At 41.1% G+C, this 71,530-nt stretch overlaps 4 protein-coding genes across 8 annotated transcripts in view; all 4 read right to left on the bottom strand.

The window, feature by feature from the left end:
* The window catches only part of marchf1 (membrane-associated ring finger (C3HC4) 1), a 13,045-nt gene extending 10,781 nt beyond the window's left edge, over positions 1–2,264 (bottom strand). Inside the window, exon 1 of the mRNA XM_085355786.1 lies at positions 2,178–2,264. Within this exon, the coding sequence (XP_085211912.1) occupies positions 2,178–2,264 (87 nt within the window). The remainder of the gene's footprint in view (positions 1–2,177) is intronic.
* A 16,385-nt stretch (positions 2,265–18,649) lies between these two features.
* Positions 18,650–29,096, bottom strand: tmem192 (transmembrane protein 192). 2 transcript variants are annotated; one of them, XM_085355784.1, is made up of 6 exons: positions 29,004–29,096; positions 28,101–28,256; positions 27,747–28,008; positions 27,510–27,632; positions 20,517–20,622; positions 18,650–19,296 (listed from the first exon to the last, which is right to left on the bottom strand). In XM_085355784.1, exons 1-6 carry the CDS (start codon positions 29,031–29,033, stop codon positions 19,182–19,184), a joined length of 792 nt encoding a protein of 263 aa, XP_085211910.1. In that variant the 5' UTR covers positions 29,034–29,096; the 3' UTR covers positions 18,650–19,181. The 2 variants fall into 2 exon arrangements, with proteins under 2 accessions (XP_085211910.1, XP_085211911.1); XM_085355785.1 differs by having other exon boundaries at positions 28,101–28,253.
* Positions 29,097–29,885: 789 nt separating this feature from the next.
* LOC146630365 (LIM and calponin homology domains-containing protein 1-like) lies at positions 29,886–61,674 on the bottom strand. 3 transcript variants are annotated; one of them, XM_085356875.1, is made up of 31 exons: positions 61,286–61,674; positions 51,374–51,444; positions 51,193–51,262; positions 50,997–51,103; positions 50,876–50,906; positions 50,669–50,779; positions 50,083–50,210; positions 49,395–49,465; positions 47,702–47,903; positions 47,345–47,545; positions 46,581–46,889; positions 46,143–46,412; positions 43,865–44,122; positions 42,334–42,696; positions 41,890–42,198; positions 39,793–40,152; positions 39,490–39,528; positions 38,016–38,145; positions 37,782–37,939; positions 37,020–37,668; positions 35,368–35,691; positions 34,829–34,928; positions 34,714–34,739; positions 34,404–34,517; positions 34,161–34,253; positions 33,844–34,045; positions 33,580–33,679; positions 33,140–33,214; positions 32,895–33,003; positions 31,510–31,612; positions 29,886–31,182 (listed from the first exon to the last, which is right to left on the bottom strand). In XM_085356875.1, the coding sequence occupies exons 1-31, from the start codon at positions 61,394–61,396 to the stop codon at positions 31,157–31,159; spliced, it is 5,220 nt and encodes a 1,739-aa protein (XP_085213001.1). In that variant the 5' UTR covers positions 61,397–61,674; the 3' UTR covers positions 29,886–31,156. The 3 variants fall into 3 exon arrangements, with proteins under 3 accessions (XP_085213001.1, XP_085213002.1, XP_085213003.1); XM_085356876.1 differs by having other exon boundaries at positions 39,793–40,149; XM_085356877.1 differs by lacking the exon at positions 42,334–42,696.
* Positions 61,675–63,112: 1,438 nt separating this feature from the next.
* On the bottom strand, positions 63,113–69,039 carry uchl1 (ubiquitin carboxyl-terminal esterase L1 (ubiquitin thiolesterase)). 2 transcript variants are annotated; one of them, XM_085355782.1, is made up of 8 exons: positions 68,957–69,039; positions 68,295–68,423; positions 67,756–67,897; positions 67,427–67,512; positions 65,839–65,886; positions 65,493–65,562; positions 65,348–65,406; positions 63,113–64,075 (listed from the first exon to the last, which is right to left on the bottom strand). In XM_085355782.1, exons 1-8 carry the CDS (start codon positions 68,999–69,001, stop codon positions 63,992–63,994), a joined length of 663 nt encoding a protein of 220 aa, XP_085211908.1. In that variant the 5' UTR covers positions 69,002–69,039; the 3' UTR covers positions 63,113–63,991. The 2 variants fall into 2 exon arrangements, with proteins under 2 accessions (XP_085211908.1, XP_085211909.1); XM_085355783.1 differs by having other exon boundaries at positions 68,295–68,871; positions 68,969–69,029.
* Between the last annotated feature and the right edge of the window lie 2,491 nt (positions 69,040–71,530).

Raw genomic sequence — 71,530 nt, 5'->3', positions numbered from 1 at the left:
TTCCTGAAGACGACTTGAAAACTTACAAGAAATAGAGAGTTCAGGCTGTGCTGATGATCAAAAGTGGTTATACTAAATTCTGACGTACAAGCTTGCCAAAATTGTACAAACTCTGTTTTTACTTCATATACTGTATTTCCATTTATTCCATGTAGTACTGCAAATCCATCAGTTCTGACAAGATCTCCAACACCACCGGCTGAAATGCAGCCCAAAACCATACAGAGCCTCCACCTCCACATTACAAAAGGCCCTAGACTCTCCTGACCTCCTCCTTATGTAATGGTAATTTGAACCAAAAATGTAACATTTGGATTCATCACTCCATGAGACCTGTTGCCCCTGATTTTCAGCGCAGTTGTTTTGCAATTTGACATACCTCAACCTTTTCTTCCCGTTTCCCTTCCTAAAGAATGACTTCTTGACAGCCACCCTTCCAACAGTAGATGGATCTGCTGAAGGTCCGGATGCATCTCTCAGGTTTTGTGTCAGGTATTTGCTGGATTTTTTTTCCCATTTCTTCAGTACATGACTCTCAGATAGTGTTCATCTGCTGCAGATAGTTTTTAGGCCTGCCACTTCTTCATCTGCTATTTTCTTATCCATTTTCCTCAAACTTTTAAGGACACTCTGCACACCATGCCAAGAAGTTTTTGGCTAAGAGCTCACTAACAAGGAATCACACTGATGGTGCAAAAATAATATTCTATCCCTGTGGTAAAAGTAGAATACATTTTTAAACAAGATCAGAACAGCTTACTGTACAAACACCAATGTTTAGATATTACAGTTATTGCAGGTGTTTCTGCAATAGAAGCAGGATAAGGTTCCTCTGGTGGAAGTGCCCCACAAATCCAGCCTTAAACCACTGGTGTAACCAAACAGTAATGGTACACATGATGTATCATGGTTGATTTATTCAGATTAACTTTGAGTCCATTAACTGTATTTTCTTCACTGGATTGTTCTCAGCTGCAACTGAAAAAAAGAGGAAAATTGCAACAAAAACCCCCAAAACAAAACAAAAAAACCCCCCACAATGTAATGAAATGATGAACATTTCCAAAAGTCTGTATACTTTTGGGACTGCTCTACAAGATTAAGAAGAAAACACAACACTGCACCAACCTGAGGAAGCTGGCACAGCTATTTCAGCAATTTCTCGCTTCATAAGCAGATTTGTAATGATTAGGGGGATATCAAAAACAAAGAAACTAGCCTGGGAAGACTTATTCAACAAATTATGTATGAGTATTATTTGTTAGATAATGTATGGGCATTATACTCATCCTGTTCTTTATCAGTACTGTCAGAGAAATACAGCACTATGCTATGCATCTGACTTTATCACCTGTGACCAGATGTGTAGCAGTTTTTGTACCACAGCATACCATGAAGTGAAGTGAGGTCAAGTTTAGGCCCATTCCTGACATTATGAAACCATTGCTCTGATGGTGGAAAACTTTAATCAGCAACTGAAGAACTGCAGATATCAAGGAGTATTTTAAGATGGAATGTTATTTTGGATAAGTTGATGCTATATTAAAATTGTATACAGCTTAAATATCAAGATGATAAATTTGACCATTCAATTTGTTTAGCGAGCTCTCCTGCATGAAAAATGCTTACGTATATGAGCTATGCTCCATCAGCTCCTACAGCTGTGTGTGTGCCATGATGTGTCACTGTGGGATATTTTACTTGCTGTGAACTGATGTGATGTAATTTAATCCTTCAGTCTGTGATATGATAGCTATGATGTCAGGCTCTACCTCAAAGCACCAAACCCCAAGTGAAGGATCTGTGATACATCTATACTGTACATGTGTGTTGTTTAGTGAGTGAGCTGAAAAGCCTGGGAACTGAAACTGAAGGCTGATAAAAACACGCACAGAAGCGCGCGCGCGCACACACACACACACGCGCACACACACACACACACACACACACACACACACACACACACACACACACACACACACACACACACACAATGTCCACAAGATTAATACTGAATCGATTTACCTCAGCCTTCTGACAGCAGAAACAACTTTTTTGCAATCTTAAATCACCAACTTTATGCTACTTTTAAGCCTTAACCAAAAAAACAACAACAACACAACGGTCACACAAAGCCTTTACTCACCCTTAGTGAAATTTCGAGGTCAGAGACTCACCTCGGTCTTGTCTTTGGAGCGAAGAGCACTCTTGCCATTGTTGGCTATGTCCCTGGACGGAACCACAGTTATCTGTTGTACTGGCATGCTGCTGTTTCCAGGCAACGCTCCGGAGTTACTCCCACAGCATTCCCAGTCCTGTCCTCCAATCTGCGTCCCTGCGTGGGATCTGTTCTCGCGTCCGCAAGCTCGTTCCTGAAATAAGAAGAGGCACTCCCGGATCGCACTTATTTATCGAGCCAATCCGGATCATCAAGAAGAGCGGAGATGAAACGGGATCAGGTCACCGTGGTAACAAGAAGATAGCAGGATGGTGGGGTGTGAGGTCGTCATGACGACTGGGAAACTACTCCACAGTGCCCACCACCTCCTCCTCTTCCTCCCCTTTTTTCGCTTTCCTCCTGAGAGCGAGACAAGAGAGGAAGAGTTGAGATGGAGCTGAGCAGTAAACAAGGAGGCAGGGAAACTGTGTTGTTGTGACGCACGTGTGTGTGAGTGTGTGAGAGTATGTGTGTGTTCTTGTGTGTCTTTGCAAAAGGGGTGGAGCCAGGATTTTGTCGCTGTATAACAAGCATAAGGTCCACGAGGATTAGGGCTTAGACTAACCTCAATCTCCTCCTCAGACCAGTGGCACTGCTAATAAGCTTACACAACTTGTGCACATGGACAGCACTCACTCATACACACACCTCATTCCTTCAGTCATGTTAGGCAATTAAACGAACATTAATATCTGACTCGCTATGAAAGGACAAATCTCCAGCCATATCAGTCTTCACTTCAAAGAGTGCGTTTGTGTGTGGGAGGGTTGTGTGTGTGTGGGTGGCAAGGATGTAATCCTATTTCACATGGTCTCGGGTCACGAGGATTATGATTGATATAACCGGAAAATGTGTGACTGAAAGTGATTACTGAAAAGCAGGGGCATCTTCACAGACATGCTCAGGTAGTATTAGAGAAACTAGAGCGGTGTTGCAGTGGCCCACTGAAAGTCCTGACCGCAAACTGACAGCACATAAACAAATGTCCACAAACCTCAATGCACTGAATTTTAGAGAAGAGTAGGTCAAAATCTCTCCACAAATTCAAGTTATATCAGCTCAAGCTGGCTTTACAAGCTACTGAATCATGGCTAGGACTGAATTCATTTACCATTTGTCACTTGCATATATTGTTATTTTGTGTTCTGTTATGTTTTAGTCAATCATAATGCTTTAATGTAAACACAGCACATGTAACCTTGGCTCTGCATACTATCTCTGTTTGTGGTAGCATTGGTTACATTCAGTACATCTGTGTTCCTAAAGCTAAATGTCACTTAATCATTAGTCGATTTGAATCTTTCATTTGTTTATGTAGTTTGGTTATATTTACCACTGTGTGTTCCTTTGTGCAGGTCCTATATGTGAAACAGGTATGTGCTGTTTTCCTATCACTTTCCATGCTGCTTATGTTATGCTACCTTCAAAGGATTGCACAGAGCTGTATAAAAACGTATTTTTACACATGGATGCATGTGCGTGAAGGTATTTTGAAATAGCTGTAAAATTACGAGACACTCGCTTTTATAAGGATTTTAGTTTAACACAATATAGCTGCAATCAAGTATAATGTTACGTGCGTGTGTTGGTGGGTTATTTGTTTCCTAATGTGTGTATGCAAATTCACCTGTGCAGGGGCTCGGCTGTGATTGGTGGACCTAAGGAACGACCTGATGTAACTGGTTCCTGCTGTGGACATGAACTATAAAAGGGCGACTGAAGAGCTGCGGTGCGGGGGGTGTGGCAGACTTCCCGTGCACTTGCCTCAGGTCCAGACGGAGCGGCCGTAGCTATTTGGTTAAAAGGTCGGGCATGTGTGTGAAGTGCGGAGCAAGTAGGGGTGAGCTGCCGATTATTTTGGGAAGCCTTCTTTTCTCCTGTGTTTTTAGACCAGGGAGGTCAGACTGTGTTATTTCTTTCTTTTCTTTTCCTTGAACAGGTCAGAGGGGAACCGAAGCCTAGGTGGAGTTTTGTTTGTTGTGTTGGCCTTAGCTCACCCCGAAATTATACACTGCCACTACCATTGTTGTGAATAAACTATTGTTAAAAGTCCGATGCTGTGACTGTGTCTGTTTGGGCGTGGGAAGTCATGGGACACCCCGCTCCTGTTACGGTCATTTCGAGTCGGGTCGTAACATATAAGATATAAAATAAGATTTATTTTTAAATACATTGTTTTTGCATTGTTTCTAACCAAATACAGGGTTTTTAAGACTTGCAGAATCACTACATGCCACCATTTTTTCAACAGAGTTAGTGTGGAGTTCACAAACTGCCTACATGCACAATAAAATTCAGAAGATTACAAATAGCAGCATTCAAGCTGCACATCTCAGGGGACATAGAAATAGTTCTATGTTTGGCTTTTTACGGATGATCAGCAAGCATTTATTCTCAAAAGAAGGTGTTTTTTGTGTTTTGTTTTTTTTTATTAAAGCATTCAAAACTATATCCTAAATCCAAACTACCTTGGGATGTACAGTACTTTATTTATTATTATTATAGGTTATAAGTTAAGTGGTTTGAATCTTTTAAAATCCTTCTTTTTTTAATGAACATGCTCTTGTGCTTTGGTTGAATTGAACTTAAACTTTCTGTCTCCAGTTTGTTAGTTTCTCACTTCTCCAGACTGCAAGATTTCCTGTGTGGAATGATTTTCATGAGCAGTGACCCATAGTTTGACAAGCAGCAAGTGTCAGCATTCAGAAGCTTCCCAAAACCACTCCAGACACTTATTTGTGGATTTATTTTAAAGCACCATCTAAATTAACTTTAATTTTAAGAGATTAAAACTGAATGCACAAAGTCAACAGTTACATTTGCTTTGATTTTGATGACTATGACCCTGGAATACAATCTTAAAACCTCTATTTTCATTCTCCTGTTCTGCTTCTACCACCATCTTTGCTGTTCCAAAAGTACCCTAAAATATCTCCGCTCAAACTATCTGTTCTTATGCTTTTATTTCCTGATTCTTTTGCAGAACGCACATGAGCTGTACCACAAGAACATCGACTGCATGCTAAGAGCAGTGACAGCCTTGGTTTTAAAGAAGTGGTGGTCAAAGAAATGCCCCAGATAAGCCCACCCACATCCTTTTTACTGACACATACATACTAAAATAAACATCACCACAAAAACATATAATGGCAATGGTAATCAGAATTAATACTCTTTGTGGTTCCACATTTTCCAAACACCATTCCTTTATCAGTTACAGTCTGCAAAGCTTCAGTTTGTCAGTGTACATTTAAAAGAATACAAGCATGTGTTTACTGGATGCTCGCACTGAAGTTGGGCATGGTTTCAGCATACAATTTTACCACATCACAAGCCTTGAGAAAAAACATTTTCTTCCACAGAGAGGTTCAGTTACTGAGGAAACACAAAGCTCTTCATCTCACTGTTTAAGACCCAAACCCAGGAAAAGCAACATGCTTGAAAACAAAATGCATGCTTTTGGAGTTAGAACTTTCTGTGTAAAACACACAGAGACACTGACACACACATTCAGGGGAGGCTCAGGGCACCATTAATAATTACGGTTAATATGATCTCACTTAAACTTGAGAGGGGACGTGTAAGTCAGCTCTTCACAGCTCTTGCAAGTGCATGACACAGAGAGAGAGAAAGAGAGAGAGAGAGTGTGTCAGAGAGGACATAAAGTGTATGTGTGTGTGTGTGTGTGTCGTGTAATGCAGCTGCTGCGTGATGATCAACATCCACAAGCTTCTTTACTTCGCTAAGTAAGTGTTTCTCCCTCATTTTCAATTGCTGTGTCATATGATGTTGGATGATCTCACTGATGAAACTATCAATGTACAGCTGTGGGAGCAGGCGTAAATAGATGGCCTCTTCATTAGCTGAGCTGGAGATGCTGACCATCATGTTTTCTCTCCTGGTTTTTGCCCTCTTCACACTTGGAGGGATGCTCAATGAGGAATGTGGACAGTCAAATGGTACAACCAAGACACACACACACACACACATACACTAATGTCTGGACTGTGACTTAGCGTCTGCACTCACACTTAGGTAAAATAGCAAAATATTAGAGCACCAAAGTACTTCAAAAATGATTACACATTTCAAATAATAATAATATATAAATACATATATACATTCATACATATAGGAAATTTTTGTCATCAACTTAGTGAAGTTTGTCAACTCTGCAAGCATTAAGCACGTGTGGCACACATGTTTAACGAGATTTGGATTTCCACATAACAGAGTTATTTCCACATAACTGAGAGTTATTTCCACATAACTGAGAGTTATTTCCACATAACTGAGAGTTATTTCCACATAACTGAACTTTCTATATCTTCCTCCTGTTAAGACAAACCCGTCTAATTATGAACCTCAGCTTTGAAGCGTTATCTTTAACCTTATTTTCACACAATAAGGTTCTCTTTGTATTTCATTTGTACTTCCTTTGACTGGAATTGCTGCTTTGTTTTATATATTTTATGTTTTAGTGATATTAAATTATTATTATATTAAATGTATTATATTTTTTTTCCATTGGTTCATTTATACTTCCACTTAGAGAATGCTTCAGATAAAAAAAACTACCACTAGATCACAAGGCAAACTGTCCAGGCAGGATATAAGATTCTTATATATCTATTTACGATCTACTATCATGAATGAACCCCACACAATTTCTATCAAATGTATAAATCATATTTGATAGATTTATTTATATATATATATATATATATATATATACATATATATATATATATATATATATATACATATATATATATATATATATATATATATATACATACATTATTACATTTAATTCTAAGATTCGATTATGATAGGTCCATTTTTTTAAACATTTATATTTAATAGCCTACAACATGAAAGATGGTCAAATTATTTTGTTTGGCATCACATTAATTATTAAATGTTATTAATAAATCATTATTATTTTATGTGACCAGATCTGTGATAAAGTATTGCATTTTGAGGTGAAAAACCAAAGCAATTAACTTTCTGTTTCCATTTTCTGCAGCGACTAACACAAACCCACAAAACGATGTGCTGACTGTCTGACTTTGATGAGGGTTATGATTCAGATACAGAAGATTCACAGGGGAAAAGCAGCCCTCTGAGAATGTGACAGTCAAAGCCCCCTCCTGTGTGAACCTGTTGGTTACCAGACAAAAAGTTGAACTGATAACCTCTGAACACAAGTGCATGTGTACTTTGTTAAAGGATCTTGCATCCTCCAGGATGAGCCATAGGGGAGTGGCCTACACTACACATTTTAAAAGAAAAAAAAAGGACTGAACAAAGAAACGCCTGCTTTAACAAACAGTGTCAAGTCAGTATCTCGTGCCTGCTTTCTTTGTGAGAGTGTGAAGACAGAAGGATTTTATCTAACCTAGATCTGTAAGCAGCTGCTTCTACCAGTAAGTTTTAAAAGCTTAACCGTACCTGCTCTTCTTCTTATTCACTCTTTTCTTGTACCTCCTCTTTGAGTTGCTCAAGGATGTTTTCTTCTACCCACTGACGGTTACCTTTGATACTGGAAGGCAGTTGAAAAATCTAGGTCAAAAACAAAAGGTGTGTTTGGCAGGTTGTGAGCGAGCCATCTGATCACTCTATTGAAATGAGAAGTATGAATCACTTGTGCCAAGGCTCAAAGGCTATCGCTAGTGTGAATGCCTACATTTACAGAGAGAAAAATGTAGGAATCACAGGCCATCTGTGGTCGGCTACACTGATTCATTCAGCCTGTCTGTGACAACATAAAAATGCTCTGTTATTCAGCACCAGCTCTTGTTTGACAGCCGTGTTTTCATAAACATGTAAATCTATAACTATTTTGCTTACCTGACACGTGATGGCTAAAGAGTTAAAACAAAAAGAATATAATAAAGGATGTTTGATTCTGAAACTCTGCTGAAGATTAAAAATTTATTCACTGATGTTAAGTTCACAGAAAGTCCCTGAAACTTCAGTGACTGTACTTTTTTCTTTGATTTTTCACACTGACTGTTTTATTCATGGGAGCCCGGCCTGGAGTTTCAGCCTGCCACTCATACTGCGATACCACTGTACATTTCTTAACTTTCTAAACCCAGCAGGTGATACTGCTGAGGTTGTGTGAATTCTCACATTTCAAGCTGAATATAAAGCAGAGAAGTCTCGAATGTAATGCCAATTCCAAGTTTATACAGCCCTCTGGTGGCAGTGCATGCAGAACTGCACTCGAAGGATTGCAAAAGCCTTTAAAAAAAAATCGTCTACTGAACTCACTTACAGCCTGATTTGCTGGGCAGTTTACAGAGAATTAAACTGTTTAATATTTTAAAATGCGCCCCATTTTCATGAATACACATAGTCCATAACTTAATCTTAGAAGTATACACTTACCAGCCACTTCATAAGGTAGATGTTAGTATTCATTTTGCGGTACAGTGCCGCTTTAATTCAACCTGATATTGATTGATGATTTGTTCATACTGACACAATAGCATCACACAGCTGATAGTTGTCGGTTCAACCACATTCCATCGGATTCAGGTCTGGTGACTGTGGAGGCCACCTGAGTACAATGCGCTCATTGTCATTTTCAAGAAAGCAGTTTGAGATGATTTGACCTTTGTGACATGGTGTGTTATCATGCTGAAAGCAGCCACCAGAAGATAGGTCCACTGTCATCATAAAAGAGTGGACATGGTCAGCAAAAATACTCAGGGAGACTGTGGCATTTAAAAACATGCTCAGTTGGTACTAATGGGGCTAAAGCATGCCAAATAAACATCTCCCACCACCAGCAGCCTGAACAGTTGATACAAGGCAAAATGGATCCATGCTTTCACACCACACCAAACTGTGACCCAAATGTTGCAGCTAAAATTGATATCCATCAGATCAGCAACATTTCTACAACGTTCTATTGTCACATTTTGGTGAGCCCGTGTGAAATATAGCCTCCTGTTCTTAGAGGACAGAAGTGGCAGAAGTCTGCTGCTGTAGCGCATCTCTTTCAAAGTTCTCACCATTCTCTGTGAACCGTAGAGATGGTTGTGTGGGAAAATCCTAGCATTTAAGCAGTTTCTGAAATACTCAGACCCCCATTTGACAACATAACACATTTGAAAAGATTAAAACCGCCTTTCTTTCTCATTCTGATGCTCACTTTGAACTTCAGCAGGTCATCTTTATCATTTCTACATTCCTAAATCCACTGAGTTGCTGCCATCTAACTGGCTGACTAGAAATTTTCTATAACAAGCAGTTGAACAGGTATACCCAGCATAGTGGTTGGTGACTGTATAATTAGAAGCAAGAAGTTTAGTGAGCTAGATTCAAGATTGTTTGTTTGTCACGCGCATGGTTATACAGGTATAACACGCACTGAAATGTGACCTGATACGCTCCTCGACTGTGCAAAGAAATAAAAAAAAGAGATCCTTTCTATGAGTAGTCTGCATGTTCCAGCTTTGCCAGTGTGGGTTTAGTAATTCCAGCTTTAGGCGTGGAAATGAGCCTGTGTGGTAGCTCTGTCTGTGCCTGAGCATAAAATTATACAGTGAAGCTACACTGTGGCAAAGAGTAATTTCTTCACTCCTCTGTATAAATGAGTCCTGTTTTGTGTTGTATAGTTGTGTAGATGGAACTGCCATTCACTGGCTTTGAGCTGACCTTCATCATCGTTGCCTTCATCATCTTCACTCTCTTCAGTTTGGCTTCAGTCTGTTTTCAACCACAGGCAGCCCGGCCAGGTACACATTTAGCCTCTGATATCACCACAGAAACCAACGTCAGCCTCTCTAACGCCGATTATCTATGCTCTATCTCAGAAAAAGATGTCTATGAAGTGAAGAAACTGCAGCCATGTAACAGGAAGCAGAGAGTGATCATCAAAGAAGCTGGACAGAACACATAAAGCAAACATTATAAACCCCAGCTGAGTGAAGGCAAAACTGAAAACACCGCTTACTGTTCTTCTTTTTTTTTGTATTAGTGTTGACGCAATGCCCATTACAGTAGGTTCCCACAATAAAGATAAGGTGGCAATAAACTGTACCCTATTAATTATACAGCTTCGTGAGTTATGAGTATTGTTATAAGGCTGAAGGTAATCATTTAGAAGTGTAACACAAATTGCTAACAGCATAACGTGATCTCAGCGTATTTGTTCAGGTATCTGGAGAGGACGATTAGATAAACTTGTAGAGCAAAGATCCTGTTTGTACAGTTTATCACTGTAACACCACATCTTTTCTTTCCTCTATGATAATTTGCTCTTTAGCTCCATCTCCAGTTTTAAAAAAGCATCAGCTGAATTCTGAACTGAGGCCACAGAAAAATAGGTAGAGTTAAATGCCGTGGAGCTGAAGAACCAGACAGAGCCGAACACTGATGCACAGATCTCTGACAAGCCGTGATGTCTGAGTTAGGATTTAACAAACCAAGTGACTTTCAGCCCCTGCAGCCCTCGTGGGGTGACATCCCAGGGGGTTAGAGGCTGCTCCCTGTGGAGAATGCCCCTCGACCCTTAAGCCCTCCATCAATCCTCTGCAGTCAGCCGTCTAGCTGTTGACATGAAGCGGAGGAGGAGCTCCAGAATAAAGCAACTGAGGAAGATTTTCTTTTAAAGCCAGCGTCTTTGGTGTGTAATGATGATCCTGTGTGTGTGTGTGTGTGTGTGTGTGTGTGCTCCTGTTCATGTGTATATGCAGCCATTGAGGTTAGTATTGGGCTGTTGAAGAGATAAAGGGTCTTCAGAGTAATTAAGCTCTGGCTGGATGGCTACAGCCCTCATTAACACTGACGATATTGTGGCATGACAACAGACCCACTATCACTCTAATGATGGTCAATGAACTCACCAGGCCACAATCCACACCCGTGCACACAGACACAAGGGCAAGGACACACCCCTACAAATTCAGACATCACGGCACATTTCAACTATGGCCACTCGTTTCATCACCTACACTCTGCTCCTGAATGAGAAACAGAACAACCCACACAAGCTCCGGCCATCACGTCAGCTCTTTGATTCATAAGACCTTAGACTATGGAAACATCTCACGTGCAAACCATCCTATAAAGAGAGGGGTGATCATTCTTAAAAAGAAACAAACATAAACTCTTCCATATAAAGCACAAGGAGGTCATAATTATATGCAATCTTTGGACTATTTGTGAAATCGTGGTCTTATAATGCCAATATTTGTTTTTATTTTATTTTCAGCCCAGCAGTATTTGCAACAAGGCTTATAACAACCTATATGCCTATATTGGCCTTCATTTTTTTCTCATGTAATCCATTCTGTATCAAATCACCCAGAAATTTCCCAGAAATTCAGAACTCATTCACATTGTCTTTCTTGAACAACCAGCAGTGTGTACAATGGAAATGTGTTCAGCTTTCTATTATAACATGTAGCCCAACTGCTAAATATTTACATCTGAGAACCTACGATGAAAAATATTTATAACTAAATATTTCCGTTAAGCCGACTGGTTCTGGTATCTTTGTTTTTAGCAAAATAAATCCTTGATAAATCATAATACTGTGTTATATTGGTCATGAAATATTTCAATATCACCATTGAGCAGTCCCGCTGCTCATGATTTTTTAATATAACTGTGTTCTAATGTAAAAGGCAGTTGTGTATGAATAGTCTGAAAATAAAGATGGGAAGTTTATTGGGTTTATTTTGTTCTATCTCTAATGTAAAATTAAAAACTGTGGCACAGAGAATCACCAGATCCTCAACCATCATCAAATCTACAGCTGTACATCAGCTAAACATCAGTATCGACCTATGTGATTGATATCAAGTATAAAAAAATGGGCGTTGATTTGCCACATTAACTGTGCGCTAGATAAATGTTTGAAAATAGTGTGCTAAGGAACTGAGAGGATGACCTGTCTTTTGTTTATGCCTCCAGCGAAGTTGAAAAGACTTTCAAGAACGGTGATCTGGAAGCTCAATGGGGAAAAAACCTCACTAAAAAGTTCTACTGGTCACCCATCTACAGCATGTACCTTATATTACCATTTCAGTGTTTTAATGATATGTGCTAATGATCACCCAAGTCTAAAAGTTACAGGGGCATTTTATGGAGCACTGTTCTTCCAAGCAAGTTTTGTCAGAGATAAAGAAAGCTCCTTATCTGCTGATCCCGGTCAAGAGATGATGACAGAGGAAAAGAAGAAAGTGAAACTTTAAGAGGAGGGGAGGAGACGCTGTAAAGTCAGTACAGCTGCTGGGAAAACCAGGACTGCTGTTAACACTCGTAATAACAGCAGCCCTGCAGTCCAACTGTTTTCTGAGCTGCACACTAATTCAGAGCACACTGCCTGCTGAGTTCAGGCACACATTGGACTAAAATATGAGCACGCTGAGTGACGGGATTAATAACGGGGCTGGTACTTGGGAATGCTTCAAATAAATGGTCACACATAAGGCTGCAAATAATTTGCTACCAGCTATTTTTCCTCATTTAGTCACATCATGGTTCTGAAATGTCAAAAAAAAAATCTTTTAACGTTTACTGCTATGCTGGACTAACTGCCCAAACTCAGACTTTTGAGTTTTACAATTTCAGTAGTCTGTCTAATTTAATTTTTTGAGACTTTTTGCTGACAAAAAAGTATTTAATCAGCTAATAAAATTCTTGCTCTAATCCAAAAAGAGGCTGATGTTTTAGCGCAGATACAAGTAGCAAGACAGCATTTTGGTTACTTTACACTCAGAGAGGTAAATCCACTTTCCAAATGGTTTCCATCACACACATGAACACATAAAGCACACATCCTGATGCTGTTTTAGCAAAGCAGAAAGAAACAATTTAGATAAATGCTCATCCTTCTCAGTCATTTCCACAGCAAAAGTGGATTTGCAGCTGTTCTGTTTTCTATCGATGTCAACTCATTATCTTCACATGTTATCTTGGGCTTGTTGTTTGTTAAACACTTCATACAATGCAAAAATGCACTGCACTGTTTAAGTAACCAAAGATGGCTCTCACGCCACAAAAGAACAAGCTTCACCTGCAGCCCTGCCAGGGTACTGCAGCAGTGTGAGAGCTCGCCCAGTCTGTGTGTGCCTCTCTCACGGAGGTGTGTTCAAGCAGGCTGGGTAATCCTCGTAAACACGAATAATCCCTTTTATAAGGGCAAATTATTACAACACGCTCTGCAGCGAAGACCTGGTGGGAGAATCTGGTATGAATCTTACTCTCTTACTCCAAAGGGCAGGTAGACAGAAAGTGAGGAACACAGAGAGGCAGAGGTCTGGCAGGAGTTAGCAGGCAGTGGATACCAGGTGGCTGTGAATGACAATTGAGACCAAATAAGCATATTCAAATTGGGAAAATAAAAGTTTTTTAAATGACAAAGGCAGCTGATATGCAAAGTGCAGCTCACCACAGAAACAAACTACATACCTCAGCAGAGTGTTTGCAGCAGGATGAATGTGTGTGTTTGTGTGTTGTTGGGGAAGAATCTCTGTCATTTCAAGGAGCATTTTTGCAAACATCATAAAGCAATAAAAGGCAACATTTCAAAATGTGACACCGACAAACAACACTAAAAAACACAAAGACCCTGGCCTTGGCTTTATTCTTGAGAGCTGAAGGAGCTGACGGCCCAGGTGCTCGTTCAGAGACTCTCTGACTGTTTCAAGCCCTGCGGTCCATTAGTGTCCTGCTGCTCCTCTAATCCTCATTCACATGTAACGGCTGACATTTCATCTTAATGTGTTAATTCATTAGCTGGGTGCTGAATGGAGAGACTCAGTCCACAGAGACGGCCGTCAGCAGACACACTAATGAGTCCCCCCCGCGCGCAGCCGGTGACTGCAGAGCTAATGCCAAGTGAAGTGGGTTACCTGCTGCAGGAAACCCCAACGATGGGCTACCCGGATACCCACGCAGGGCTGGATATTTCTTGGAATGTGGCATAATAAAAACAGCGCTTATACAATACAGACTCTTTTTACCAAAACCAAACAAAAGAAGCAAAGCCGAGAGAAATGCTGCTATTGTAAATGAAAAACCTGTCAGCACCACTCTTTGGGCTTTTAAATGTGCAAAGTTCTGCTTTATTTGATTTATGTATTCATTTTTAATTTCACCGTGGATCCATTGTAAAAAAATATATTATTTAATGATTATTTAATCATTTTTGGCATAATAATAATAATAATGTATTTTATCAGTGGGAAAAGCTGTGATGCAGTTAAAAATCCAGACTTTATCCCTTCCCCCTTCCCACTCTAAAAATCCTTGCTGAGGTTCTGCTGCTCCCTCTCATCGGATGACGCCAGAAAAATAAGAATAACTAAACAATCTTTATATAAGTTAGCCACAGAATGCTTTGTTTACTTCTCTGGTTATCCTTGTGCTATAAGATATTTATCAAGTTCACCTGGATATTGTGGGTTGTTTTTTTTAACTGTAATGGTTTATCCATGTGATGAGAGAAACAACCAACTAAAAGCCAACATTACAGAGGCAGGCCTTCATGCTGTCACTCAGAGACAGTACAAGATCTACACAGACAGTTAAGACGTCTTTGGCCATCATTAGTCTGCCGTCCCCTAGATTTCATTCAGAGGACCGCTGCCCCCACCACCTCAACACCCAAAAGCTCCAGATGTATATATGTGTGTGTGTGTGTGTGTGCGCGCGCGCGCGTGTGTGTGTGTGTGTCTTCATCTGTTGGGGGGCAGGAGAGAGCTAGGCGGGATCTGGTTCTTGGAGGACCTGCTATTTCCAGTCACAGCTTCTTAAATCTTTGCTCTAATGTTACAGGTGATAAATCTTCCCTGCCTGCTCACTCCGCTCTCTTTGAAAATATCAGCCACTTGCGCACACAAAATACAGCATGCAGCATGAGTGTGTGTTCAAGGGGCAGTTCAGGGTGCACGGAGGGGGCTTCCTGTCATTTGAATTACCCCTCTACATGTGCCGAAATGTGTGTTTGTGTGTGTGTGTTTGAGGGATAGAGAGTTTGTGTGTGTATGGGGGGGGGGCTGTTGTGGGAACTACCCACCCACCCCCCTCCCTCTAAAAAAGGCTGTATAAAGGAGGAAGGGGGAGAAGCACCTTTGTCACTTCGCTCTCAGACACAGAGACAATCACTCTGGACACACACATTCCTTCAGGGACATAGCGATTATCCTCAGAAGAGATCTACTTGTTCGTACTGGATTCTCCCAGAGGAGGATTTCCTGACTGAAAAGAGAAGAGGGGCAAATCTGAAAGACACTCAGCATCTCCAGTCCGGATTTGAGCTACAGGGACTCTCCGGAATTATTTGTGAAAATTATCATAAGTTTCAGCTCCTGAAACCAGCTGCCACCTAACTATGAGGATATTCAACCTGCTCTACCTTCTCATGCTGCTCGCAGTCATGGCAGCATCGGTCTCCTCTGCCAAGCCAGGTAAGCGTCCTCAGACTTCACCACCCAGAGGTGTCCTTTTAAAGGGGGACGCCTATAAATCTGAACGTTAACGTTAGTAATGTCTGCTAGGTACGATAAAACTTTTTTTTTTTTTAAAGAAAAATAAATACATAAATAAAGCTTTACAACCAGTTACATGGACCAAAACATAGTCCCGGTCAGCAGCGTTCTGAATCACTGCGCACTGACCCTTAAACTCGCATCCATAGCAACAAGCTTGGACTATGTTAGCTATAGTTAACTGTCACTAATAAAACAGATTAGCTTAACCCTATGAGTTAAACAGACTTAAAACTTTTAATAGAAAAGTTTATTTTATTTTTCTGTTTTAACCTAAGCAATGTTAAAAGTGCGCGAGATAATTTGACGGCCAATTATTGACGGGATGTTGGACGTTACTTCTTTATAACAGTGGTGATGCATTCACTGCTTGTTGTGAAAATTGTTGTGAAAAAGTTAAATAGTCAATATTTACAGTTATTATCTCAAAGATTTTCACCCGGTAACTTGAAATTATTTTTCTCAGTTTTGAGTTATTAGGTCAAACTTTTTTTTTGACTATTTGGAAATAAATAAATGAAACTTTTAGTGGTGGAATCAAGCTTCCTCAGCTCAAAGGCTCCAGTCTCATAAACAAATTACAGCTGAGTGACACTGATAATTAAGTGTCGGTATTTATTGATTTCGCATAATGCAGGAAAAGCACTTTTTAAAGCCTCCTTTTAGCCTGACCACAAATAAGTACCCCCCATCTGTAATAAGGAAAAAAAACGTTTTAGTGTTCCTGCCTCGTAGCAGGTGCGCTTTCCCCCGCAAATTCTCGACTTTTTTTGCGGTTATCTTTGCGCAGATGCAAAAAAAAAAAGAAAAGAAAAGAAAAGAAAAAAAGGGGAGGGGGCGGCTGCTGTTAAAGGGGGAGGTTTTGTGCCTCGGGTCGTGATATAGGTTCATGTGCTGATGGCGAGGACACGATGATGAGAGGATAAAAGGAGGAGTGGAGGACAGCGGAGCGCCGCCGGGGTATCCGCAAAGCGGACCGGTGGGCCCTTTGTCCCCGGCTGGAAGGCGCTCCGGAGCGCTTTTGTTAATGACAGTGTTAAAACTTCATGCAAATACCCGTGCTTTATTTACATGACATGGAGTAGCAGTGGCAAGTATAAAGCAGGCTACCTTCAGGGTGGGGTGGGGGGCAGCTTCTTTCAGAGGTACAGGCAGAGAGGGTGGGAGGGGAGTCATAAAGTCATCTGGCGGTTTATCTCTTCCTGGGCTTGGCTGGCAGTCTGGATTTATTAGGGATGTATAAAAATAATCACGTGTTAGGTGAGTGTGTCCCAGCTGTTTGTAAATGGGTTACAATAAAAAAAAAAAAAAGAAACTCTTAAAGTGGTCAGGAGAGGTTATAGAGTTGCAGAAGGTTCAAAATTATATATGCTAGGCATCCACCTGCAGACCGCATGAATGGGCAGCTTTTTGCCTGATAGCAGTCTAATTTAATTAAATATCTGTTTACATCTACAATCAAACCATCTCTTTTACTCCAGATTTCTTGAACCTGAGGAAAAAATACCACAGACACCACTGCCCACACAGACGCTGCCTGCCTCTGCACTCCAGAGTACCCTTCCCTTGAGGTAAGAGACATTCACTCATGCATGTGTTCATATATAGCAGGAGGTTATGAGCCGAGCCTAACAAAAACAGGCTACGTGGCCGGCAGGTTGGCAGTCAGGAAAAGCGTGTGTGTGATTAGTGTTTACGAAGAACAGAGGACATAAATCTCACAAACTGAACTGGGAGGAGGTGAAAGAGGGGACTCAAGGTGACTTTATGTCTAAATGCTGTTTTTATCCATTACAGGTCAGGAGAACTGCAATGGGGAAGACTCGAGGAGAGAAATGTGAATATGGACCGCAGTTTGTGGCAGAAACATCACGGCTGGAGCCCATGAAAGAAGGGGAGATATGGGACTCCACAAAGATGCCACCCACAGACTTTAATGTACATGTATCTGCTTCTGCAGCAAGAATCTGAATATTCATTAAACCATGAAAAGCTACAACAGCTGGGCGACCACAGAGCTGGGCTCGGCCAGTTTTGAGCTCCTTCCAAATGATAAAACGGGAAAATAGCATGAGAGCTTTTAATCAATATCATCAAGTATATTCAATAATCGATTTAAAAAGCTGCGGACCAAAGAGCTGTAAATACCCCTAGTATAGCTACAAATTGTTTATATTGTATGTTCAGATGTTTATTGAATTACTTTTTAATAAAAACAAAACAAGAAAACTGTTTTGATTGTGTTTGTGTTAAAGATGCAATGCACTACATCCAGATTACACTTAACTCTTGACAAAACAGGTTTAAAAAAAAAAAATATATTTTTTACACATATATATATATATATATATATATATATATATATATATATATATATATATATATATATATATATATATATATATATATATATATATATATATATATATATATATATATATATATATATATATATATATGAATGTTAAATGCCCCGTATCAAACGGGGGATCCTGCTACCTGAAGGCCTCCTATTAAATCTGCACTCTCATCTGGAGCCACACGGGAAAGCCCTTGTAAATATTGCGCTCCCTGTGGAGTTACGGATGCCGGAGCATAAAGGAGACACAATGCGGAACAAACACCAAGGCTTCAAATGACAATCTCCACATTTCATTAGTGTAGAGTCCCGTGACTGTTGGGAGTTTTAAGCGAAGAGGGAGAAGGCATTTACTCCAGCTGATGTTGACACTGCTGTGTTTCTATTGTTTCGTGCTCTTGCACCACATCACACAAGATAAACACTCGCCGACAAAAACAAAGCAGTTGCCACATACTTGGATACAGTCTCAACTCTCGCAGTGAAAAGGCTTTAAAAATCACAAGAATATTAAAGATTTATTGAAATCTGATCACAAACGATTCCAGTGACTGAACAAAGAAACACACTCCCCAAATAAACCACCGGCACACACATTTTTAGATACATAAAAAGCACTTACACGTTTTACAGCATGGTTTAACCGCTCTCGTTTAGTTTGATGCTGATAAGTGACAACCTCTCCCTGCTCGGTGAAGATGATCTTTAGAACAATTTCACCGCTCTGTTTCTTTCACAGCAACAAAAAGCGGCAGCACACGTGGGTCACCGGGGGTCGTGGCACAGTGATAACCCCCCCGCCCACCTCTGATCTGTGACCCACGACTTCTCCCCTCTGCCTCTTTAACTGCCCTCCCGCTTTCAGTTCACCTCCTCCTCCATTATCTGTCCATTTCAGGTGAAGATGCCCCACAGAGGAGCCCTCTCACTCAGTCTGTGTGTACAGGTGCATTTGCCCACAGCTTCCCCTTCTTTTAAAGCCTCCAATTGCTTTTTTAAAATTCCTTGTAGAGTTAAATGATCAGGCTCTTTTTCCCCAGAGTGTTGGAGGGTGTCCTCGTCTGGCATCGAGGAAGAGGCCAAACTGTGGTTAGTGCTGTGCGGTGAGGTTGAGCAGCCTCTTGCTCAGTATGGTGTTGTGCTGTTTCAGGTACTCGATCAGATCGGCCTGTTTCTCCACCACCTCCTCCAGATTAGAGCTTCCTCTGTAACAAAAATAAGAGTTTGTAAAAGATCCTCATACAAGAATACCAGCCTTGAGGGTTATCTCAAGTATTTCTCAAACTATGCAGCAATAAAAAAAAAAAAAAAATGTCTACAAAATCTTCAAAAAGAGTGTGAGGGTCCAAAAATGCCGCCATCATCTCCGAGCCGAAGCTCATTTAAAATGGACTGAGGGAAAGTGGAAAGCTGTTCTGTAGTCAGACGAATTGAAATTTGAAAGTCTTTCTGCAGACAACACCAAAGAGCAGAGGGAGCATCCAGCTTGCTTCGGCGCTCAGTTCAAAAGTAAGCATCTTTTGTGTACATTAGTGTCAATGTACATTTGGAAAGCCATCATCAATGCTGAAAGGTATACACGCAGCTTTTGGGGTGACACGTGCTCCCATCCAGGTGACGTCTTACTCGTGAAAGACGTTCCATATTTGAGCAAGACAATGCTAAGCCACACACTGCATCTACTGCTACAGCATGTCTTTGTAGCAGAAGAGTCCAGGTGCTTAACTGGCCTACAGGTCAGATCTTACCCGAATAAAAAAAAAAACATAATATAAAAAAATTAAAATTGGCCAGTCATTAAATGGAAAATAAGACCCAAGACTGAGCAGCTAGGATCCTGTATTAGACGAGAATGAGACAACATTCCTCTCCAGCAGCTCCTCTCCTCAGTGCCCAGATGTTTACAGACTTGTTAAAAGAAGACTGGATGCTACACATGACCCTGTCTCACATGTTTTGGTATCTGATTGTATATACACAGGTTTGGAAGCAACATATGCTACCAGCCAGGGCTTGCTTGTTTCAGTAAGAAATTAAAGTCTGCACATATTAGAGCACCTCACTCACTGAAACATTTAATTCACTATGAAACAAAACAAACAAACAAAAAGATCACAAAGGAAGCCTGTAAAACATGCACCAAGTCTCATGTTGTGCCTCATCAGGCCCACATGACTGCATCTCCAAGCACTAACATCATAAAATTGTACTTTTTACCAAAGTTATTTTGTAATCTTTACCATCTGAATGTGAGGTAAATTGTAAACCGATCACGGGAGATGCTCTTAAACTGATCCCTTTTAAAATGGAAACTCATGCTGCTATGGCTTAAAATCACATTCATTCAATTCATGTGTCTCCACAGAGGAAACTTAAATCTGAGCACAGCGACACTTCTGTGGGTGCCTGAGTGAAACTGCTGTACCTGAATCCCGTCTCAGTCGGTGCGTTGGTGACGCTGTAGGTGTGTGAAAGCTCTTCCTGGCTCACATCTGGTGCAGCGCGCTCTCTGTTGAACCGCATCACTTTAACTGGAAAAGCAAACAAAAAGCTCTTAGCCTCGCAATAAAATCATCAAACCCGAGTTTTAATGCTGCCGACTGCTTGTAAAGGCACACAGACATTATTGAGCAGTGACAGGTTTCTACCCACGATAATCACCTAGGTGAGAAACATGACACTTTTAAAAAAAAATTTAAATTGTTTTTCATCCCTCTGACTCTCCTAAACACATAGAGGCTGTTATATCCTGCAGTTAGTTCTTATGGGCTGCCATATCCTGCACTTAAACCTCTAATTCTCACACCCTAAACATGCACCTTTACTAAGGGGTGGTGCTAGCAGCAAGGTGTGTGTATGGTGGGTCCAATAGTTTACAGTAAGAGAAGCTGCAAACAAAATATGTGCTGGAGGAGTTTTTAGGGTCACAAGGCTACGGTTTGAGTACGTCTGTAAGCCTGTATGGGTGAGGCTGCGATGAAGGCCAAAGGGAGGAGCTGGCCGAGTATTGATAAGACTTGAGCGTCATTAGCCAGAAGAAATTGTCAGGGAGGTTCTAAAGAGCACTATCTTTACTTTGCTACAGTGCAGCATCTCAACATCAACACTCACACACAATCCAAAGAAATGCTACACATTCCTGCATAATGAGGCCCTAAATCTGTGTGTGTGTGCTCACAAGTAAATAAAGCAATAATAAGTAAGTATTTGTGGGAGAGATTCCTACATTCCTCAGAAATGAGGTGGAGGAGAGAAAAGCAAAAGGTATAAAGGCAAAATGTCACGATGAGCCTTTGTTTGATGCAGAAAAATCACAAACTGCTCTGAAATATTTACAATACCAGGAGAGAGAAAAAAAAAATCAACCATTTTCCCAGCTCACAAAAACGCTTTCATATATTAAATTAAAAAAAAAAAAAATTAAAAGAAAAGTTTCATACACGAAAAATGCCTTTCAAAAATATATTTTTTTTAAAAAGCAGATGTATGGACAAATGTCCCTGAAAACTTTGCAGATTTCATTTTACTTTAAATATATTTGAACATTTAGCCGTTTTAACTTACATTAATTAGAACATTTAACAACGCAAATAAATCTAAGGAAAGCATGCACTGCATGCGGCAGGAAAAATCTTATTAACATCATAAAATGATGTATTTACATTTAGTTTTAGCAGACACACTGTCAGCGCTGCAGGCATCTGCTTCAGTAAAATTCCGACTTCAACAGACAGACACAACAGGATGGATGGATTGGGCAGTGTAAAGGAAGTGATACATTTCACATGTTCTTGTTACAGACTCTCACGGCTGGACAGACAGAGCTCAGGCCTGGTCTGCTCGCATCTGAGAAGCCTCAATGACCCATCCAGGAAGGCCCATTTCCAGGTGACAACAGCAAAGCTGCAGAAGTGCTAAGAGCGAATGCGCCCAGCATGGTAGTGCGCCGGAAGTGTCGGTGCGGCGCGGCTTTGCAGACCCCACGTCTACATTGTTGTAGCTATGCACCATCAGCAGGGGGCAGTGTCAAAAATATGTCCCACAACCAGTTATGTGGGCTACTCTTGTTAAAGTTTGTGGTGTTACAACTTCTACCACGAAAAGACAAGCGTTACCACAAGAGTCTTTCTAGTGAAGCAAAGCAAAACAATGAAAACTACTGACTGAAGCCATACTTGATGCTTTTCAACAAAGCTTTGAGATTCTTAATGTTTTTGAAGGACCACATGCAAGTACATCTGCATAACAGCTTTGGTAAAGTTCCCACAATCATCCTCCTCTTAGCCAAAGAGCATCAATGCAGCACCATGACCTAGCCACATAACAGAGAGGAACCAGCAAGAACACACTTTTGAACAGAAAGCATATAGATAACAGAGAGAAGCAGCGGTGAAGTCTTCTAGGTGTAGTATATGCTATGAAAAAACATCAAAGTCGGGCACAGAGTAGCAAAAAGTGGTTAAGAACAGCAGAGCCGAGACCCTGTGGAACTTCAAGTTCCAGACACACGAGCAGCTGCTGACTAACCGGCCAGACACAGCGGTGGCTGACGAGAAGCAGAGGAGGCCAGCTGTGACAGATGTGGTAATCCCAGCTGACAATAACATCAGAAAGAAGGAGCACGAGAAGACGGAGAAGTAGCAGGGCCTGAAGGAACCAGTGGAACAGATGGTGGACAGAGTGGAGGAATTTGGTATATTAGGCTAGGAGAACACACAACAGGTTCAACATCTGAGATGATGAGCAGTGCAGTCCTGGGAACAGCTAAGATACTGCTCTGAATCCTAAAACTCCCAGGCTTCCGGTGTAGCAATCAGTGGGTAGAAAGAAGAACGCCAGTGCTCAGTTTCCAATAACTATAGATCTTTTGCAAGTAGGTCAGCCGAGAGCATGTTTTCCCTTACGAGTAATGTTGTCTAAGAGTCTTTTCTATCAGTAAATAGATAAAGTAAGCCACAGTATTGCAAACAATGAGCACAGGGTAATTTTTCATGCAAACCGACCCACATTTACTATATATAGCGAGGTGTGTTGAATGAGGCGCATTAAAAAGGCACATTAACATTTATCATTTACCTGCAGGGAAAAATATTCCAAGCATTAAACATCGATGATTATTTATCATTCATAAAATGGTGTGAGAGATTAAATATTCACTTGTAGTCTGCACTGACAGGCATCAAACAAATATATTCTAAAATAATAATAATAGTAATAATGATAAAATAATGGAGGACCTCCTGATCAAAAATGTGGTTTGAATCTTTTAAAAGTGATTCAGTCTTGTTTTACTTCTCCCCATCATGCAGTATATGGGGTTGGTGTGTGATCGGGTTATACTGCAGCTATCAGCATCAATGTGTGTGTGTCTCTGTTGTGCCCTGCAGTGCTTACACTAAGTTCTTGGTCAGCCAGAAGAGAGAGATGTAAGGTAGGCCTTTGAAGGCCGGGGCATGGCTTTGATGTGCAAGGAGGTCTATAGAGGAGAGGGTATTCATGTTAAAATGAGAGAGGTCGAAACATACAGAAAACCTTCAAAGACACACACACGAGCACAGACACATACCCACACACGCAATCACAATCAGGCACGCACTTCAAAGACAAGTTGAACGAGGACTTTATGGCTGCAGGCATTACATCTCTCTCTGAGAAAAAGAAGAAAAAGAGTTTGCTTTTTTCATTTTCTTTTTCACGACCTCACTGGTGCCACCTTGACTCTCTCCGATCTGTCAGGGTGCCTGTTTGTGCTCGGTTCGTGCTGTGAGGCATCGTTCTGATTGTGCTATGCCTGACTGCACTGATCTGAGCAGGAATGCAACCGGTGACCAGGGACACCCCCCACCACACACAAACACACTGAAAAACCAGCACTGTAAACACAGGGACAATGTGCATGGGTCTCCCATGGGTGAAGAGGGTGAAGGGGGTGAGGGCTACCCTTTGGCTAGGTTAAATCCTAATGCCTCTAATCTTTTCTCTGTGGCTCTTCGGTATCTTCATCTCACATCTGTGCCCCTCAGCTGCCAAACACAACTTTAATATGGATTTCCTTTCATCACATGATTCTTCAATATCAGCATCCTCTGATTTAGCATCTTTAACAGGAGTTTTCACTCAGAGGGAGGCAGGACTTCACACACACACACACACACACACACACACACACACGGCAAAATACTGTTAACTGCCGATTACGACAATATCGCATCGTGGTATTTTTGAAGACAACAAATTGCAATTCACACAATTGATTAAAAAAACAGATCTTTGTCATATGTTGCTGCGATCTTCACCCTCTGACACTTTGGATAAGCCTCAGTTCCTCTAATCTGGATAAGCAGTTAAAAGAAACGGGTGGATGGATGTAGCGGTTGCGTTTGTTAGGGGTTAAGATGCCAACCATGAGCCACAACGTCTCCAGATCACTAGCACCTGGGGGGGCTTTAGTCACATCTCTCTCATTCATTTCCTGTGGTTCCTCCCCGTTCTTCAACAAAGGCAGAAAAACAAATCTGTATAACCCCGATAACTTGCCAAATGAAACCAGATACCTTTTTAGTGCCTTATTTACTAAAAACAAAACAAACAAAAAATTTCTTTCCTTCTTTAAAACTTCTATTCTTCTCAGACACGTCATGAATGAGTGAACCACATAAGAAGATTTTAAATCAGTGAACTACTTCATAAAATCAAAAAATTAAGAATTGCTTTGGATGCGTCTGCTTTTGATTCCTTTCCCCTGAACTAAAGTTTGACTTCCTGCTACCACACAGTTTAGTTTGATGTGCCTCAAATGGAAAACTGGGAAGAATTTCAAGAATTTCTGGAGATTTATATTAAAATAAGGCGTTAACTTAATTTACAGCTGTGCACGTACGCGGTGTATAGCTTCATCTTATAAAATACTTATGTACAATTAAATGAAGTAAATCTGAGTCTCTGTCCTGTAAAACCATCTGAACACAGCAGTGTCTTCTACTATACCCGGTCCTCCTGTATGAAAACTGATTTGGTTTTAGGCATGCACGGCATCACCTGCTTATTTCACTGCATGTGTGGAAAGCATGCATTTAATGCATTTCATGGCTAGATTATGGTTCTGTGCTTTTTATTTTTTGCCTTTTTAAAAATGCATCACACTGTTTGCAAGTCTGATTCTAAAGGCTGTTTCTACATAAAAAGCAAACTTTTAGCTAACCTGACATTAAAAAAAACAAACAAACAAACAAAAAAACCAGATGATAAAAAATTTTGTAGATTAGTTTGGTTTCACCATCCTAATGAGCAATTAGTTTTATACTACAAAAAGCAGCGTCACAGTGAGGGACCTTTCCGTTAATAGCCGCTGCTTCGAGCCAACAAGCTACCAAAGCTACTTAATCTGAAATGTGTATCACAGGGTTAAATAACAATAGCTAAATTTAACCAGTTTGTTCTTGAGGGTTAAGGCAAAGGAAACGCACACAGTGGACACACAGTGTTCAAAGTCTGCAAACACCGTGCTGAATCTGAAGCAAAGAATCAGCAGATCAGCAGAGAGGAGGAGGGTGGACAGAGAGTTGAATGGTTGATTGTCATGCTGTCGAGTCTGAAAAGGGCAGGGCAGGTATTGTAATGCAAACGCACTAAGACACAGTGTGGGGGTAGTGTGTGTGTAATGTAATCTACAGGGTGTGCCTCTCAATATAAAAAACAGCTGATGTTAGAGCTGCTATCTAATAAGTAATGCTGCAGCACAAAAAACACACTCTTATTATGAACTAGTGATTGAGAACCAACAGTAAAAAAGTGTTATTACATTAAACTCTACAAGCTGTATGGAAGCCAGTGAATGTGGTAGAGATAAAGTCCCAAACGTCTCTGGAGGTCTTATATCAGCTGTTTTTTTTTTTAATCTGAGAAAAAACATCAAAAAAACCAAAACAAAATAAACTGATATTTGGTATTTAGTCAAGAGTTGTTTTCACAATGAAACTCTGGAAAATATCTGGAAAAACCTGGTCTGTGCATTATCTTACATGTGGCAGACACAGGACACCCACTTGCTCGCTCGCGATAGACTCTCTGGACAATTACTTGCTCTATTCCCACAAGGATTCAGTCAAACATTACACAGACTTTACTAGAAAGCAGGCAGGTTAAAGACTGTTTAATGTCTGCCCCGACTGATTAGGGCAAAAAATGTCTTTAAAAAAAATAAAAAAGGTTTAGGGGCTGTAGTGCATGAGTGAAAACAGCTTTCGTTCATTGCCAGGTGACTTTTTAGGAAAGAGAAGAAAATGTCTTTAACAGTTTAAAAAAAAAAAAAAAGGAAAAAAAAGAAAAAAGAAGAATGATTAAGCTAAGCATGGACTTCCTGTTTATTTTTCCATGTGCTGCCTTTTTGCAGCTAATATACAATACGGGATGCTGTGTAATAATAATAATGACGATGATGAATGTAATAACAGAATTCACTGGTATTGTATATCCGTTTTTAATGCAGTGCTGGCTGAGGGCCTGAAGCTCACAGGCATCCAGTAGTGACTTTAAGTCTTGTTCCTTTCTACAGAGAGATTTCCCCAGATTCTTAATGTACTCCAAATGAGATATAGCCATTCAGGGAACATTATTTTTTAAAATTTTCCACAATTTATAGATGCTGTTTTTGTGCAGATCAGTGAAACTCTGCTTTTCCAGTATGCTCATTTTTATACTAAAGTCACTAACCTGTTGCCAGTTAACCTGATTAGTTGAAAATGTTTTTGCAGCTGTTTCATTTTAGCACCACTTACTTTTCCAACCTTTTGCTCTCCCGGTCCCAACTTTTTTGAGACGTGTTGCCGCTGAAGAAATTCAAAGTGAGCTGAGATTTTTTAAGAATATTAAAACATCTCATTTTAAACATTTCATTCATCTTCAGTGTTCTATTGTGAATAAAATATTGGTGTATGAAGTTGAAAATGATTGCATTCTGTCTTTATTCACACACGTCCCAAACCACACCCAGACTTAAGTTTGACCACAACGAGTTTATCTGATCTGTACGTAAAGGAACTTATATTTCAGTTTCTTCTTCATAAAGAATTTTAAAACTGTATATTTTGTCTATACCTACCCTTTTTCAAATGTATATTTGATTTTTAAAATGGTTTATTACTCTACAACTTCAAGGTTAAACTATTTAGATGTGACAGGGAAGGTAGGAAAAAACAAGTACATGTGCAGACTAATTGGTTAGCAACAAGGAGCTCGAGTTTCATCTTTCAAAAAATAATTGTCTTGGTGTTTCAGAATGTAAGCCTGAGTATTTGATGTTAAAGGTCTATATACATTATTTTAGAAACCTTAAATTTGTCTGCAGTCCTACAAAAGGGTCAATCTTAAATCCCCGATTGAGATTCTTTTACTCAACATTAAAATAAGATCACTTTACCTATGTAATACAGCAGGTATGGCAATGTCAACAAGACCTCAAATCCCAGAATACTGAGTAGCACGTAGACGTGTACAGTCTGTGGTAATCTCGCAGCCAGAAGAGTCATAAGCAGAGCGTTTCCTGTTCACACACACAGAAATATAAACACTTACTTATGTTTTAGGATTACTGCCACCTTGTGGATAACACTGCCCATTACAGATTCATTCACTGTATCCTCATGAAAAGTTGTACCTGCAGAGTGTATGATGAACGGCACCTGTTTCAGCCTCTGCATTTGTCTGTAAAACCGCAGGTATCCTCTGCTCCGAGCACGACTGTGGTGGTGATGCACGCAGCCTGTGAACACCAGCACCAGAATCCATAAACACGACTTTGCGAACACGATGACGCTGTCGCCTTGGACTCTCCCCAAAATACTCTTACACACTTCCTCTTGGCCGAATTTTAATACACACAGCACTGCCACGCAGACAGACAACACAACATAAACCACCTGAAAAGAACAGGAGAGTAGAGGATTTGAGACTTACTGGTATTTAATGACTTGGTGAACACTGCGTATGTGCAAATGTGTGCATATCATACATTCAGCAGAGTCAGCAGGATGGCATGGCAGTGTGTTGGCACAGTCTGAAACTCTCTCCTGATGGCAGAGTGGAGGGCATCCGCAGAGATCAGGGGCCCATCCACCAAAGGCTCTTCCTCTATGCTTCGTGTCATATCTGCGGAGGAGCCTGCCTGCTAAAACAAACACATACATGCTTTATGCAACTGCCGCCAGGTCGCTTAAAAGTACCTTAAATTCATTAAGTACGATCAGATCCTTGAGTTTGAGTTGATTTAGCAGCTGTTTACAGGAAGAAGCAGCAAATTTAAACGGTTTTTATCTCAAATTCACTATGGGCTTTTGGGTCTGATAGAAGTAATAAGTGGTGACTGAAAACAATGACTTCCCAAACTTACCCAGAAGCAGGTCTGCAATTAATTTGAGAGCAGACCAAGCAGGTCTGGCTTTAAGGTTTGTGTGCACTTCGAAAATGTATGCAAAACTAACGAGTATTTAAGGCTAGTCAGTCAAGGTTTAGGCACTTAGAAGCGTAAAGACAACTTATGGTGTGCTTACTCCACACCACTTGTGCTGGCTACTAAAAGAAAAAAAGAAGCTAATATAGGGTTTCAGTTCTTAATCTCGGTTCAATATCGGCACTGAAAATAAGGGAAATGAGCACATATTCATGAGTTAAAGAACTCGGTAGAGATATATAGAGCAAACATTTACTAGTTAATTATTTCCAAAACAAACCTGCTGCGGAACAAGAGAAGCAGAGTCGCAGCTAATTCACGTCTCATCGTGTTGTTTTTAGCCGACAGCTTCAACTAGCCAGCTAGCTCACAAGCTAACTTCCGCGTGCAGTTAAACATCAATATAAGGAAACAAGCGCGCTGTTGACGTGGCAATCAATTTAATGTGGATTGAAAGGTACGTACTGCATAAAGCGAGGGTCCCTTTGGGTCCATCTGTCCGGACGTTCAGCGTTTTTAAAATAACAACAACAAACTACATTGGCTTACAATTTATTTGCCAGATAGGTCAGGTGAATATTAGTAAACTTCCGGTCCTTCCTTTTTTGGCGCCGTTTTCTGGCTACTTGCTCAATAGTTCCGTTTTTTTTTAAATTTTAAAACCGAAAAATAATTACATCAAAACGACTTCAGATTGCGGTAAAGCCAAAACCGGACCGGATATGAAAAAAAGTTTACTGGTGTAAAAACCAGTTAGTTTTTTAAAGGCTCATTGAAAAGAGTTTTAAGCCTCAAACAAACTCATCCATCTACGAGGTGAACTATGAACAAAAAACTTGTGATCTGAATTTCTAAAGTGGGAAATGAAAAAAAGGCGAAGGTTTTAAGGGTGAAGAAATGACTCATCCTTCACACTACACTACTCATAATGTACTACAAAACCCGGATTACAATGCCAAGAGCTTACGTAGTGCTGTCTCAGAACATTTTATATATATTTTGTTATTTTTGTTTGTTTCTGTGTGTGTAATAAAATATAATACGACCTTCCTGAAACATTTGAACATTTCCATGGTAACAGCGAACAGCACCAATCAGAGACCTCGCTGGAATTTAGGCTTCTGGGTAAAGTAGTTTTCCCGCGATATCGAAAAACAAAACTGTTATTTGCTAAAATAACGCTGAGATCGCAGAGTTTCGAAGGGAGCACATACCGTCGTTTAACAGCGTCGAAGCTCGTAGTAAGTGTACTTGGCATGGCTATAACATTACAGCTCATAATCAAAATCGTTTATGTTGATGTCAGCATGAAAGTAAATCCAAATAAAGAAACAGATAGCATCCCATTTAAAACATTTTATTGATAAACATACAGTTACTATAAAAGACAATGAACTGTGCTCTATTCCTCTGAGAGATGAAGAAGCTGTCAGGTTTCCAGATTGAGGCGAGACAAGAGAGGATAGGACAGTTCAGATTATTCTCTGGGGAGGCAACGCTTGTGATACAGAGGCAAATGAGGAGAGATTTTAGGACACTGTGGATTACCTTAAGAAGATATTAAAACAGGGAAGCAGCAAGTAACATTATGTCATTGGTTTAGTTCACTGGAGGCGATGGAAGAGGACAGCAGGTGATTAGGAGAGGCTGATCCATTTAACATTTATTTTTTGCTGGTATGGAACTGTGCATTAAGTCAAATCACACACTGCATTCACACACACACACACACACACACACACACACTATGTGCCAAGACCTTTAGGTCTGTATGAGTGTGAAATACTCCTGCACACTCCACTCGCCTTCGCATTCATTACATAAGGCACTGATTCAGGTGCAGTCTGTGAGAAGAAACAATGGCTAAAACATCCTAAAGGGAAATTATTTAAAATTCAAAGAACAAGCATTATTACTTAACAACATGCATTCTCATTCCTGTAAAATGACTTATAGAAGAAAATCAAAAACAAAATCATCAGAATGATGTACGACAAACACAAGGATAGGTAAGAAAATAACAACTCACTATCCATCTGAGCAATACTCACAAAAACTTATATATATATGTTACTTTTATCCATGCAAAACTGTAAACACAAAACCCAAAAATAAAGGAGAAGGTATGAGTAAGGCATTATAATGGTCAAGCTACTTCAGGTTATCCAACCTGAACCCCTTTTGCATCACACTCAAGAGAGTGGAGTCACATGATCAATGCAGAAGCAGGAGTTAATGAGTCAAGATTTGGGAGGCCGATGTGTTACAGACAGTAGTGTTCAGCTCTTGGAGTAAGATCCCTATTGAATGTCTTGTATGGATGTGCAAACGCCTAAACAAACTGGTTTTTTGATTACATCCATGCTACACATACTAAAAACAAGTGTATACACGTGTACGGTTAAGAAGTATAGCGATAGTCCTGCAAGTCCATGTAGTTGAGACTTTTGACCCACGTGGATTCAGACTCCTCGTTGTGAACATCCACGTGAGCTGTTGTGCATTCAAGGAGGAAAAAAGATGATGACTTGTAGCGTCAAGACTGTTTCAGTGTGATTCAGGGTTTTAGAAGAGTTCTCCACCCAATCACAGAGGGTCCAGCTCCAAAACAGTGGTCATCATAGTGTGGTGGGCTGACCTCGGCCTGCAAACAGAAACAGACATTAACAGTCATATAATAAGTTTACACTGAAATGGTTTGTACTATCTAAAATGTTTGGTATGTGAGATAAAGACAGAAACGATGTCTGTATATACTCATACTATAGAAGTTACTCAGACACCACAGACATTACAAAAATCCGATAAACAAAAAAAAGATGTTAGCAGTCAAAAAGCTGAAGTCAAAATGGAGCCCACAAACCAACGGGTGACATCACACAGGCTAGGTATGTGTTTTGTATGCCATCTGTGTGCAGGACAGGATGCAGTCCCTCTGTGCTGGTTTGTGTGGGTGTGCGTGTCTTCTCACCCCGAGATGCAATGTAGCACTCGTGGCAGCTCAGCATTCCCTTACGAATCCGTACGTCAGTCCCTGCAGTGGCGTCACCAAGCTGTACACCACACAGTCCACACTGCGTTTGGAAATACGGCAATTAACATTATGTACACACAGGACTGTCTTCATGTTGAAAACGCTCATTTTTACTCCTGTTGTGCATCAATTTTTTATGTGTTCTCTTCCTTGGACATAATTGTGATATAAACTCACCCACTTTATTATGTATACCTAACAGATCGGACCCCCTTGCCCACCCCTTATTTTTCCTTTCAGAAATGCTTCTTAAGCCATCAGTTGTCATAGATTCAACAAGGTGCTGGAAACATTCATCAGAGTATCACACAGTTGCTGCAGATTTTTCAGCTGTACAAATTTTGCAAATGTTTCTCTCATTGAAATTGTCACACCACTTTGGCAAGGTGCTCTGTTGTATTGAGATCTGGTGGCTGTGGAGGCCACTTGAGTACAGTGAACTCACTGTCGTGTTAAATGACCAGTTTGAGAGTATTTGAGCTTTGTGATTCGGTGTGTGATCCTGCTGGAAGTAGCCAACAGAAGATGGGTACACTGTGGCCATAAAAGAATGGAGATGGTCAGCAAAAATTGTCAGGTAGGCAGTGAAGATGAGATGATGCTCAGTTTGAGGTTATCTCAGCTTTGGGATATGGTGTGCTACTCTAGTCATTAAAGACTGGTACACTGTGGTCATAAAGAGATGGACATAGTCAGCAACAATACTGAGCAACAATATTTAGATAGTTTGTGATGTTGAAATGATACTCAGTTGGCACTAAGGGGCTCAAAGTGTGCCAAGAAAATATCCCCCGCATCACTACACAACCCAGCAGGATAGATTCATGCTTTCATGTCTTAATGTTGCAGCAGATATCGAGACTCATAAAACCAGGAAATGTTTTTCCAGTTTTCAAATGTCCAATTATGACTAAAAGAGCAAATTGTGTCTAAGGTTTCTTAGCTGACAGGAGTGGCTCTGGAGTGGTCTTTTGCTTCCAATCAGACATGTTGTGCCTTCAGACATGCTCTTTTTCATACTTGGTTGTAACAAGTGGTTATTTGAGTTAGTGTTGGCTACCAGGCCACCTTCAAAGCCACGCAAACTACATTCTTCCACATTCTGATGCTCACTTTGAACATAAGCAGGCCATCTTGACCATGTCTACACTGAGCGGCTGCCATGGGACTGGTTGAATAGGTATTCGTTTTTAGAAGCAGGTGAACAGGTGTACCTAATAAAGTGGCTGGTGGGTGTAGATGTGCTCAGGTGATCTCTGCATATCTGCTTCGATATGGAGGAAAAATAAAATCATCTAATTAATCTGCATGAGCGTGCTAACCTTGAAACAGTGCATGTGGAAAAACAGTCCCAGCGTATCTATGATCATAGCAGCGCCTTTTCCCAGAGGCTGAGAACAACCAGTGCACAGTCTCTTTCCACTAACACACCTACACAAAAAAGAGAGCAGGGGAACAGTTAGTCAGATACAAACTCTGCTTTCCCCACATTAATGGATCTTCAATCTGCTGATCTGTGGTAATATTTCAGGTATTCATTGGTGCATATGTGTGCTAGCATCATCACCTGCTGGGTGAGGGAGGCTGAGGCTTTGGAGAGGAGGACTGTTGTTCACTTGTAACACCATCATGAGATCCAGATCTGAGGTTAAAAAAAGAAAAATATTCACATACACAGCTGAAAGATATGTGCCATGCTAGCACCCCCCCCCCCCAAAAAAAAACAAACAAACAAAAACAAACAAACAAACAAACAAACAAAAACAAACAAACAAAAACAAACAAACAAACAAACAAACAAACAAACAAACAAACAAAAGAAACAACTTAAATCTTCTGACAATTGAATATTAACACCAGACAGGAGAGGTTGCCATTTTATCACAGGGCTCTCCAGAGAGAGCGAAAGTGCGAACTGCTGCTGCCAGAATTCAATCCAATAAGTAAAACAACTGTATAAAATAACACAAGGGTGTAGATACAGGCATATACAGCCACCTGGTGTACCTTTTAACAACCTGTCCCTGGTTCAGCTGAGTATTGCGGTCCAGAGAGGCTGTTTTCCACAATTCCTGTTTCTTTGAAGGTTCAACATCAGCCCCAGAATCTATAAAAATGAATAACATAGTATGATAAACTCTAAAGAATGCTTTACTGTTCTCATTATAAACGTTGTCCTTTGGAGGCTAAAGCTTCTTTGATCCAACTTCTTCAGATGTTTGTTTTTTCCCTCGCTTTGTCGGTCCAGAAATGTAAGTACTTCATGCTCACCCTGGAAGAAATGCAGCTTTGATGCATGCTGATCTTCATTCCCTGTAGAGATTTTTTGGCCATTGTGCTGCAGAGGAACATTTTTTCCCTTTGTGTTGTCGTTTTCTGTACCAGGTGAGGTTGTCGCCGTCTGTCCTGACACCTGGTTTAACAGGCCGGTAGGATTGAGGGGTGTGACGGTCTCCTCTAGAATCCGTCTTTCCTGGAAGAAGCACAGAGAAAACAAAAAATCAAAGATGAAAAATAGGACGTGCAGAACCAGCACACATAGTTTTTTTTTTTTTTAGCTTAAAGTGAGTCTGTCTAGATGTTTGCACCTCTTCATTGTGCTTCCTCTCCTCCTCTTCCACCTCGAGCTGTGCTTTCTCCCATTCCTTCATCAGCTTCTCTTGCTCTCGCTGGTATTGCTCCTGAAGTGAAACACGTTCATGTTAATTTCTGAATGCTCAGAAAACACATGTGACACACACACACAACATTTACACACGTGTCCATTACATCGCGTGCAGTCTGTTTTCTGCAAGGCATTCGTGCACATACACATCATTACACTGCAGTACCTTTAAGAGGCGCTCCTGCTCCTGTTGCCACCTTTCCAAGCGCTTACGCTCCTCATTGGGGTCCCAGACCCAGTGATTAACACGTTTAGCCAAGTTCAACATGGGGGTCTCAATCTACCCAGACCCGACCAACAACCACAGACACACACATGTATACCCACCAAAAGGACAGAAAGAGAGGAAAGGTGAGAGGACAAGTCTGACTACAGCGACTACAGTGACCACTGGAGACGAGGGGTCAGGACAGGATCATATTAAAGAATGAAGGAGAAACAGAAAGGAGGAGCTGGAGCTGCTCAGAGATACTCACGGTCACACTGCTCTCCTCAAGTCCTTCTGTGGAACGAGACAGACGCAAGCAGAATATTAGAGAAATGAAACGGGACGGCTACGCTGTGAAGGATTTGTTTGAAATGCAGTTTTACCCGAGACGGTGGGAGAATATTCTTCCATGCTGCTGGGTGTGGAAGATGGTTGAGTATTTTTTTCATCCTCTGGTTTCTCAAACAAGCCAGTGGTCTCAACCTGTGGATATGTGGGGTGAATATTAAACTATATTTATAAACTATCCAGTGGTAATAAAAAGGCAGGAAAAATAATTAATGAAAACTTAATTAACCCTGCTTGAGTGACTTTGCATGATTCATAGTTTTAAATACTTATTTCTCTCATACTGGGCCTTGTGCAACTTTCTATAATGACCAATACAATTTTTTTGAAAGACCTTCAGAAACCGTGGAGAACTATTGCTCAAGATGAATTTTCTCTTTACACCCTATGCAGCTGCTGTTTTACGTTAATGTAATTGTTCAATAATGTGATCTTCTTTAAACTATACTTTTGCTTTACAAGGGAGATCCATCACTGGAAGAAATGACTGTAGCAGAATGACAGCTTTTGTGTGGTACTTTTGCTAAATGGGACAAATAGGAAGCATCTTTTAATATGTCACTTGTAGCATTACCTCTCCGTCGTTTTGGGTGTCTGTGTGAAGCGGCTCCACAACCTTCTGCGTAAGCTCTGTCACAATAGTTGTTGTGATGATACAGTTTCGACCTTCGATCAGGGAGCTGATGGCAGAGCCTGAAGACGGCGTTGACTTCTCCGTCTCCGTAGGCTGCTGCTCTGCAGTCTCGGCACTTTTAACAGCCTCCACAGGTGGAGCATCTTTCTCCGCCTCTTTGGATAAAACATCTTTGGTCTCCTGTGGTGAGTGCTGAGGGGAGGTAGGTGGAGTGGAAACAGTTAGCTCCTCCGTCTCCTCTCCATTCACTCGTACCAACCCGTCCTTTTGAGAGGAAAGCAGAGAAAGGCGATGAGTAACTATAGCCAACCTATTTGGCATTTACTAAAACTGTACAAACTTTAACCCTGTAAAGCCTAAACCATGTTCACCAACTGTCAGAAAGTTCAATTTTTTAACTGGAGTGCTTATTGAACCTTCTGACAAGTTTCAATTTGTATCATTTTTGCAACCTTTGCTTTAGGGCTCAAAAACCCATGTATTGAATATGACACATTTGGTGCTGCAGGGTTTAAGAAATGGTTTATAAAACTTATAATGTAGTTAAAAGCATATGTAAGGGCTAGTGTGTTCATCAAGACACATTATTCGTTAATAATAAAAAATTGCTGCTTATAATGATCTGTTTTTACACAAGACTCCAATTATTGTATGACAGGAAAAGTCATACAGTTGTTGACACTGATGGGGCTTTTGTGTTGTTTCTCAGTTTTGGATTCTTGTTTAATATTATTGAGATTTGTTTCTGTTTTGTTATCAATGCTGTTCTGCTGCTTGTGAAGTTTTTGATTCTTGCGTTTATCGAGCTTTTGGTCCTTGTCTTGCTTCTGTTATTGACGACTCCTCAGTGTTCTCCTGCCTTTGACTCCCTCAGCCATGTCTATGCGTGCAAACACTTTCATCTACTTGTTTTTTGTTATGTGTCTCTTGTGTTTACCTCCTGTTTTCACATGTTGTTTCTGCCTGCTTTCTGCCCACACCTGTGTCCCGTTCCCTCCTGTCATTTCCCTCTGTTCACCTGTTTGTCTCTGTAGTCTGACTGCCTGCTGCCTCTGTTCCCTTTCCCTACTTTTCAATTATTTTGGGGGGCTTGTACATTTTTCATTTCACCTTTTCTTGCTTAATAAAAAATGTAAAAAGCTCAGCTTTAGTTTTCACATTTTGCTTCCCATGTCTGCTGCTGGGTCCACTTTTGTTTTCATTCTTCCCGAAACTGATATTTGCTTACACTTGCATTGCAATGTCTAATCTAAGCATTAACCATTTAGCCATGTGAAGGCTTTAATTACTAATGGCAAAATTTAGTGTTATTTACATGTAAACAAACATTAGGACTACAGGGATATTTTACCTAGACTATATGGATGGGAAAATACATACAGTTTTACATTTTCATTAGTGTTTAAATCTTCATAATGAATACTTTAAAAAATAATACTAATAAAAAAGTCGCCCATGATATTTTTTTCATGAAGAGTATTACAAAAGGTTTTGATGAGCAAGAGGAAAATAATAAAACTTTAAAAACATTAAAAGCTACAAACAACACAGGTACCAGCTATCAGTCAATCCTGATGGATCTGAGTCATTACCTTAATAGGTTTGTGCCCAGGGAGGACGGCCCCAGGCTGGCAGTAGGGTTTGGCTGCCAGCAGGGGGATGGGCCTGGAGGACACAGATGGTGGGGAGGGGAGAGCGTTTGCCGACTGTGTGGGGTGAGGCTGCCCTTGCGCACTCTGAGGTGAAGTGTGTTTTGTCTGAGGCTGTGGATCTCCTGTGATCGCAGCCTGTTGCGCAGTTGGAGACTCCATTAGTTGGGTCTGGGGTTCATTAAACTCCAGAGACTGAGGTGACACACTCAGTGAGTCTGTGACTGTGGACAGAGGACTGGTTGGACTGTTTGGTGTTAGAGGGCTGGTGGCTAATTTTTCTTGCTGATCTGATGTGTCTGTCTCTATCTCTTCAGGTTTCATGTGCTCCTGATTTGTAACTACATGTGATTCTGGTTGGCGCAGAGCCTCTGACATCTCAGCGTTATTAACAGGTGATTCTGGCTTCTGCTCTTTGTCCAGCTCATTTAGTTCGTTTTTGGGTGTGGAGGTGGATCTGGGTAGTTTTAGGGTGTCCAGTACTGCATCACTGATGGTGAAGCGGAGAGCATAGCGCTGCAAAACCAAGGCTGCCTCCTCTGGAGTCGCTGCGCTTCTGTAGGCTTCACACAGATCTGCTTCTCTGCGCTCCCTAAAAAGAGCAGCAACACAAAGCATTTGTCCAAAGGTAGAAATACTGTCACGACACTAAATAAAGTATGTTTGTAAGGAAAGCAAGAAAAATGGTCTCTGTATAATCCTTACTTCTCCTCCACGATCTCTTTATAAGTCTTAATGCTCTTCCTCTTATTGCCGTCACGTCCCTCCCCCTTCATCCTCTTTTCTATTCTCTTCCTCTCCTCCTCCTTTCTGATTAGATCCTGTGACGCGCTGCGGCGGCGATTCTTCCAGCGAGCCAGGTCCTGTCACAAGTTCACATCATTAATATGTGGTTCTTATTTTCCCAATGCACCCTAAATGCTTCCTCACATCACTCACATCTTGCCAGTGGTCCTCATCCTCCAGAAAGTTGTTGTACTGCTCGTGCATGTGTTCATGTCGCGATTGGCTCAGCGACGGTAAGTGTCCCACCTCTTCCTCGTTAAGCATGTCACCCATACTTACACTCCTAGAAAAACAAAGGCTATAGTTTTACTTTAGATAAATCCCTTAAACGCCACAGTTAATCATTTTGCCTGATTTGGCTCTGGAAAACCCCTCCAGCAAGTTTAATCTATTATTTGCATTTAGTGACATCAATGTGTGTATAACACAGAGCCTAAAATAACACCCAAGCACTAGTCTAAAACAACACATAGTCCATGATAAAAAAAAAAAGCAGCAAAAACAGGAAAAAAAGTCTTGAAAATAAATGCAACTGCAATTTTTTTTCTATAAATATACACAAACACGGAGAAAGACATGCACAACCAACAACTGTCCACTAAGAATACAAAATGCCCTCCTTAACTTTCTTTGCTACTTTGATAGAAGTTAGAAATAAATGTTTTGAGTTTTTTGGGGGTTTTTTTTTAAAACATTGTTCACAAGGTAACAACCTTTCTTTTTAAAGTCTGGATAATGTCCATACGTCCTATCCTGGATCTGGGTTCTTTTGGTTCAAGGATGAATATATTATTTATACATGAAAAAAAACCAAATACAGCATGATAGAAAAAATATAATAAAATCAATCTTTCTGTATATTAGTTGTGTATGTGTTGCCCGTGTCTCAACACAGTAACACTAGCAAAGACATGTTACTGCTTCTGCAAACTAATCACGAACCAGCTAATAAACTGAGCAAACACAACCACAGACTGTATATAAAAGATGGACATGGCTTCTAGGTTTAAAACCTGCACTCCTGTTAACACCAGCAGGGGGCGACTCCTGTGGATGGAAAAAGAGGCTTCCAGTTGTACACGGTAAAATAGAAAACGCCTGTGCTTCGTTTCTTCGTGACCCTTCCTGATGAATTTATGGGCTCACTTCCTGGTTTCAAGTGTGTTATGGTCCTCGGTAGACGGAGAAGCTGGTATAAACCCAGCTTCTCAGCTAGATCCACTTCTTCCTCATTGAGTACAGTTTTGAAACATCAAGATAGTGTTTGACAAAAATGCTCATCTCCAAGCATATGAGACTTACTAACTAACCATACTAACCAGTAAGTGTGGCACAGTGGCTGTGTCCATCTTTTACATACAGTCTATGAACATAAGATAAGAAACACAGTCATTCAACTTTGCAATGTAGTACAATCCGATGAAGGAGTCTATGTTGATGTGTAGTTTCATATGTAAAAGCAATCAATGGAAACCAAAAGCCTGACGCTATTGATGAATTAAAATGTATCAAAGCACATTATTATTGTAAGCATATTTTTGGATTCTACTCATGAATTGTGGCATGTGTAGTGTGTCCATATTGTTATCATGCAGGTGCTCATCCAGATTCACAGATAAACACTTACTCGGTGTCCTCAGACATAAAAGCAACACGTCGGCTCATCCTAAAACAGCAAGTAAATGAGAGGAAAGAGCAGGTGAGGGTATGGGTAAGAGCGGGGTTTGCAGGCGCCCTAAATGCACACAATATTTTTCAAAGCTAGCAATTTAACGTGTGAATCGCTAACAGAGGGAAATGTTTTGCTTTGCACATCTGAACAAAATCATAACAAATAAAACCTGCTAGAAAAGCAGAGCAACAATCCCATTCATCAAATCTGGGAGGGGGAGTGATAACACATGCACAAAAAGCTTAACAGTTATCTCACATCATTGGAGGAAGCTCGTCGTCCTCCAGCCAGAAGGGTTTCTTTCGAGGTTTCTCATCTACATCCTTCTTTCTCTCCTCCACCTCAGCTTTTTCCTCAACTCTCTCCTCCACTTTCTGCTTTTCCAGCCCTGACTTTACACTACAGACTTGTGCAGGACCAGGACTGGGTGCAGGCACGAGTGAAGGAGAAAAGAGGGGTTCAGCAGTAACTGTGGCAGAGGTATTAGGGACCATCGCACCTTCGCTTTCTTGCTTTTCCTCCTTTTCCTCACGCCTTTCTCTCAGCACTGCAAACGTGGGACTGGTTGGAGCTTTGGAGGGCAGGGCCTGTGGCTCTGCTGCCACAGCAACAATACTGCTGGAACAGCAACCCAGTGACAAGGCCAATATTAACAGAAAATATGCTTATAGGGGAAATTAAAACTGCATCACTGAAGACTGAAAGCTGATCCACTCTGGGTATGTTACAGCCTGCTATGAGATCACTGAGCGGGGATGGTTAGACAGTGCTTAAAGAGTCGGGTCACCCAAACAACATAATAATGCTTTTCTTGTCAACTTTTCATCTGATCTACTGTAAGTTCAACTTTGCTGTTGAACCAAGAAGGTGGAGTGTGAGTTTTTAGACTGTTTCATCAGTTCTGTTTCACGGATTCATTTTAAAGTCACACTGTATTACACTAGATGCTCTCTGTAGTAGCTACCAAGTCTCTTGCTGTTGAAGGGGTGTTCTTCCTTCATACAGTTGCCAAGTGCTTGCTTATAGAGAATTGTTGCAGTTCTCTGCAGTTGAAAAACTGAACTGAGCAGATTATAGTGGCTCCATAATGATGTGGCTTAGTTTACATATTAACCTAAGAAGAAAAAGATCCCTGGTTTCATTCTGGAAGACACAAATCCCTTTGGGGTTGTGTTCAGAAAGGCATTACGTCATTGGTGTAAAAATCTGCCAGATCAAATATGCGGCGCTACCTGCTGTAGAGACCCCCTAAGGAACACCTGATAGCATCTTTCTTTATTGGAAATTGTACAATGATACAAATGTCATTATCAACAAAACAACCAGACTACCAGAACAATATATTTAGAGGGTGATGCAGAAGATTTAGGTAATTATTTGTAATGATGGTAATTTAACTGGATATTGAACATGGCACACAGGTAAATCTTGCTACTACATGTTATATCATCTTGTAAAATGATACTTTTGCATCATTTCACTTTATTAAGATTCTATTTATGTTCACAAAACATGAACATGACATATTATGAGATATATGATATATTATAATGCCATCATGTTGCATGGCAACCACCTAACAATGGACTAGAAGGATCTGAGCATTACTGGGGACCCAAAAATGGACTAATTGCTTTAAGTAATCACACTCTCTTAGAGTGATGAAGTATATTGGTTTGCCAACAGCATGAAAATACTACACAGCACTGCAGCATGGGTAAGTACTAGTTTACATAAATAGGCAAAGCTTTCTGGCAGTTTTATTGATTTGGAGAATTTTTATAATCTGCATAAATGTGTTTCTCATCCCTAAAGCCAGATCTCTGCCAAAGACAGATTAAGTATTTATAGACTTTTTCAAGTTTACATTTTCACATAATTAGGGTGACCCAACCTTTAAGAGTTTCAACCTCTTCAGACTGAAACAGCAGCCATTTATGTGATTCAGCCGTGATTCATAGCCAACAGTCCTTTACACAACAACGACAAAAGTCACGCCTAACAAAACCTACGTTAGATGTCACGACAAAACATTCAACCACATTAGTTCAACCAAGGCACAAATGAGCCAAACCACGTGGAAAACAGAGCTGCGAGAATCCGACCACAGCAGCAAATCAAAGTCAACCAATCCTTTCATATGAATGAATGAACATCACACTCCACGCTGCAGGCATTCAGAAACACTCACAGCAACAATGCAGGCAAGTCGAGACTGTAATTCACCCAGGACACATGCTAATGTTAGTACTTGAAGATGTAAAGTAAACATCATTAAACCTTAATCCTTGCCAATAAACACTCTTTGTTAGTTGCAGTAGTTCACAAGTGCCACGATTTCTTTTCATTAAATACCTTTCACCCTCCTTCTTTTCTGTCAGCTTAGGCCTGCTGTGGAGCTGCTTCATAGCAGACACTGGACTGATGTTATACTTCACTGATCCAGGAACAGGCAGGAACTGATTTCTTTTAGCTGTGCTCGCTTTTTGGAACGACCCCGTCCTTCGAGCCATCATATCATCTTTCTCCGGGTCAGGCGCAGGCACATTTTCACCACACTCATCCTCATTATCACCGTATTCCCACTCTCCCTGAGACGCTGATCGGATCACTGTTGTCTCGACCTGCTGTTGAGGTGCTTCCATGGGCTGCTGGTGCTCCACTCTGTGACAAAAAGTCTTTTAACTGAAAGAACTAAACACCAAGTTATAGAACCTCTTTTATGATGCAAACAACACCCGAGCTTGTTAGTTGCATCTGCACCCTGTTAGACACACTCCAGATCACAGCTCAGCCCACCTGACGTCCAGTTTCTTGCTCCTGTCTGCCTGCACTTTCTTCTTGTTCTGCGGAGCAGCGTCTGTGGTTACCTCTCCCTGTGTGCAGCGTTTGGAGGAAGGCAGAGGTAGGAAGCGGTTGTAAGTCACTGTAGAGGCGCTTTGTTTATGGAAAACTCCCGTCCTCCTTGCCATCATGTCGTCTTTCTGAAGATCTGGGACTCTCCCCTCTTCTTCTTCCTCCTCCTCCTCTTCCTCTGATCTCCCCTCATATTGAGCCAGGCGGGCATCGATCTCAGCGGGAGTGGGAGTGGCCTTGGTGGTCCAGGGTGGGAGGTCATCAGAGGGAGAGGTAGTTTGATTGGGGTCGGCTCCAACTACCTGGCTGTTGGAGTATTGCATAAAGGCTCAAACTACAGCAGCAAAAAACAGGTCACGTGCACCTGCAGATGACCCAGATATGGCCACAAAGCCCAGGCATCGACATGCAGGAAAGCACAGCAGCAAGAGCACAGACCAGAGAAGAAAATATCAACATTCAAGATTTAGGGGGGAAAAAGCACACAAACGTGACAAAGGTACAAAACTAAGATATTCAAGAGGTGTTTTAGTTATTATTATTATTATCATCTTGTACATTTGTATGTTCATGGCTGACGTATTGTGACAATCTCCCCCTCGGATATTAATGGCCAGAAAAGTGCACAACATCAACAGATGTTCACTTGATGATGAAAAATGAAACACTTTGTTTCATATTTTCATTTTCTATTTTATTATACATCTGTATAATAATATAATTAATTGGGACAAAAATAGACTGAGCATCAAATTCTAGTCCTTGAATGTGAGCGAATGTTTGTTCCAGATTCGAAGTGACCATCTCAACGTGTTCGAGAAACATGATGAGACATCGCTGAGTCAACACCCTGACAAAACTGGTCAAAATTTGCTCTTTAAATAAGTGAGGCCATGACTTTTCTTAATAACTAAATCATTTGGCTTTCATAAATCAGATTTAAGGATAAATCTGCGACAGGGTTTTTCCTGCAGATAAAAAATTCTGACAGCCTCTTAGAGAGAATGTAGTCAGAGCCAAAGGAAAATCCCTTCAGTTTGTATTTTTTGTATTTGTGACTGCATTTAATTAAGCACATTTCTATTCATCACATGCTCATAAGCAACAGGAACTTTACTATATGTATGTAATAGTGCTTGTGTACATGGTCTTCTATTAAAGGCTCATTCTGAACCAGGAAAAACCCCTACAGCTGACGTATGAGCTGCCCGGCAGATTTATCAAGCTCCATTTGCTGCAGTATTTACTACATGCATGTGTGTGTGTGTCAATGTGTAGGCTTTCCTTGCCCATTAAAACTACAAGCAAATCAGGACATTGCAGGAAAGACCATTCAAACTACCTATTATACAAATTCAAGTAGGAGCAATGCAACAAGTGATGCAGCACAAAAGCTTCCCTGGTGCGATCCATACTAATGCAAGCGACTTGGAATTCAAACCACTAAGTTGCCTCTGTTTGGCCGCGTCCATACCTGCGTTCCCACTCTGAAAGCTGGGAGCCCAGGCCAATGGTAGGCATGGCTATGGTTGCCTTGGAAAGGAGTCGTCTAAGTAACTCCGTCTCCTCGCCTTCACTCGACATGACTGTGTCTATTGGCTGCTCGATCTCAGTCACGCCCCCAAAGGTCACAACTTTGCCTTGACCTCGTCCAGCCTTTGCTGATCCGCTGAAGGGACCTCCATAATTTTTCACCAGGCAGGCCTGACACACGGGGCCTGGGGTAGTATCACTGTACATACAGTCTCACAAATTAAGACCCACAGCCACAAACACACACACACAACACCAGCAACACCACAAGCAGGGGGAAAAGAAATAATGAGCAACTACAGACGGAGGATGAGACTGTGAAAACAAAAGAAGGATTACATGGAAATGTTGAGTCAGATAGTGAGGATGGATGCACAAAAGAGGACAAAGCATGGGATTTTATATCCAAATTACTCAAACACTCATGTTCGCACACAGACACAGACACACACACACACACACACACACAGTAAGGATTTGATCTATTCTAGGTGGTCACATTTTCTGCTCACTGCTGCTCCTCTGGGAACACAAAAAAGTCTTTATCCTATCTAATGACATCAGCACAGGCGGAGAAAAACAAAGCCAAGCAGTGCTCGCAGCCAACAGTCGCCTCTTTTTTGGTCTCACACACGGTCTCATACACACCGGCCAATTCCCTGCTCCTTTTCAAGTCCTGTCAAAGAAGACTGAAGAGGACTGAAGTGCACAATGATGAGGAGAACAAACAGCAGGCGAGAACACAGGGGGACAACAGAGACGAGGGAAGAAGGGAAAGTCCAGAGAGATGTAATTTAAAATTACTCTAAATATCTAACAGTAAGAGACTGTTGGGAGGGCTATAAACGTTATTTAATTTAAAGGCTTAACTAGTGACAGCTCACATTGTTGATGATTATTTAATTGTTCGTAAATGTAATAAATGTGACTATGATACGGAAACGTCTGTCTGTTTGCTTTTTTGTCCGCAAACTCCTCCTGGACCATTAGGAGTTGAGCCACTAAACTTGGTACACAGATACATTTAGGCCCCTGAAGGTTTTTATCTATATCAGATACTATGATGTTATCATCGTGTTGTCTAGCAACCACCTAGCAAAAGGCTAAAGGGACCCTTTTGTTCCCTTGCATAAACACTGAAAAACACTACTACGCCTAATGTTTTTAAACTTTTATTAATGTGTCACTTTGCCAACAGCACGAATGAGCCAAATAGTGCCGTGGCACAGGTGTGTAGTAAAATTAGACATTTTGAGAACTATGCTCACTTGCCAGGAACAAGATCCAAAAACTGATACCACTGTGGTGTAAGGTTATTATTGTTGACCAAAACTTAAAACTTAGTGTGAATTTTTTAAAAACCTAAATCAAAATAAACAAAAACATGCTTTAAAAAATGAAAACAAACAGAAATGCTATTGTGCCAAAAAATAATATTATAGAAATATGTCTTCAGAGGAGGCTTTGTTAGATATGCTTATTGAGACTATGACGTCTACAACACAAGGTTTGTACTACAATACCTGTTCTTATCCTTATCAACTAAAATAATCAAAGTGACACTGAAACTAATAAAACATACACTGTAACAAAACATTTTATACAATAAAAAGCTGAAGTGAAACAAAGCTACTCTGAAACTTTTTAAAACTCATACCTATCTCATTTATTATCATTTATTATCTCATTTAACAATCAAGTCTGAAACAAAATCTCTGAATTTTCCTCTGGCTGTTTAACGGGCTGAACGTGTTGGTTTTTTTTACAACAATTATTTATTCTAAAATTATAATTTCACTTATGTTTTTGTTGTTTGGGTTTTAGATAGCTGAATATTCAATTTTCTGCCTTTTTAAATTCTATAGAAAGCATCTCATTTTCAGTTTCATTATCCTCCACCTTTTTGATAACATTTCCAATTAAAACACCAGACGTGATACTCTTCTGTGTCACACCCTGCTGGGGGGTTTAAAGTGGCTGACACAAACTGAATCTATATTGCTTCAGCTAAAAAATGAATTAAACACTTCTTTATATGAGAACTGCTTACCAATAAATAGTTTGATGATCTGATGAAGACTAAAATAAAACAAGAAACACACCCACCCACACCACCCATTCTCTTGTCACCTCTTAAAGATCACACACTTTGCATACAGCAGCATTTACATGCATTGTCTTGCGTGTTTGCTGAAACAGACTGTGTGTGTTTTGGGCACCTTGGTTCACTCATCCTGAGTCTCTCCCACTTCTGCATATCTGCCTGGCTCATGGAGGAAGACACAAAGCTGACCGGGCCGTCCCTGTGAGGGAGGGGCCTACTCTGAGCCCGTCTACGAGCCAGGTCGTCCTTCTGCTTATTAGGCATCGCTTTAACCTTCCCCTCGTGTCCCTCGTCCTCCTCATCCTCCTCCTCCTCGTGGCAAGAGGGAGAGTTTAGGAAGGGGTTGTCTTTGCGTGTAATGATGTCAGCAACCGCCTCCTTCTCACTGTCCAACCACAGAGCCAGTACAGCAGCATCACACGGCACACATCAAAGTGGAGCGCAACACATCAAACCACAAGTGACCGCAACAGGCAAAGAAACAAAGAGTGAGAAGAACGTTTAGAGGTGAGCGAGAGGAAATGGAGTCAAAACAACACCACGCTTTGCTAACCTGATCTCCTTCTCCTGAAGCATTTGCTGCGAGGCTCGTCTGATGCCCTCCCAGCGCTCTCTGTCTTTATCGGTACATAATGGAGGAGGGATGAACTGGTGCACTTTGGGTGCGACTGTGCCACGATGAGCTCGCCTGGACGCCAAGTCATCCTTCCGGACATCTGGAACTTTCCGCACTGCTGCTTCCTCTTCCCCGTCAGAGGGGGAATCCCACGCAGACTTCTGGGAGCTCAAAAAGTCGTTATCACGGCGGAGGATGATGTTCGGAGATGGTGACCTCGGTTCCTTTTCCTCCGTTTCGGGAGGGCTGGGGTTAGAGACGGGGTAGTGCAGCGAGGCAGTTTCAGAGGATAGTAATGTGCGGGTTTTGATTGACATGCGCCCAAACGGTTGTTAGTCCAGGTCAGTAGTCAGATGTGTCTTTATGTGTTTTAGAAACATGACACAACCACACAGAATTCCCGTCAGCTGAAACCTCTATCACAACACAAAGTGACATGGCTTAACTGCTCCTATATGTCTCTTCTCCATAAAACCAGCAATGACAAATCAGTTAGTTCATAGTCACAACAGACATCAGTGGGCTATCACACAAACATTCTCCTTAAAGCAGCAAGACAGTTACAGGCAGACAGCATCACTAAGCCAAAGGTTCATCCAGAGCACCTGTTTCTACCATCAGAAGTTCATGTTAGTGCATGTAAACAAAACCGTTTCTCCACCACAGCAGAGGCAGGAGTTGTCATGCCCATCCTCCCTGACCTGCTGTAGCGAACGACAGCAGGAAGAACTTTAATTCCTGCCTTCTCCAGCTTCTGCATCCTCCTCTGCTCCAACACTTCCTGGGTGACCACTTCCTCTTCCTGTTTTTCCCCATTGTTCTCAGGTGCCCAAGTGACAGTCTTGGAGGTTTTGTGGAGGAGTGTAATTTTTTTGCATTGATCTGCAGTAGCTTGTGGCTGACTGAGGAATGGCAGGAAGATTAAAAAAAGCACATTTGTGTTTTTTGTGCTTTTACCTCTTTTTTCACCTCGGTTTTTGTTTTTCCACAGTGACACTTGTATTGCTTTGGAAATCATTTAAAGCCAAATAATTTATTTTTAATATGTTGCTCATTACCTCCGCTGCTCTCTCTCTTCCGTATGTGGTTTTCGCCGTGGAGTTGGGACGTAGGAGGTGGCGTTGGTTCGGTTAGGAAGAAACTGGTTAAAGGGGACAGAACTTCTTGCTTCTTTGCTGGAAGTCCTTCTGGCCAACATGTCATCCTTCCGCACATCTGGCTTCCTGTTGGGGGCATCGGCCTCCGAGTCGCTGCCTCGCCCTGGGCAACAAAGAGCAACAGAGCATTACAGAGAAAATAATGCTGAAGGTCGTGCAGTTACTTCAAATTAGGCCTTCGATATAACACATAGAGACATACAGGACCCAGTTTTCACTGACACTGAGATGCAATCTGTAGTTGACTCTTATCAGGAGAAGAGAAACGACATTTAAATGCAGCCAATACATTTTAAAGGCCACTTCAGTTCCTCCTGGTAGCTTAAAAAAAGACTCATCAGATTCTTACATAGCAGGAGTTTGCCTCCCAGACTGCAATCTAAGATGTGGTTAATGTTGTTAAAAGGATGTATCAACGCAAACCATCTTTTCCTAAACTTGCCCGAGCAGAGCTATTTCTCAAATCTAACCAAACTGCAACTGAAAACTGAAAATAACATCAAAGAAAGGAACGCCTTCTGCCTCAAAGCCCTGACAGCAAATATCTCCCACTAGCCCAACCAGCCTTCATTCACAAAAAGTGACTGAAGGCAGTGACAATCCCCTTTGGCATGAATCCTGTTTGTCAACAAGTTCGACAGGCTCCAGATAACTAATTTGCACATTAACAACCACAATAAGTGCAGGATCAAGATAATGAGATTAGTACCAATTATTTATACCAGGTGCGAACACCCACGGATGAGATGTCATTACCCAGCTGAAGCACTCAGACACAGATCACATGGTAATCTTTTGTGTAAATGTTCTTTCTAAATGTTGCCAAAGAAACAGTAACACCATATTTTTTTATTACTTGTGACATGATCATTATAGATACTTTTAAGCATTTTATCAATTTATAGCAACATCACAAAGTCCTTTCTACTCCTACCTCCATGACCTAAAGGAAATGTAGGGAATAAGGCTATTTGTGGTTTGGGGGTAGTGTTTTTCTTGTAACCCTGCTGAGCATACGGTACATTATAGTGTCGACATAAAAGACACAAACAGGATGTCTGTGATACCCCCTCCCTCCATCACACACACACACACACACACACACACACACACACACACACACACACACACACACGGCGTGTGACAGGCAGGATGTTAACCTCAGCCTGTGTCTTTTCACAGGTCCAAACCTCTAGAGACTGCTACTGGGACCAACAGCTGCTGCATCTGGGATCCAAAACACACACATACATGCACGCACACACACACACACACACACACACACACACTGTGATATTCAGCTGTTGCCCTCAGCCAGTCTGACCAGTTGCACTATATGAAGGTTAAACAACCAACATGCTGTCGAACAGCAGTGAGTCTAATTCTGGACGAGCAGATTTGTATTTAAAGGAATGCTGTAGTTGAGTATTTGGGTATCTACACTTTTGCAGTTTTCCTTTGAGAGTCATTTGGGAGCTTTGCAGGCCACCAGCTTAACAACAAAGGCTTGACACAGTAGAAGTGGTGAGAAGCAAACAGCTCTCTGAAAATATAAAAACAGGATCCACTTCAGAGGCATTTCATCAGAACTGACCGTCGCTGTTTCCTCGATTCACGACGTCGGGAGAAGGGCTGTGCTGCGAGCGTGAGCCAAAGGAATCCAGACTGGCAAGAACAAAAGGACACATACCAGAATACATTAGACATGATGTAACTGAAGTCACTGATGGGACACTTGTTTGAACACAAATGGAGGTCAAAAGCTGTGCAATTCAGGGTAGACCAGGGGTGTCAAACATAAGGCTTGGGGCCCAGAGTTGGCCTGGCAAAGATAAAAGCAGTGCAGTGCTCTCTTCTGATACACTCTAACATCAGAACAAAAACTGTGTGCCGGATGCTTCATGGCATGGGTTTCTGCGGGCTGAGCAGCTCTTGTAGGTGTGATGTGTAGATGGACCATTACTTTTGTCCATATTTAGATCCATGCCCCCACCTCCATTTAAAAATAAGGTGTGAACACCTGGTGGGAAGGGAACCCGTTCTTTCTCTGTGACATCATACAGAACAAAGCGAAAAACTCTGTATGAATGTCGACAGCAGTCTGAAACCTGAGCCTCGCAGCCCCCACTGACCTTTTTATTATAAACTTTGGCCATGCCTAATATAAGCATCTGCCATCGTTAGGAAATTAGGAATAGCATAATAGGTCCATTTTAAATACCCTTGTGCCTGCAACAGCAAATTATACAGCATGTTCAGGAGTGTTGACAGATGTGTCTCACCTGTCTAGGGAGTTGTCTCGAGTGTGCCGTGGCGGAGAAAGGGACTCACTCCTCTCAGAGTCCCAGCAGTCATAACCGCTGTCTCTAACATTGCGCTTCTGTGAACTGTCCCCTCCTTCCTCGCTCTCCTGCACACACATCAGGTTAAGTAAATTAAGTAAGTAAAATTGTATTTGTATTTGTAAAGCTAAAACATAAAAACAAAAATCAACCAAAAGCATGTTTAAAAAGATGAGTTTTTAGCTGTTTTTAAAAGACACCACTGAGTCCAAATTAATGGTATCTCAGGTTAATATGCAGTCGAATGTGTGAAGCAGGAGCAATGCATGATGAAGCTCAGTTATGGGTCGTCAAGTCTAAGAAGCAAAAACTAGAAAAGGGTATTTTATTTAAACAGACTTGATTCAATGGAGTCCACAGATCCAGTCTGAACAATTTTTCATATCCTGTCTGCAGGTGTTGTTGTGTAACAAAAACAAACCCGTCTCCTGTTTCCCATCTCGGACACCCCAACAAAGACAGGAAACTAACAGGTCCATCCCCCACACCATCTGCCATTTCTGTACCTCGCTGTGATTTCACTCACCAACTTCATCTGAGCAAGAAGCCCCTCGAACTCCTTGAGGTTTAGAGTAGGCCCACTATAGGAAGCACAGCCACTGGCAGCTTTCCCCAACCAGTACACTGTGTTCAGCACCTGAGAGACACAGCCACAGGGGTTTAGGGTATATCTATAAATGCCAAACAGACTAATACTCAAGCTAACGAAAGAAAAAAAATGGTAACAACTCACATTCTTTAGTTTGCGGTTGCAGTCTGAGTCCCTAACAAGAGAGAAGAATATTACTATTGCATGTTACTCTGCTACTGTAAAAAAAAACACAAACCACACATTTGCACATTCACTCATTTACTTGAGGTTAGCTCGTATGGAAGTGTCCTGCAGGTCCCCTGGGTCAAACAGCTGGGCGCCCTTCAGGCCCAACTCCTCGCAGCCACGCAGAAAGACTGACAGGTTATCCTGGAGGAGACAGCAACAGCCGGTCAGTTCATCACTTGAACAGGGGTGATTTACAGAGATCAGTGTCGCACTGGAGAGTGTTTCCTTACCAGCCCGGCGATGGGGGTGGGCAGCCTGTTGATCTTCTTGACGAGTCCTGGTTTGATCGCACTTAGGAGCCTGTGTAGAGGAGGAGGAGAGGCCGAGATTTATTGAGTCTTATGGGAGTTTGTGCATGTTGGTGATGCTTGAGACATCAAAAAGTGATATGAAGTGAGGTCACAGGCTTACTCGCATAACAGGATGCCGTTCTCCAACGCACTGCGGAAGTCCTTGTCTCCAAAGCTCTTCCCGGTTACAGCCTGTGGAAGAAGGACAGGAAAACACAGATGTAAAGGTGGTGGATGGGGACACAGAGTGCAGCTCTTTGCATAAAATGGGTGAATATTTCTTTAAAATATCACAGAATAAATAAAACACCTGTGGATTCTTCTGTATGATCAGTTAAAACAGGCCAAAACTCATCAACATGTTCTATTTACAACATTATATAACACAGAAAAAGAGACTGGTATTCTATTACTGTTGGTAGAATTAATCAGCAAATATTTTTCAGCTCTTTAGTTAGAATAAACAAGCACTGATTAGCATTAAGATGCTAATGTGAATGATATCTCTGCTTTACCACCACTTGTCAGATCAGATCACAATCTGGTCTTTCTTCAGCCCACACATAAACCCTGTGTAATGAGGCGGCTTGTTACCACCCGCTTATTCAAGAAATTGTCTCTGGAGGCTAACTGGTGTCTTAGGGAGTGTTTCAAGTGCCCAGACTGGAGTGTGCTGCTGGAGTCACAGGATAACAACATAGATGTGGACAATGACAGCAGGATGGACACCATCAGGGACTACATTAGCTTTTGTAGGCATGCTGTGGCTCCAGTTAGAAACATGTGGCTGCTTTCCCAATAAATAAATAAATCCTGGATCATGAAAAAGCTCCTTAACTAGAAAAAAAGCAGGCATTCGAAGAGGAGGACAAGGAGAAGCTCAGGTGTCTGGAGTGGGAACTGAAGAGAAGCCTGAAGCAGCCAAAGGAAAGTGGTCCTGTAATAGTGGAAAACATCCTCTCTCAAACCGGCGCTCAGAGTATATTGACCGGTTGAGAAAAATATATGACCTTAACCTACCAAATTATAAAGACCCTGGAGTGTCTGGCCCTCCCCCTCTTGAGTCTAGGCTTCGTGTCCAGGACCCCTCCAGTTTTTGTCACCAGGACCACATTGTATACAGTCCTTTACCTGCTGCACAGGACCTACACACACCTAGAGAGCCAGGATGCATGTGAGAATCTAGTGTATTGATTTCTCTAGTGTTTTGGACAAACTCCAGCCTCTCATATTGGAGGGGTTGGGTGTGGATCCCTTCCTGATGTCCTGGGTAACAAACTGTTAGTATGACCTCAGTTCGTCAGGCTGGTCAACTGTGTTTCTGGGACGGTGAGGTGTGATACAGCGGGCGCACAGTGGCCTGTTTTAGCACCATTCATGTTAACACTATAAACAGCGGACTTTAAATACATGCAAAAATACTGTGATGACACAGTTATTGTGACATGAATCAGTAGTGGACAAGAGCACTAATACAGGAACCTTGGTGAGGCCTTCAGGGACTGATGCAGTGGGAGCTGCCTCCCACTTAACACAACTAAAACCAAGGAGATGGTGATTGATTTCAGTAGAGCTAGAGCATCCCATCTGCCAGTCTCCATACAAGGCAAGGACAGGTCCTATTGGATGGCAAGTTGGACTGGTTGCTGAACACCAATGCTCTCTACAGGAAGAGACAGAGCCGCCTCTTCTTCCCACTGAGACGGCTGGATAAGCTGGTGGAAAAAGCCAACTCTCTGCTTGGCAGAAGGCTGGACTCACTTTTTTACAAGTGCTCTTTAAATGATCATAACTCTCATTCAAATGGTTTCATAAAGAAGAGAACACAAGCTTTACATGAATATTTGGTTTATCATGGTAGCACAAGGCATTCATAAGATAACGCTATCTGAACACAGACAGAAAAAATCAGCTCCACGTAGATTTTATCATGCACGAGTCACAATACCATGTTCTTCAACTGTTTTGGGCTAGAGAGAAAATTTAAATGGCTCCTGAATGATGAGGATTGTTTTGTAAATTTGCAGCAAAATTGATAAAATATGTCCATTAGGCCTGTATGAAACTGTGGTGAAGAAACTGAAACCTATAATGGACAACAGTGGACACTCTGGGAAGTGAAGCCACCTAAAACATCATCTCACACTCGTACACATTCTGCCTCCTGCATCAACCTGGATGGACTGCACCTCCTGTTTTTACCACAATTTCTTAAATTATTTTACACATCTAATCCTTTTATGGTTATGACTGGAAGGATGATTGTTTCTTTAAAATGAGCTCCTAGGTATTTGAATTTCCCCTTGGCGATAAATAACATAGTTCTCTGTCTAAGAAAGATATCACCTGGCGGTTCTTCCATCATTATTTGCAGCCCATATGTGAAGCATTTACTCACAGGACACATGCTTACACAGGCCCTGGATTTGTGCCTTTCTATTTTCCTGACAGAGGAACCTGCTCCTTCCCTGCTCACCCTTCCCCCAGCATTTTTTCATCAGCTGAAACCAAATTAGAATGACGCCACGTCGCTGACACACTGCTCAGTGTCCTCTTTCAATTTTATCCAAAATGTTCCCATATGCCGCAGCGATAACCTCAATCCTCTAACCTAGGCTCTGATTTGGACTCTATCCTGTAGGAGAGGAGAGAATCAGGAAAACCAGAGGTGATTTACCGCCCTCACACCAATGCACCCGCACGCCATGCTTTCAGGAGCAGTTGTGTAACCAGAGGCCAAAGATGAATGAAAGAGAAGAGACCAATGCTGTTTAGACATTTAATCCAGATTAGTAGAGATTACAGTTAGCACCCAAACCGTTAAATGCAGGCCCACACTCTCTGATTCTGCTTTTCACATATACAGACTGGTGGCAAATTACAGGATACATACCAGATTAAAGTTGATCACTGAGAATACATTTGAATTTATTGGCCGGCACCACTAATTAACCTAACCCTACAAAGTACATATACAAGTACGTTGGGTTGTGGGAGTATGCTAGAGTACCCACGCAGACATAGAGAGAACATACAAACTCCATTTACAATGTATTATATTAAAAAAAGAGAGAAATTGAAATAAAATACAACATATTTTATTTCAATTTCTCTTTTTTAGTTCCACTGCACATATTGTTCTTGAAGAAGAGCACACACAAGCACAGTGCATCTGTAGCTATGAAAACAATATCACTTTTCTTTATTGTTACATAAGTGATGAACAGATGTTTCCCACTGGCATCCACTTCTTTTTCTTGTCTTTCATCACTCTGTGTGTCACTCTCTTACACTCACCCACCCACAGAGAAACACATACATAAAGCTTATATTTCTATCTTTGTGAGGCCCCTCATTCACACACAACATCTCCTAGCTAAGTTCTAAACTCTAATTCTAAACTGACCCTTGAAGAAAAAAGTGTTAACATGAAAGCAGCTCTTTGAAGATACATCAGGAAGAGAGGAGCAGTCTCTCCTCAGTACAGGGTTTTAAATGCAGGCTGGTATTCGTTAGGTGTTTTAAAGACTGTAAAACATTTAGAGCACAGCCATGTATAATTTACTCTCAGAGTAGAGTACTGTATTTAGGGGAGAGCAGGACTACTGTTTGTGTTTTGTATAGTTCATGTGTGCGTGTGTGTGTGTGTTTGTGGAGGAGACAGCAAACAGACAGTGGGTGGGAGGTGGAGGTGGTTAACGATTGGTTATGTGAGCTGAAACTGAAATAAATGCAGCGATTAAACACAGTGACTAATGTAAGTGTGCATGTTTTTGATAGAGAGCTCAAAAATATTGAAGCAGAAGAGAAAAGAGAAGATGCCAAAAGAAGAACTGGGGCTTTATGTATTGTATGTATTCATGTTAGCTACAAAAACCCAAGCCAAAGGCCTCGGAGGTATTTCAGCGCCAGTAACAGTAATTCGACCCTCGCTCATAGTGGATCGCTCTGCTCACCCTGCGTGAATGGCAGCAGCAGCTACCACTTAAACCCTGAGGTGTGTGTGTGTGTATGCGCAGATGGGTAAGGCAAGGCAAGGCAAGGCAAGGCAAGGCAAGTTTATTTGTATAGCACAATTCAACAACAAGGTGATTCAAAGTGCTTTACAGAGACATTAGAAACAAGAACAAATAAAAAGCATGATTTAAAATTGATTAAAACAAGCAAATAAACTAACTAACTAATTAACAAACAAACAAACAAACAAACAAAACAGTATATAAAATCAAAACAGATAAAATCAGAACAGTAGATAAAATCAGTAGTTAAATGTAAGTTTTGAAATTTAAGCTTAAAGTGTGGATTTGGTGCTTTATTCAAATGCAGCTGAGAACAGGTGAGTCTTCAACCTGGATTTAAATAAACTGAGTGTTTCAGCTGATCTGAGGCTTTCTGGGAGTTTGTTCCAGATATAAGGAGCATAAAAGCTGAATGCAGCTTCTCCGTGTCTGGTTCTGACTCTGGGAACTGATAAAAGACCGGATCCAGATGACCTGAGGGATCTGGATGGTTCATACTGGGTCAGGAGGTCATTGATGTATTTTGGTCCTAAACCATTCAGAGCTTTATAGGCCAGCATCAGAACTTTAAAGTCTATCCTCTGACGGACAGGATAGGTAGGGGAGATGCAGAAGTAGGCCAAAGTACCCTTTATTTTAACAACTGAAAAGATGGAAAGAATGAGAGAGCAGACACATAGGAAGCAGAGGAGGAGAAAAATATCATGTGCTGTAATCCATTTAGGTGGTAAAAGACAGGGTTTCACAGGTCAAGACTAAACATGATGACAATTTGGGGCCACTTTGCTAAAGATGCAACTGTCAGGAAACCTCCTGAGTTAAATCTACATATTATTTTCTTTCCAAATATAAATGTTCTGTAATCTTGTGAACCCCCCAATTTATGTTAAATACAAATTCAGAGGCACTTCATTATGTAATTCCAGTATTACTTAATAAATGATTAGGAAGTGTCAGACCAATATTACACCCAAGCTTATATTCTGTGTTTAACATCCATCCATCCAACCATCCATATTTTAATGAGGTGATGCTTTTCTTTGTGAAAATAGACCCAATACAAATTGAATATATCAACTTATAATGAAAGAATTTTCAATTTTCCCACAAGATCCAAACCATGTAGCCAGTAATGAGAAATCAGGGTCATAGAGGAGCTGGAGTCTATCCTATCTGCCATAGGGCCCCTGGACAGATCCCCAGTCTGTCACAGGAACAGAGAGACAGCCAATTTAGAATCACCAATTAACCTACTAAACTCCACAGATGGTGGATTTAAACCCAGGACCTTGTTGCTATGAGGCAACAGAGTTAACCATAGCACCACCATGCTGCCCCTCTTTGTTCTTTGGTTAATTATACTATGTACTATACCAATGAAAAAAAGAAATCTATGTAGATTCCTTTGCCCCTCAGCCTCCTGGCAGATATACCTGTGGCATCAATTTCAAAATCCTACGTCACCTCATTCATGAGTTCACAAGATTTTCAGAAAATTTGACCTCTGACCTTGAGATCAGCAGGATTAGAATACATCTGAAATTTCTAGAAGATATCCCTATGTTATCAATTTGAAACTCCAACACAACTCATTCTGAAGTTATCGTATTTACAAACTTAGGTGTCCATACTGGTTACCCACCCACCCAGCAGGGTAACAACAATAAAAAAACGTTATCCATCCGTTTTTTAAAGTATGCAAACCAAGAGATAAATCGGCCATTGACATTAGCAAATGTCATCTTATTTGCCGGCTGATCTCTGTCAACCATGCTGGTGCCATCCAGTATTGAAGCTTCCAAAAACATATTTAGACATTTTTGATAACTTAATTTACATTTTACTGTACTTTGTAGATAAACAATAGCTGTGTTCACTACATAGACCCACATCTTAAAATTTTATCACATGGTCAACAAGAATAATACTTGTTTAAATATTTCACTAAAAATATGGTTGTGTGTAGATTTTGATGTGCTTTGAACCTTAAACTGTAGTACTGTTTCATGCACAAGAGACTAATACCACATTACCACATCCAGTCACAATTTGGTTTTTGTGCGTGTTGTGTAAAACATGAGAGTGACTTTCCATAAACCAAAGAAACCTCTGCTAACAACGAGCCTGTGCGAGTATTTTGAAATTCTTTCATTCCCCATCTGATGCATGGAAAATCCATGAATCCATGCTCTCACACTCTCCCGTGCAAGCCCGGCTGGCTGTCTGAGACTATCAGCGTTAATCTGACTTGGACAGCTGTGACATCTGGCACACACACGCGCACACACACTTATTCAGGCATACACATTCTTCAGTTTATTCCCCATGCATCTGACTCTATCTCTTGCTATGTGGTATATGCTGATGAAAGCAGAGGCTCACGTTTGTCTCTGAGGTTCAAGTTGAGTTTAACCTGCTCAGCAGCTGAGACTGTGTGTATGAGCCCTGTGACACTCCTGCCTTGTCTTGTCTATAAACAGATAGAAAGGCCCTGTCGGTGCCAGCTGAATTTCCTGCTCGGGTCATTTGATGATATATAGCCTACTGCCCCCACTGGAAAGAGTGACACCTGAGAGCCTGCCCGTGTTATGTTCCCATAGTGACCGGTGTCACCCGACCGGGGCGTGTCCGAGGAGTGTGCAAGGCTGTCAGGAGTATCATGCATAGCTGATTGGCATGCGTGAGTGTGCATACACTTTGCATAGTTTACAGACATGGCAGACAGGCACTGAACAAGTTGCAGGGAGTGTTTGGTGGCATGGTCATCTCTGAATCCCCATCCCCACCTGTGAGAGTGTAAAAATACCCCACCAGAAATAGGTTGAGCCTGAGCAGCCTGAAAATAACTGGAGTATTAGGAGGCAGGAAGACGACAAAGCGAGAGGAACACTGAGCAAAGACGCAGGAGAGATTAAGATTAAGAGGTGGTCATTAACCTAGACTAGACTGTGCCTGCTGCTGAGGGAAAAGCTAACACAGTCCACAGTGTAGGGTCAAAAACTATCAGGTGCTGAAGCTGTATATGTAGTTATGAAAGTGGCAGATGGTCCCAAAAAAACAAAGAGGACTCAGCCAACTGCAGAAGGGCTTAAAAATGACTTTTATCTCCAAGATTTAGAGTGTTAGATAAATCTGAAAGTTGAAGACCTATTTTCTTCTCAATAAAGACACAGTACTGTGTTTTAAATTCTCATCTCAGTACTTTGAATATACTGCTGTCTTTACAAGTTTGGAGGCAACACAACAATGCATATGTAAAGTTATTTATCTAATGCTTATTAAATGATGATACAAGTCACAATAAATGGAGTGCATATAAATAAAGCACACACAGCCTGAAATACAATGATGAATACTCCAAGTTATGGATAAAGCTTTCAAACTTTTTAAACATGAACAAGTAACAAATCTGCAACTCAACAAATCTGAGCTCATCTATGAATTATCTTTAAAACAAATCCATTATTCTCATGTTGACAACAACCAGAAGTACCCCATTATCACTAATGCAGCTAACGGACCGTCAGTCCTTTTACTCTTCTATCCTGTTAATCATTATGCAACCCAATGGGGTCCTGACCTCCAGATTAGGAGCCACTGTTACACTGAGTGCACTGGCTGGTTGTTTAATCTCTGATTGGATTTCAGTCTTATCTGTATGCACTCATTAAAGGCCTGTTCACTTAACTGTTTGGCTATGAAGCTTTCCTGAATCCAGCTTCTCCTCGACAAAAACACGAGTATTATTCAGTATTAGGTGTGCTTTCTTGTATAGATGTAACCCTTTGTAGCCTCGACGTCAGGACTGTCATTAAAAGAGGACAAGTACTACTGAGGACAAAATAGATGTAGAGCTTGCTGTGCTTCAAATTTGGTCGAGCTTCAGCTTTGCTGCAGTTTTTCACATCTCATTGATGACAGGACACTGAGACTTACTCTATATTAAAATTCAACCAAGTGTGAGCTCCAGTGCTGTGAAAAAGTAATTGCCGCTGTCCAACTGCAAAAGGGTGACTCGAGTAAATACAAAATGCATTTTTTAAATGATGATTGAGGGAAAACAGCTATCCTAATTGCCCCCTCAGCCTAATAACTGGTTCTGTCACCCTTGGATGCAAGAACTGCAATCAAGCACTTGTGATAACTGGCTGCGAGTCTTTCACACCACCGTGGAGGAATTTTGGCTCACTGTTCTTTGCAGAATTGTTTTAATTCACCTACACTGGATGGTTTTCAAGCATACCCAAGTCCTACTTTGATGAAGCTTCCTCCAAAAACCTTCATTTTATTTATTTATTTATTTTTTTGAAGCCACTCAGAGAAGGACTTGCTGGTGCATTTGGTTATTACCTATCATGTTCTTTTCATGAAATACTGTCAGTTTAATGCAGATGTAACAGGACTTAAAGCTTCCCAAAACTTTTGTGTTAGACTACAGAATATTTTTTGTCTCTGGGTTCATCAACATGTTTTGTTTTGGGGTTTGTTTGTTTTTTTAAATAAATGGGAGCCTTTGTGTTCTTTATGGTCAGTAGTGGGTTTCTCCTTTTTTTTCTCCATTTTTGTCCTGACTCTTTCTTATTGTTGAATCGTGAACTCTGACCTTAACTGAGGCAAGTGAGGCCAGCAGTTCTTTAGATGTTGTTGAGGGTTCTTTGTGACCTCCTGAATGAATCATCAATATGCTCTTGGAGTAATGTTGTGAGGCTGGTCACTCCTGGGAGGGGTTCACCACTGTTCCAAGTTTTCTCCATTTGTGAATAATGGATCTCACTGTGCTTCACCGGAGTCCCAAAGCCTTAGAAATGGCTTTGGGACTCTTTCCAGACTGATATATGTCAATGACTTTGTTTCACAGCTGTTCTTGAGTTTCTTTAAATCGTGAGTTTGTTGAGATCCTTCAGTTCCTTTAGTTTGCTACCTGTCTTTATTAGACAGGTTCTATCTAAGTGATTCAACAGGTGTGACAGTAATCAGGCCTGGCAGTGACTAGTGAAATTGTACTCAGCTTTCAAAAAAATGTGATTAATTACAGTTAATTCTTGATTTAACAAGAGGGACAGTTATGATTTCATATAGAGGTATCTCATAGATTTTTCTTTTCCCCTAAAAAATTAAATCGTAATTTTAAAGATGCATTTTGTATTTACATCTCTTCTAAGTAGGACCAGGTAGGAAACAAAGATAAACATTTTAAGGGGCTTTATCCATAACAGCATCCTGTTCTCTCTCTACCAGAGCCTGTGGCAAACTGGCTAATGTACAGGACAGCCAGCACAGTCTGTGGGAGTCTTGTGAAAACACAGCATGGTGTGAGGCTAAAGCCAAAACTTAACATTAAAAAAAATAAAAATAGTCATTTTGAAGCAGCTCCAGTCCTTTATCTCCTCTATCTGAAATGCTGGCTGGCAGGTAGCTGAGCCGCTCTGGAGGTATAAAATAGGTCATAAGGCAGCAGCTCCGCGGGCAAACCGTGATTCACCGCTCAGGCTGATGGAAGGAGGCACTGTATCCGAGCAGATGATGGTGGAAGCGATGCAGCAAATGATAATCTCATCCGATGCGATCAACCGTGGGTACAGTGAAGCATCTCGTGCGTGAACACTGGCCCGGTTTCATAACCATGGCAACCGGAATCCCCTCGCGCCTCAAAAAGGGGGGCGTTTCTCCTCCTAGCAAGTAGAAAACAGGCTCTCCATCGTCCCTACACAAACAGACACTCTGCGAGCTTTTACTTCATGATGACGGTTTATTTTCGAGCCCGAGCGGCGTTTAAAGTCCCTACAGAGCAGGTGTTGGCGTTCAGTGTCATTAGGACGACGACACAGGTGAAAACTTTTCACACGCACAGTGGCTGTTGTCCCACACGGACACCGCATCGTCCCCCTCCTCCCAAACAGGTGACGCCTGGGGTGATTATTTATATCCCCGCTCACAGCGTGTGGCTATATGACCCGTTTATGTCCCCGGTGTGCAATAGCAGCAGGCCTCTGAGCCCCCCTCTCCTCACTTACCTCTATCCATTTCTGAGCCTCCCGACAGGCTGGTTCGGGATGGTGCTGCTCCAGCGGCTCCTGCTCCCGCGGGGCATTCGGTGAATCTCCAGAGGCACCGGGGCTAGCCATCTCCGGACAGGCCGAGACCAAAGCCGGACGATACGGTGATACGTGATATGTGATAAGCCTCCCTTCAGATGGTCTGTGTCCGGAGCCCGTTATGTTCGTCCTCGCGCGCTTCCCCCGCAACTCCGCGCTCTGTCACGGCGGGTCCTCTCGTGCTCCGCGCGAGCTCTGCGCAGACTGTGGCGCAGAGACAGACAAGCGGCTCCTCGCGAAACGCGAACCAGGCGCTAAAAATAATGACTCTTTTCCGCCGAACTGCGCGAGGCTTCTGTCCTCGGCCCCCGCCGCGCGTTTCGAGAAACGTGAACGCGCAGGCAGGAATCTCTGCGGGGGAGGTCGAGATAGATAGGAGAGATGCAGAGAGAGAGAGTGATGAGGGAGGTGGGGGCTGTTCGAAGGTGACCCATAATGTGCTTGAAGGGGACTGGTCATACCTGAGCACAGGTAGACTGTAGGCTTTAAAATGTGAAGCAAAGAGCACCATAGAAATGTAAAACTGCAGTATTTAAATCACAGGCAGGTAAAGTCAGCGTGTTTTTTATTCACAAAATCAGATTTGTTTGGTATGAATCTCCAAAGCATGATATAATCAAGATACAATACCTATATCACAGCTGATAAGTCTTTAGTTTAGTAATGTGACAATACTGAAGTCTGTCCCATAATTAATGACATGACATCATGTATACGTTAAAAAAAAAAAAGCGCTAAAACGATTGGGGGGGGGGTGCAGGGTAACAGGCTCCTGCCCCCCATATCAGGTTGATCAGGTCCTGCTTCAGACTCAAAAAGTCAAGAACCTGTGAGCTCCAGTCCCAGCACCACCAGGTTAGTCAATTTAAGTTGTAGCTCAATTTAAGTGGCATGTGTTGGAGTTTAACACACACAGACTAAAAAGAATGGATTGGTCATGTGTAACTATCAGCACTGGTGATAACAGCTGTTTCAGATCACTGAGCTTAAATGTGGCTTTTTCAGCTGGCAGGTCAAACCAGTTATGTTGGATCCAGTGACCTGTTCAGAAAGACATTCTCGGAGTAAGAAATAAATGCAATATTTCCGCTCTAACTGCCTGAGTGTACTGTCATGTTCCTTTGTTTCTTATCAAAACATGAAGTGTTGCTCGTGCCAGTATGCTGCCTGCTCACCTGAAGGACAGACTGTCTTATGTAAGCACAATGATGAGGTGCTATAGACAGCTCTTTCCTCTAGTTTCACTCTTTTGAAGTTGGACAGCAGCCAAGTGCAGTCCAGGATGAGCCTGAGGTCGTTTAACCACATCACAAGACAAAGGTTTCACTTTGTGTGTCAGCTAAAAGCCTGTAATGTTAGAGTAATGGCAGGGGTAGAAAAGTTCTCAACAGTGAAATGGTAAATGGCCTGTATTTGTATAGCGCTTTTCTAGTCCCTAAGGACCCCAAAGCGCTTTACACAACCAGTCATCCACCCATTCACAGCCACAGCGGGGCGCACTGACAAAGGCGAGGCTGCCGGACACTGGCGCCACTGACCACCACCAGTAGGCAACGGGTGAAGTGTCTTGCCCAAGGACACAACGACCGAGACTGTCCAAGCCGGGGCTCGAACCGGCAACCTTCTGATTACAAGGCGAACTCCCAACTCTTGAGCCACAATCGCCCAGTAGTTCATTTCCCTGTACCGTTTACTTAAATATACCCAATGGATATTAGGAGACAGGACAACAGGACAACAGTTGCTTTATTATATTCCCACAGCTGTATTAACAGTATAACGACAGCGACATAGGATTTGAAAGTGCAGAAAGGTAAACAATTCAAACACAGCCAGACACCCAGCACTGCACAACAACCAACATACAGTAGCACTTCAGATGTTCCCTACTTCACTTTGGAAGTTGTATTATCTGTTAAACTGGCACAGTAAGGGTATATCCGTTTGATCATTTGTGGATCCTTGGGTTTTTAAATAAGGTGCCTGTTCATTTTTTGAACACTGCAATGAACTGAACTGATTTGCGATCACACTAAACATAAGCTTATCAGAAAGAACCTCAGTTTTCCAGAGACGTTTCAAAACAGTGAGTAGGTTTCTTCCTTGCTCTAAACAATGGTTGATTATTTCTACAGATACATTTGGGCTATTCAGCAGAACATCAGATTAAGAACTCAACCACACAGAAACTAAAGGGCTTCAGAAACAAAACTTCCCTCAACATCTTTTGTCTCATCTGTCACACTTGTTGGCACAAAAGGTATTTTAACATCAGTCTTCTGAGTTTGACACAGATGCAGTGGAAAAAACTTTCAGACATGTGCACACAAGCAGTGGTAATGACCACATGCTGTACAGATTCACAGCTAAACCACATTAAACTGTATAGACAGGCTTGTACTGTTAGTGTCTGCAGAACAAAGGGCTCTGATTGTGTTTGTGTACATGTGCTAATGCTAAACAAGACTTTGTTCATGAAATAAGAGAAATGTGGAAACAATGTGCTTTAGTGCATAGTGTCTGCAGATGTATGCGCACACAGGTTGCCTGTTGATTGTTTGTCATGTGAACGCTCCAGGACATTTTGGTTTACAATTTGCTCAATTTTGTGTCCTACTGAACATCTTAATTCTGACAGAGAGCCACTGCAGAGAAGCGCACTTCACCTTTCTCCCTCTCCATAAATCCACGGCACACTTTGGCTGCATCCTAGATATGATCAAAAGATGACATGTCAACTAATTATTCAAAACTCTATCCACTATATTTAAACAATACATCAACTAATTTTAAAATGGGAGTGCACTATTCAGAATATGAGGAGAGACTGTCCTAAAGCGCATTTGTATTAACGTTTATTTTACTGCTGATATTTTCATATTTTAGTAGGGCAATATCACTGATGTAAATGCCCTGATAATGAGGTCTAGTGCTGCCAGTTAACACAGATCCATGTTAAGTTAAATTGAAACACTTTAGGGAAATTCATCCTCTAAATCAGTGGTCCCCAACCCCGGGCCTTGGACCGGTACATGCGTCGTTTGGTACCGGGCCGCGAGAGTTGAGGTTCAGGTGTGAAATGTATGGTTTTTAAATCTGTTTTCAGCGTTTTTGTTATCGTTTGTATCATTTACTCTGTTTTCCTTTGTCTTTTCACGTGTGTTATGAATAAATTCTTTTTTTTCGGTACCGGTACTAGTTTTATTTTGTTGTATTTATCCGCGACACCTTAAAGGCCGGTCCATGAAAATATTGTCGGGCATAAACCGGTCCGTGGCGCAAAAAAGGTTGAGGACCTCTGCTCTAAATGTTTCAACAGCATTACATGCTGTGCACATAGGTAGCTCTGAAAGCAGCAGTCTAGCAAGTTCCACTTCAGTGCAAGTCTATCATAGTGGAATGAAGGTATTCAACTTCCTAGTAGCTGGGTGATTTTAAAACAATACTGTGGTATTAACTGGGAACTTGTTGAGCATTCGACACCATTGCCAGGTGCAATACTGCCATCCTCCGGTAGTAGTAATGCATTACAAGCAGATGTTCATAAAACAAACCAGCTTGTTGAACTTCAATTAAATTAAATACTAATTCTTACTTTAGAGGCAAGTCTTTTACCATATCTAGTTCTCAATAAATTACCACATTTAATGATGCGGTTTTATCTCACATAAACGTGGGTTTGCCTTGTGATCATTTGCTGCAATCATAAATAATCCAATAAAAATTTACGAATTAATAATTGCAAAACTCTCACACATTTTTGCATTTCATTGCCAGGTTATGTAATAATTTAACCTCATTTTAAATGACTGCAATTTGTATATCAGATATACAAATTGACTAAGCCCAGTTTGGCAGACTCTCATTCACACTCCCTCTCCAGTTTAATACACGACTAGTTGATATGCAAAGAACAATGACTGTTATTTTCAGTTTGTAAATGTTCAAAAACTGAAAAGTTCAATAACTGGATATACATACCATTACAAAGGACTCCTCTTTGGTAGGACCGTGGTTCACTGGTCCATTTATTTTCCCATCTTAAGATATAAGATATTAGAATCCACAATGTAAAACAAATACAGGGACAGTAACTACAGGATTGTGCATGGGGCCAAATTCTTACCAAATTCATACAGCTGTCCATTTACATTGACGAAGGCAATAAAGTGAAAGTTGACTTTATCTGCTTCTGGCTGTGAAGGTTGAGACAAAATGAATAACTTTGAAAAAAGCAAAGATACCATAACAACTACTTCTGTTTAAATATATAGTCTGATCTCTTTAATAACCCGCACCCCATCTCACATGTGGTCCATAACAATGTAACTGCCTGGAAGCTAATGAAATAAAACTGCTCATAACAGCAATCTCATATGAAGTTGTCCTACACAGGTCTAACATTGACCTGCATTACATGTGTTTGGTCTGAATGTGGTACAGTGTGTTGATGTTGTGGTAAAATGCCTTACCCGACACTGGCCCAGTGCAGCAATCTCATTGTGAGCATCAAAGATTGCCTAAAAGGGGGAAGAACGTGCAAGATGTAACTAATGAAACATAATACTTCCATTTTTATTTTAAAAAAAAAAAAAAGTAGCAGGGCAGTCAAACAAGTTTGAAAGGTTTTTATAGTGTTTTGTATATAAGTGAACCCACCTACTACATCTAAAGAAAATTTGGCAGTATGTGGCACCCCCAAGTGGCCTTAAAAACCAATTCCATTATGCAACATTCTAGAAATTCTAGGCCATTATATTCACTCATTTTCACTTTACTACAACTTTGCTAGCAGACACTAGTCTCAGATATGACACTGGAATATAAAGACACATACACCTATGTGACATTAACAATGTTTGCACAATATAGCATTTTTTTTTATATATACACAAAGGAGGACAAGTCATTTCAAACTGAAGTTTAAAGCATCCATTTTAAAATGGACCGTTGCAAGTTTCCCTGTACAATTGAGCTGATTTCAGGTCAGATGAGCCCCTTATACAATAATACTTTGCCATTACATTTATTTGGTTGGTCGACACAAGTATACTACAGACAGACTATTGTACAAGTCATCTAATATTCCTAGATGTGAAGACTTTAGGATAAAAAGATTAGAGTTTGTTTTAATTTTTAGTTTGTCCAGCAATTAGACTTTGGTGTCAATGTCTCTCAGCAGTCCCAATAATCTCCATTACTTGCTGGACTCCAGTTATCTAGGTTGATTGTGGACTTTAGGTGGGCCAGGAAACCCTTGACCCGTTTCAATCCATGGTCAATGTGGACATTGTGGAGGACCATAAATACCTTGGAGTACACAGTAAATAAACTTGAATGGGTTAAAAACACCACTGAATTCTAAAACAAGGGCCAAAGTAGTCTCCATTTTCTGAGGTGGCAGCAGAGGTCTTTTAATATCTTTTCAACAATGCTCAGGATTGTTGCATGCAGGGGCAGCAGGTCAAGAGTCGCAGATGCCAACAGACTCAAACTGATCCACAAAACCAGTAATGTTGTGGGAACGGAGCTGGACTCCCTTAGGGTGGTGTCTGAGAGGCAGATATTGCCCAAGATAAGGACAATGCTGGATAATGCCTCTCACCCACTCCATGATGTGCTGGCTAGTCACAGGAGCACATTCAGTGAGACACTGAGATTACCAAAAAGCACCACTGAATGAAACAGGAAATCATTCCTGCCCATCTCCCTCTACAACTCCATATAATACACTGTGCACACTGCAATAGTTACACCCGTGGCACATGCTTTACAGTAAAACATCAAATGACAAAGTTTCAGTTTAGAGTTTAATGTCAATCATATATTTCACCTCTGTAATATTCTTGATATTTATAATTGAGCGATTTGTATATATTAGAGCCATTTCTTAAATGTGTAAACTATGTAATGTATCATATTATTTAATTAGTTCAACATGTTACTGTTACTGTCTTGGAGCAACCATAATCCTAATTTCCTTAGGGATTATTAAAGTATTCTGGTTCTCATCTACCAAATCAGATTTATTATAGACCAAATAATTTAACTGCACTTTACTTTGTTTTTCTCCAGATGTTTGGCACGGTCATCAGGAGACATATTTGCTGTGTCATCCAGAAATTTCTTCAAGGCAGAGGCACCATCTGAAAATGTCAACATTATCTTAGATACCAGGAAGATTGATTATGCACATCAAGCTGAATCATGGGGTAACAGCACTCTTTGTTGTTTAACCTTTCATTTAGTACACTTCCTCCATGCATTTTATAGAAACAGATTTGGAAAGTCCAGTAGGAAAATTTACACAGGCAGAATTATTTTAGTCACCAATTTAAATATTTATTCACACATGTTCAGTTGGTGCGCCAGATCCCTCTTGTACTCACCAAAAGTCATTTTGTCTTTGTTGTTAGCCACAGCATGGAGCAGGGCAATGGTGCCACAGGAATTGACTGCTGTCTGCTTCAAGAAATAAGCCTCAGAACCTCCTGAAACCTTATCAGCTTGCTGAGATCTGAAAGACTCATGCTGCGGGAGGGGGGGGGGGAAGCATGTCATCATCAGTCTGATAATACTGTGTAGTGGGTCTACCACTTAAAATGAGCCGAGTCAGGAAATCTCAACCATCAAAAAAAAAATTCCATTGTTTTATTAACTGCAGTATGTTTAAACTGTTTAGTATGTGAAAAAATATTAAACATTAACCATTTGCATTCAAACTTATAGTAGTGATAGCATCTGCTGATTCGTTTCCTCGTAGCCATCTCTCTCGCTCTCACTCCTCTACCCATCTAAATAACATTAGGAGTTCTTTTTCTATCCATGCCCTCCCTGCATCTCTGCGTCACCCCACTTGATACGGCCAATATTCGCTTGCTCGACCCACCCTTCCAGGAAGTAGTCAGCGCCACCACCCTGGTGTTACCTGTTGCGTTAAGGGGAAGAGCAGCATCAAGGCACAGCACGGCTTCGGCACGGAGGAGAGCTGCTCACCCTCCAGCCCCAGCACGTCGACGAAGCGCCAGCTTTCACCAACGCCCAGCTTTCCCATCATCTGAAAGGCACAACGATGACGGAATAAAGAATAAGCCCCAACAGTTGCACACTGGCAGACGATGCTCTCAGAAGCTGCTCAGAGATGCTGCGTTATGCTGGTTCACTCAGGCCACACCCTTTAGCCCAGACACTGGGACAGCCGCGGGAAGGATGCTACTGCCCGTTAATATGGGATAACGGTCAAACTCTTGTTAACCCTGATAATTTCATTTTTAGTATCAATTAACGCTGTTACCTGGATAGTTGGCGATGCAACTACACCTCTACTGGTATACTGGTGCTTCGTAGTGGTCTGATGGCGTTTCAATGTTGGAAACACGTTAACAGCCCTCTAAACTAATTAGCCTCTGTGAAACTTACCTCGCGGTTGGGTCAATCAGTGGTTACTAACATGTCGCCATTATTCGGCGGCTAACGTTTAATTTCATACGCACCTTGTTCAGCATCTGAAACAACAAAAACAAACGAAAAAAGACAGCGGTAAGACAAAAATCTGCTGTCTTTGAAAGCATTACTGTTGTAATTAAGCACACATTTCCTTACCTCCGGATTGATTTCCATCGGGGTCCACTCCATTGTTGCTAAAGTTGAGCTATCACTTCTCTAGGTCAATCTGCTATCTCGACTACAGCGAACAGCCGCGCGTGTACCCTTATTTATCGCTGCTGATCATACCACTTACCGACAGACGCGGGGGTGGGCCCAGAACAAATAACCGTCGGTGCACAGATTTAGCAAACTACCGGACAAATATCAGACAGACTTAAACGCCAAATTTAACGTTCTACACGCCCGAATACCAAAGTACATATCAGAAAGACATTTACGTTTATAAAAGTAGATATTCATGAAATGACACCTCTAAATACAAGATCATTCCGAGTAAATCGCGTTCTTTCTAGAAAGTAGGTGTGGCGTATTGATGACTGCCTATCAACAATACTTGTGCTTGTGCAGCCTCTAACACTTAAATAAGATTTAAACTGCAGCCTTCTTATACCTGTTCAACGTCTTTGCTACTTGCGCTCCTGTTCACTGCACATGCAACAAGCTAACAGTCACAGCAATATTAATTATATTTATTTGTAGTGCACAGACTACGTTTATTCCCCTTTTGTCGTCCTTGTTTCCACAGACCACTTAAGAGAAAACTAGAAACAGATTATTTTTTTCTGTAATTCGCTATGTTATATGACAATTATAATCAACGTGGAAAAAGTCAGTATGAAGAAATAATACTTTTTCAAATAACCATATTTTAAAAAAATAAATAACCCAAGCTAGTAATAATAAATGATCAAATGTATTCCCATACCTAAATACTATTATTCTGGTCTCTTTACCAGAGAGAGTTATTATTATTTAGCCTTTCTCCTTTAAAAACAACCACTTATTAGTAACTAAAGAGCATATTTACATATGAAATGAGGCTAGGAGTTTATAGCTTGTAGTAAGTAAAACCTGAATTGATAAAACTTGTAATCACATGTTGTGCCACACCTAGAACTGGATGGTTAGTCTGAAGAGTGTTTTTCGTACAACAATCTCAGTGTTTTTACTTGTATGAAATCTTTGTGTGCAATGTCCTTGAAAATCTGATTTTTTTATTTCTTTTTTTCCCCAAACATGGGGTTTTCTGCTTCAGGATAATGTATTTAACTATTCATTTGCTTGTGTTGTTGTTCTTTAAATAATATTAAATTATTATAATTGTTATTATAATAATAAAGAAGAAAAACTCTACAGACTTTAGTTGCTAAATATGACCTTAGCCCAGGGTTCCAGTGGGATTGTTTCCTTGTGTCTTATATTCCCTGCTTTTCTGCATCTGTTTGCTTCCTTTGGTGTGATTCTGGCCTATATGCCTGTGTTAGCACCTGATTATTTATGCAGGTACTTGTCTGTTTAGGTGAGACTAACCTGCTGAGTAAATTGTATGTGCAATAGAGTCATTTTCTCCTGCCTTCCACCTGATGGCACAATAACATAAGAGATGAATGTAATGTCAACATTACATTACATACATTACAAGTACATTTGTGCATATGAAAACTTTACTTGATGAAAATATGTTGTTTCCTTCATACTGCATAGCTCATGAATCATCTGACTCTGACATCTGATGTGTAGCTAAACTTCTTCACACTGATAGAAAGACAGAAAGACTGCCCTTGTCTGTATGCCTTTTGTGTTTCATTTGCAGTAACTTCCTGTTGTATTTTGGTAACTGCTGTTCCTTGTGGGTCTTCCCATATTTTACTTCCTCTGTGTTTGTTTTCCTTCGCTATCAACTCCACCTTCACTGGATTCACCTGTAGTTATGGTCCTTATTTGTAGTCCTATTTTCTCCTCTGCAAGTTGTTGGCTAACCAATTTTACTGACTGTGTTGTCTTTCTGGTTCCTTCTGTTTTGGTTTTGTTGATTTCAGTTACGTTTTCCATGAAAGCTCAGCTTGTGTTCATCAATGTGCTGCCTAGTGTGTCCTGAAACTGGGTTCTTTAAGGTACTTGCATGTACGAATACACTGTGGTTACAGCATGCATGTTTTATTCATGGAGAATGGACTTTAAAATACACCCACTGGCCACGCCATGAGGTGCACCTGTTCAGCTGTTTGCTAATGCAAATATCTAATCAGCCATTAAAATAATATGCATAGAATGTTCAGACTCCTTTGGGCTGAGAGTAAGAAAAAGGTAACTTAAATAACCACCCATCTCAACCAAAGTATATAGAAGAGCATATCTGAAAACATAAAACACTATAGCAGCAGAAGACCATACCGGGTATCACATTGTATGATAGGGTCAGAATTGGTCTAAACAACATGAAGGAATGGATCCATCCTGTCTTGCATCAATGATTCATATGGGTGGTGGCACAATTTGTGCCCTTAGTGCCAGCTGAGCATTGTTTAAATACCACAGCCTGAGTATTGTTGCTGACCATGTCCATCCCTTTGTGTCCACAGTATACCCATCCTCTGATGGCCGCCTATAACAGGATAACGTGCTATTCAAAAAGCTCAATTCATCTAAAATTAGTTTCTATAACATGAACAGTGAGTTTATGTATTAAATGGTCTCCGCAATCATCAGATCTCA

The sequence above is a fragment of the Diplotaxodon limnothrissa genome, linkage group LG6 (genome assembly GCF_057381915.1).
Source record: "Diplotaxodon limnothrissa isolate DT_005_m linkage group LG6, D_limnothrissa_male_GT1.1, whole genome shotgun sequence".
NCBI lineage: Eukaryota > Metazoa > Chordata > Actinopteri > Cichliformes > Cichlidae > Diplotaxodon > Diplotaxodon limnothrissa.
This window is presented reverse-complemented; position numbering and strand designations above follow the sequence as displayed.

Excerpts from the sequence above, each read along its gene's own strand:
- LOC146630365 (XM_085356875.1), bottom strand. The coding sequence starts at position 61,396 with ATGGCTAGCCCCGGTGCCTCTGGAGATTCACCGAATGCCCCGCGGGAG. Across the intron at positions 51,445-61,285 it reads AGGCTCAGAAATGGATAGAG|GCTGTAACCGGGAAGAGCTT; the intron begins GTAAGTGAGGAG and ends CTTCTTCCACAG. Across the intron at positions 34,929-35,367 it reads ACACCCAAAACGACGGAGAG|GTTGAGACCACTGGCTTGTT; the intron begins GTAATGCTACAA and ends ACATATCCACAG.
- tmem192 (XM_085355784.1), bottom strand. The coding sequence starts at position 29,033 with ATGGACCCAAAGGGACCCTCGCTTTATGCA. Across the intron at positions 28,009-28,100 it reads TCCTGCTGACTCTGCTGAAT|GTGGTTTATGTTGTGTTGTC; the intron begins GTATGATATGCA and ends TGTTCTTTTCAG. Across the intron at positions 19,297-20,516 it reads CCGACTGAGACGGGATTCAG|AGGAAGCTCTAATCTGGAGG; the intron begins GTACAGCAGTTT and ends TTTTTGTTACAG.
- uchl1 (XM_085355782.1), bottom strand. The coding sequence starts at position 69,001 with ATGGAGTGGACCCCGATGGAAATCAATCCGGAGGTAAGGAAATGT. Across the intron at positions 65,887-67,426 it reads AACATCTGGAGAAAAACAAA|GCAATCTTTGATGCTCACAA; the intron begins GTAAAGTGCAGT and ends TCCCCCTTTTAG. Across the intron at positions 65,563-65,838 it reads CTGCACTGGGCCAGTGTCGG|CCAGAAGCAGATAAAGTCAA; the intron begins GTAAGGCATTTT and ends CAACCTTCACAG.